Genomic DNA, 72,089 nt, shown 5'->3' with positions numbered 1-72,089 from the left:
AAGAAAGGTAGACAGATTGATCATAAAAAAGGGAATAGAAAAGTTTAAGAAATGTCTTACTTTTAAATGCATGATATGTCATCATCCAATGGTTTGTATAAAGTTTTAAAGGTATTTGAGCAACAATTCATGTCTTGATCTATTGTTTAGAATAATACATTTCTAACAGAGGATTTCTTTACTTTAGGATATAATCAAAAGCAATCCATGCTCTGACAAGTGAACAGACTAGAGTAATGCCACTAACTGTGTCTCTGAAGGTAGAGAATTTCTTCAGGAAAAGGAAACAAAACATGGTACCTGGGCATGAAGCAGACATTCTCTCCTAGAACCTAAGAGAAAAAGATTCTCCCTTTGAGTAGCTGATGAGCTAGTCCCAGAGTTACTCCTAAATGATAAGTCAGTTGGCTTGATCTGTTTGGGAGGCAGCTGTGCATTGGTGCCAGGTCCTGGGCTCGTTGCATGAGTTGGCTGTTTGAATCCTGGGACTTATGCAGGGACACTTGGCTCGGTCTGGGAGGGGGGAATGGACCTGCCTGGACTGAGTCTACCAGGTCAACCCCGGTCCTCGGGGGAGACCTTGATCTGGAGGAGGTGGGAATGGGGGGTGGGCTGGGGGGAGGGGTGGGCGAGAGGGGGAGAACAGGGGATTCTGTGGCTATTATGTTGAACTGAATGGTGTTGTAAAATAATAATAATAATAATAATAAAAAAACCAAAAAAAAAAAAAAAAAAAAAAAAAAAAAAAAAAAAGACTTTAGGGTTTAGCATGAAAAGGGACACAAGATACAATACTTTCCAAGTTACTTTATCAACTTATTAAACATCATGATAGACACATCTCTTACCCTTTGATATTTTATATGACAGCATTCTATGTCTACAAGAATTTTTAATTGGGGTTTATTTTCATTTACCAGATATAGTTTCCAATGACCAAGATTGCAAGAATTCTGATAATACATATTTTATGAGGTAAGAGTTTCTCCCTCATCTTCATAGCTTAGAAGCTGTGTGTCTTCCATATTGTTGTTGTTGTAGCAGGCTATAAGCACAGCACACTGGAGTTTCTGAAGTCTAGAAAGAGTCACAATATACAACAGAAGAAACTCCAGAAAGCCATAAGAGGATTTAGGGATAGATATAGTGATGATAATTATTGTAGTAATGAGAGTGTGAGCGATAATTGTATTAATAGCAGCTTCTGCTGATTATAGGGTTACGTGAGGGCATTCTGCATGGACTTTTATGTGGGCTACCTTATTTAATTATCCAAATAACACCCTGAAATAGTGGTGATTCTGATCAATCTGTATATGATGAAACTAAGGTTCAAAGCAGTCAACCAATTTTTCTGTGGTCAGTGAAGTAATTGAGACACAGGTGTATCCAGACCTAAAACCTGGAGTTCTTAGTGGTAATAAGAGGTTGCCTGATTGCTTTGAGGTTGATAAGTATTTCTTAAATATATAAACATATTAGTATCTAGTTGAGCAAGCAATCTAAACCTGTAGAGCAACATGTAACTAGCATAGGTTTTTGTGGGGAATGAACAGGACATAATTGTCTTTATGTTTTTCTTCTGTACCTTATTGAACCTAACCTTTTAATTTTTTTGCTACTGATTCTTAGTTGAAAATTTAGAATTTTCCTTTTCTGGTGCATATTAGAAGGGCAATCACAGAGGGTGTGTGACTTCTTAAGAAAAAAAGACACACTAATACAGTTTTATCATTTGACTGTCTATCAAAACTAACACTGTAGTCAGTATCAGTTACTTTCAAATTCTATTACTGATTTTGAATCACGTGACTAATTGGCTTGAAATAAGATAACCAACTACTTTACTTATAAAAATGGCTTCTCACAAGTGACAACAGGAAAAAGTGACTTTTTCTCCTGCAGTCCACTACACTTACTGAGTAACTCACATGCTTAAACTAAAGCCACGTTACTACGTAACTAATGCATTACTGTAATTCTTTTCCTACTGGGAGGATTTATTGTCATTATTTCTATGCTTCCTTGCTATCTATTGTTTGTATAATAGGGGGTTTTGTAAAAGTCTTCAGGATGGTATCATTTAATGGAAATTTTGATATGTTCATTTATATTATTTTATCTTGCTTGATTCCCTAATTCATTAGGGAGATCTGTTTTTAGAGTTGCTAACACAAAAAGGAAATGAAAGAGAAGAATTGCCCCTGAGTAAAAACATTATTAACAACTATTCAATGAATTTAGTTCTTCCTGGAAGGCTGCCACCATTTATTTTTTTTGGCGTGTTGGCTTATATTAAACTTTATAATGCTGGATTTCATGTACAAACTAGAAACATTCTCCTAATTATCAAAGCACTTGAGAAAATTCAACCTGATTTGACCCGAGTTTCTGCTATAAAAAGGAGTGGAAAATAACATTAAAAGGTATTATTCTATCACCAGGAGATAGCGGAAACAAGGGAAAGGAAGGGTAAGTGAACCGAGGTGTGTTCAACAATGGTTTAGAAGTTTCAATTGCTGCTGATGGTATTGTTCACACAACGGCAGGGAAACGAAGACAGGCCAGCTGCTGTCACTGCAAATATTAAGCCTTTCCAATGTGACTGAGAAAAGCTGATGTTGAACTGAAATTTCATTTGTATCAGTATTGGCATTGTTCTATGCTATTGGGTTCTTGAGTCCATAGATGTTTTTATAAAACATACAGAGTGAAATCAGAATTACAAGTGTGTGCCCTAAATCTTATGAATCTATCTGAGAAGGAAAGAATGTCTAAATGAATAAAGTGTACAATAATTTTTAGACAACATTGGTTAACTTCAAAATGTTTATGGAGCACCACCTACCAGCAAAAATGATGTGTTTGGTTTCAGTGTAGTCCATTGTCGTAGTTACGAAAGTGACTGTGATAAAATACCATGACCAAATAAATTATGGAAGACAATGTTTATTTCAATTTACTATTCCAAAGGGGCCATACCAGTCATGGTAGGGAAGCTTGAAACATTTATTTTTTATTTTTTTAGAAAATGTCCTACAATGTGCATTTTATTCCATATCATTATACAATGTTTACATATAGTTATAACTCTTAAGAAAATGCCATTTCTTTACCAATTATGTATGTAGTGCCTAGATCTTTTACCCTGACATGGAAAGCTGAAAAGAGGGGCAATCCTCATTGAATGCTCTCCCTGCTGAGCTGGAAGGGCCTGCAAGTGTGTCAGCTGGGAAAGAATGGGACTCTTCAAAGACCAGTGTGGATTCTAGACCCTTTACTTTAATGAACACAGGCATAAGAAACCCACAGTCTTGTCTTGCAGTCAAACTCAAAACAAAATAAATTAGTGTTGGACAGAAATCTAAATTGCATAATATTGAACAAAAGACCCCCAGGGGTCCTTTTGTTTAAAGTAGCACCGATCCACACATGATTGTCTCCAACATCAATCTTCCCAGTGGCTCCACCTTGGCACTCTGGCTAGAAAGCTTTCTGCTCTTGTGAGGCTTCCTACCTCGCTAAGCAAACCGCATGCCTAACCGCTATGAAGTGTGGCAATGTCAACCTGGGAAATGGCACGTTTAAATGATCAGAGACCCAGCGTGGGTTTGCCCTTCTGTGTGTCTTTCCCCACCCCCTGCACAAAGTTTCGTGGCTGGAGCTAGATGCTGAGAGCTTACACCCTTTATCCTAGGTTTGCAGCAGAGAATACAGACTAAAAGTACAGAAGGCTCTTTACTCTCCAAGCCCATTCCCAGTAACATACTGTTTCCAGCAAGACCACACCTCTTAAACCTCACCAAACAGTGCCACCAACTGGAGACCCTGTGGTCAAATGTCTAAGGTTATGGGGATATTTCTCATTCAAATCATCACACCCTGAAATGTCAATTATATTGGGAATTGAGAAAAAAATGAAAAATAAATTATGAATCATAGCAAATAAAAAGCATCAATAAAAATGTAAGAATTCATTTTATGCTTACCTAATCAAATATTCTAAATTGAACATAATTTAAATCATTTCATTCATGTCTCCTGTAAATATCTGATGAAGTAAAATGTATATTTAATTTTGAAAGACTAAGAGGGTTTTTTCAATGAAAATTTAATTTCAGAAAGAGCTGAATGGGAGGAAAGGAAATAACAAATAAATGCAAAACATATTCTTAAAAGAGCAAAAGAATTGCCAAGCCTTAGCCTCTCGTAGCCATGGTGTATGGTGAAGGAAACCGAAACTCTGAAACTCACTTTCGTCACCCATACATTTTGGTATATTTCAATTACTCGTTAGTTTTCTCTTTCACCAAAATGTCATTTTAGGAGTTATTCTAAGGATATTTTTGTTTTTGACCTCTTATTGATGTAGTTTTATGTCTTTTTTTGGTCAGAGAATGGCATTTGAGTTGCTTGAATCTTTGAGAGCTGCTGAACATTAATTTCTTTTTATTTTATTCACTGGTAGTCTAATATATGAGGCAGCAACATTTGAAAAAGTATGTTTTTCTCATGAATCAAATAAATGCATACATCACACAAAGCACACATTAGTGCTTACAACTTCCCTTCCTTTGGTTTGCAGAGCAATACTTTGTCCTCTTGCTTGTGAGAAATGCCTTGAAATCTTTGAGACCTCGGAATTTTTCTCTACCTTCTCTTGCCTCACCTCTGTTTCTTGCTATATGATTTTTTTGTTGCACTTGTGGGGCATAAATTATCAATCACTTTCCCCCCTCTCTCTTAGCACATAATCTCTATATAGACATAAGCACATGGCAGAAATTGAAGTGTTGAATCAAGCTGAGCAAGGCAAAGACACTCATGTTCTACACAGCCAGCCAATAAGTTGAATACATTGTTACCATGTAATGGCATTATTACCTGGGTGGGCTCTTCTCACTGGCTTAGTTACACATAGTCACTCTTAGAAAATCTAGTTTAACTTAATAGTGCTTTGAAAGTCCATAAATAAAATTTTGTTGTCAATTTTTATAACCTAAAAAGATATTTGTAAGATTTATTCACACTTCATATCACAAAAGCATATTTGTCCTCATTGGATACATAATGATCCACTACTGGATCACATTGATAGTCCACACAGCCCTTCCTTCGAAGAGGAATTGCTAGTCACTGATGGAAGGTGTGAAATAGCCCCCAGATGACACCCTTGTCCTGTTCTGTTTTAGCTGCAGACAGTTCCCTCACTTCTGTATTACCCTCCTGGGGCAGCCTACCTCTAGTTACTAAGAATGGCAGGTGTTACACTGAAGCCACTATTTTAGCTCATATGTTACTGGAATGTCCTCCCTCCTTCCCTCCCTCCCTCCCCACCTCACTCCATCCCTCCCTTCTTTTTCTTCTTCCTTCCTTTCTTTGATCCCTTCCTCTTTTTTCCTCACCACATAACCATACATCCCATTCTCCTTCCTTCCCCTCATTTTATTTCTCCTTCCATTTTAAGTTTTATTTAAGATTTATTTGCTTATTATGTATACAGTGTTCTGCCTGCATGGATGCCTACACTGCAGGTCAGAAGAGGACACCAGAATGCATCATAGATGGTTGTGAGCTACCATATGGTTGTTGGGAATTGAACTCAGGACCTCTGGAAGAGCAAGCAGTGTTCTTAACCTCTGATCCACTGCCATCTTTCCAGTTCAGTTTTTTTTTTTGTTTTTGTTTTTGTTTGTTTGTTTCTGTTTTTTTAGATAGGGTCTTAAAATGCCCGTAGTTCCTTTCAATAAAGAACTTAAATGTCTCATACTGTATGCAAGACATAGGAATTGACCTCAAGTATTGACTATTCCAAAGACAGAGCTGCCAGAAGCATTCCAGGATAAATCTTTGGGATTGTGTATTTAGAGGTTGAATTGGTAGATAACATCCACCCATCCAACCATTTTTCTTCCTTTCTTTTTCTTCTTTTCCTTCTCTCTGTCTCTATCCTTTCTTTTGGTCTCTGTCTCTCTATTCTGTCTTTTTCTTTCTCTTTTTCCTTCTGCTTTCTGGACACATTAATATAAAATGCCTTCTCATTTTGCTAATGTGTGAGAATTCTAGCTGCCCTGCACATTTATCAAATCCTGGCAAGTTTAGTCATTTATATTTTAGGCTTTCAGTGACTACAGTGAGTTTCTCAATTCAATTTAATTAACATTTCTCTGATGACTAAGGTAAAACAGAAAATTTTCAGCATTTAGTCAGATACGTGTATATTCATATATCTTTTCTGTTTATGTGATAGACCACGGAAAACTTTGAAAACTCAATTGAACTTTCTATCTTTTCATATTGATTTTTATAGTGCTTCCTTTTTCTGGATAAATATCTATACTCAGATCTCTGTATTGCAAATGGCTTCTTCTGGTTTCTAATTTTCGATTCCAATGATGATTATTTTGATTAACTGAAGTTCTTACTTTTAATATGGTCTAATCAACTTTTTCTTCATGCTAATAGGTATTATATTTTAAAATGTTTTATATTTCATTTTAACAAATGTTTCTTACTTCAGGCAATTATTGGTGCTATGGTTTTATTTTTTATTGAAAGTGTTATTGTTTGTTCCTTTTACATAGTATGAATGTCTATCAAGGTCTTTTGATTTCTACAGGGAAATCTACTGGATTCAACATCACTTCTTGAAAATTCTGCTTTCCTATACTAATTCAAACTAAATGTAATGTTTTCTGTAGTTTTTGTGAACTTAGTTGGATTGTGAATCACCATCTATATTAACAAGGTAATACCCTTTGTGTATTAAAGTATGATAATGAAGGAATCTTAAATTTACTCTAATAAAATTGAGATATTTGCTTGATTTCTCCATTTATCATCTATCAGGAAGTTGTAATCTGTTAATGCTATTTAACCAATCACTACATTGTGTTTTCATATGTATGTGTCCTCATCTTTAATTCCACATTTGCCTGAGATGTAGAAAGCCAGAAATAACACAGTTACTGGGCTATAAATAAATTAAAACAACAATTTTCTTGAGCCCACATGATCACGAGCAACTGGATATCAATAACTGATACCAAGTGGGACATTTTGATGACAGCCAATTTATAAAGTGCATTTGAGTGGGTAGGGCATGTGGAAAGACATCAGGAAAGGTTAAAAATCAGACAATTTTATCAGATTACTGATAATGTATTACTTATAGTATATCTTAAAACCTAGAAGTCCTAGGAGTTTTAAATACAAACGTTGTTTACATTTGTTTGTGGCCTTTGTGCCATAAACTTTCCTCAGACATTCGGAGCAAAGAATGAGGGAAAAGTGTAAGATTTTAGAGTCAGCTGTGGGGCAACAGGCCTGGAAGTTCAGCGGGAAAGCCATGAAACTGAGCACCACTTCCTGGGTGGGAACTTCCCTTCACTATACTTCTGTGTAAGACATCTTTGCTGTGGATATTGCTCTATATAAATAAAACACTGATGGCCAGTGACCAGGCAGGAAGTAGGTTGCCAGGCAGGAAGTAGGTGGGACAAGGAGAGAGGAGAATGCTGGGAAGCAGAAGGCTGAGGGGAGAGACACTGCAGCCACCACCAGGACAAGCAGCATGTAAAGACTCTGGTAAGCCACCAGCCACATGGCAAGGTATAGATTTATGGAAATGGATTAATTTAAGATAAAAGAACAGTTAGCAAGAAGCCTGCCACGGCCATAGAGTTTATAAGTGATATAAGCGTCTGAGTGATTATTTTATAAATGGATTGTAGGACTGCGGGGCTTGGGGAACCTGGAGAGAAGCCCTCCAGCAACACATCTTTATGTGGTATGTGTTTACTTACTTCGGTTCACTGGGAATTTCATACACACACACACACACACAAAAAAAAAAAAAAAAAAAAAAAAAAAAAACTTTAGTCATTTTCACTTCCCCCTTACCCTCTCTCATCTGCCCTCCTGCCACTGAAACTCCTTTTCTTTACAACGAATCCTCCTCTTATTTCCATGTAATCTTCTGTGTACGGCACGTTGAGTTTCATGAATTGCTGGCACAAGCAGGGATGGGGCATTGTTTATTGGCACATGGGCAACTTGTCGGTAGCAACACCACTGAAGAAAGTGACATGTCCTCTGCCAAAGAAAGGAACAGTTTCGAGGTATCGACCAATCGGCTGATCATGTGCCAAACACAGGACACAGGTTCTGGTGTATTACCGTGGGGAGAGAGGTGGAAGAAGAAGAAGAAGAAAAACAATGACTGCATTACCACTAGGAGATGAAGAAAGCCCTCTTGGGTTTGTAAACTTAGGCCATCACCACTAAAGGACACTGTGGGGGAAGACATTCTTCCTGTAGAAGATCTGGCACAGATGTAAGTTTGGAAGAGGGCAAGCAATGGTGGGAAAGAGCAGTTCCCGAAGTCCAGTCTAAGTTGTGCCGAACACAGAGACTGGGCGATGGAAGGGAGACGAGCTTTCTCTTGCTGTGAGCCTGACGGCAAACCAAACAATCCCAGAGCAAACTAGTTAGTGACAGGATTAAATAAATTCAGTGAACACCACTTTTTCTTGATTTATTTTGTTTCAGTTTTAGTTAATTCCAAAAATCTAGTACCTAAACTATTCCTACCTGAAGTGCAAATGCTGAATGGTTTTGTATTATAGTGGGAGAGGGAGATTCATAGAAGAGAAAGACAAGAAGCATTGCATTCTAAGACAGGAATAGTTTCATTAATGCTGAGTATATTTTGATTAGATTAGATCCTCCGATTAGTGTACCTGTGAATTACTTTGTATTATCTATAGTGTTCTACTCTACTTTGAAACTCCTGAAGTAAAAGCAGTGGGATTTAATTGTTCTATTAAAGTTCCTTAACCTACATGAACTAGAATTTCATAACTCAATAGCAAATAAGAGAACTTTCCTGGGAAGATAGCAATCACCAAATTTTAGCTGAATTTCACTAACCTGTGAATGCTTTTAATTTTAAAAGTAGGCCAAGATTGTCTCAAGATTAGATTTCAATAAAGGGTTGTAAACACCATATTCTTCTGAATTTTGATGTAGTTAGCAAAACCTTAGGTGTCTGAAAATGAATAATATCCCTAAGCAAAGCTATTTGATTATTTGCTAATACATAAGTAAGATGTGACTTGACCTGAATACATTTAAATAGTTTTGAATAAATTTTATTTTATCTGTACGTACTTCTATATCTCTGGTAATCATTGTATACTTTTCTTCATGGTTCAAAGGAAGAAATATGTAGTTGATCTTAATTGTTAACTTCTCTGGACTTAAAATCACCATGAAAATACACCTCTAGGTATGTCTAAGAGTGTTTTCAGAAGGGTTTAACTGAAGAGGAAAGCCTTTCTGAATGTGGATTCTTTGGCTGGTTTTGGAGACAAAATAAAAGGAGAAAGCCCACTGAGTACCAGCATGCAACACTTTCTGCTTCCTAACATTGGATGTGATAGGATGAGCTGTCTCCTGTTCCTGCTACCTTGTGTTCCCCACCAGGAGGTGCCGAGTCTCATGGAAATACATACCAAAATAGCCCTTTCATTGATCAAATTGTTCGTGATGTTTTGTTCCAACATAAACTTTTCAAATATGTCTGAAGGAGAATGTTGAATTATGGCAATAAATGGTTTTAATGGATTGTCATAAAAATAATAATTTCCCAAGTGACCTAAATGGTTATGGATAAATCCAATTTATTCAAAACATTATAGACAATGTTTCCTGATGTTGGACTCTACTCGGCAGTAATGATCTCTAGTTGTACAGCCAAGCTGCCTGCACACACAGTTATTGCAACTATTACATTGACTATCTCCTCATCAATAAGAACAGTAACTGTAGAATAATTCATCAATATTTAACTTGCTGATTAAGTATATTTGCTTCTATTAACACATCAAAATGGCCTATTTATACATTCAATATCTTTTCAATTAAAATCAATTTCTACATCCTTTCCTCATCCTGTTCAGGGTTAATTCTTAATAAAACCATGCAGTATATATAGCCTGTAATCTGTTTTTGTATATTGATATGAACTATGACCACTTTGGGAGATAAAGAATATAAGCTATAGTGTAGCACAGTGAGTCACACAATATACTGTAGAAGACCAGCTCCCACATTTATTTACCCCAGGGACTCTTGAGGAGTAAGGAATAAGAGACTTAGAAAGAAAATATAGAGGGGAGAGAAACAGATAGCCTCGGGTGGGCCTGGATCTTTATCCACTGGTCAAGAACTTTATTCAAAAGGGCTTTTTATAACAAAGCCAAGGGGAGGGGCAAAAGACCTCCCCCTTGCTAGATACAGCCAAGTGTAGACCCTTCCAAACACCTGGTACCCAGATCCCTGGCCCAATCATCCTCTTATGCAGCCCTGCTGAGTAAAGCCACTAGGAAACTTAGGTGGACTCCAGCATTGTTCTCTTTAGTCCACACAAGTGTTCACTGCAAAGTCATTGGTCTGATCTTAGGCCTCTGGCTTCTGCTTACCTATGGATACTGGTCCCTCACTAGGACTCCCCTTGGATGTCCTGTTGTTGCCTTGTGTTGTGGGAGATCCTGTAGCACTGGATCTGTAGGTATGGCCCCTTCACATAATCCAGCAATTCATAGATGAGGTGGATGTTGGGTGTGGAAAGATAGTCCCAGTTAGCTAGATATCCCAAGGTGAAAAAAATATCTAAACTGAGGAAACTCTGTTGTTAACCTCTGACAAAGTCTGTAGGACAGGAAGCCCTTTTATTATTTCTCTCATTATTGAAAAGAAAGAAAGACAAGTTTTGTAGAGATGTGCATAGATGACAATCTTGGAAGATATTTACTGATTTGAAAAGAAGCAGAATGCCCTTTGATTATGTATCCTTCCACTTTCCATCTTCAAGTAAATCTGCAATAGATATGTGAACCATGGAAATACAACTCACATATTAGTCATCTAAAAAAGGAAATAAAGAAAAATAAAACAAACTGTGACCATCAGGGAAAATGTTGTGATAAATATTGGCTTAATTTATCTTGACAAGTAATCAATAATTATCAGTAAATTATTGATAACTTGTTAAGATAAATCAATGCCATAAGCAACTTGAAAGTAAGACAAAATTTAAGTGTGTCACAATAAACAATATATAGGAGTGAGAAAAAATAATCAATGTATTGAATAAGAGCCTTGGGGGAAATTTTCTATGATAGGGAGATCATGAGACACAATCAAGAGATAAAATGGAATCTATGTAAACTAATGAAAAAAAGAAAAAAACAACCAAACCTAGACTACTCTATCATACTGAAATAATAAAAAACAGCATATGCACATACAAAGGATAGTGGAGGTAAAGAAGACACAGATGAAGAGTTTATCTATCATGAGACAGGACTGAAAGCAGAATTTACATACTACCTGAAGAATATGACAAAATGATGTAAATTAACCTGAAAGGTAACATGAAAGCAATTCAAAACTGTTCTTTTAAAGAAAGTTCTTCATTATTTGAAGACCTCACTTCTTTCCTTTTTTCTTAAAAATGTCTTCTACCTGTGATGTTTCCAAAGCCATGAATGACTAATCTTTGCTCCACCAACGTCTGAACTCTTCTAGACAATGAGACTGAATTAACATGGGCATGCAAAGTAATCTTTCTTCTTTGAATGTTTCCTATCATTTGCATTTGTGTAACTGTGATTTTTCCTTTCAGCTTTCATCAGGGCAGTCGTAGGCGTATCTAATATATATTATATTAAGAAGGAAAAAACTGAATGACTATTGAGAGTACACTAGTGGCCTCTATTATAAAGGATTAAAATCTTACATGAGAGAGCATGCAAGAATATCACCTCACTGTGCAGGATGAGTGGGAATCCAGGTAAATACCAGAGAAGCATGGGCAGCAACTTCATTTTTTAAATTTTTTGTTTAAAAATTCTTTGTGGATTTCACATAATGCAACCTGATCCTTTTCATCTCCCCATCTCCTCACTTCTGCCCTCTGCTCTTGCAACCTCCTCACCAAAATAAAATGTAAAAGTAAAACCAAAAAAGAAAAACAAAACAAAACAAATAAAGACATCTCTGTATGGAAGCTATAGTGTGGCCCAGTGAGTCACACAGTGTACCCTTTAGTACCTACATCTTTACTTGTAAATGTTCATTGCAATGAGTCATTGGTATGGTTTGAGGCCTCTGGCTTCTGCTACATTATGGACACTGGCTCCTCACTGGGACTCCTCTTGGATAGCCTATTGTGGCCTTGTGTCATGGAGATCCTGTAGCTTTGGATCTGCAGATCTGGCCCCTTCACATGATCCAGCAGTTCATAGATGAGGTGGGTATTGGGGATGGGCTACCTTGTAGTCCTGGTTCTGGACCAGGGTAGTAGCTGGGATTGTCAGGCCATCAGCTTTCCTTCATCATCACCACCTGGGCAAGCTCTCTAACACTAGCTCTCCTAGCATGGCAGACAGCAAGGAGCTGGGTCAGTTCTTCTGCTTTCATATGCTTGGGTCCAGCTCACCTGCACTCACACCACCAGGACCAGCTCTACTGTTTGCCCAGGAGAGCTATGGAGCCTGCTCTTCTGAGTGCTGCTGCCAATAGGGGGATGGGGCACAAACTTCTTATGGTAACTTTTGACTTTTTAATTATACAAACATATTACCTACAGCCAAATAAAATCTGAAAAAGTGTAATCATTAAAAAGAGCAAATCAAACAAACAATGATAGGAATAACATAATGGTACTTCATGTTTGCATTAAGGATGGTAAGTAAACTTAAAGTTTTATATTTAATTTTGAGTCATTTCTCTGTTTCCTCTTTGCATCTCATTTTCAAATATGAATATCTAGGGAGTCGATTAAACCAGTAGAGCTTGAAAACAAAATACAAATATTTATCTTCAATTTTTTTCTTTGAAATTCAATGTAATATAGATTACATAAGTTGTTTGTGAGGTGCTAAGTTACAGACAACTTTGTGTTGAACTCCATGCTCGGTGCCCTTCACAGGAAAGAGGCTGAACAGGAACAGCTCTTATTCCCAGTAAGCATGGTCATCAGTGCCAGGAACAGACTGCAAAACTATTCCAACTCTTTTATTAATGTAATCAAGCTAACTACATTGTCATTTTAAATTTCAGCATTCTGTTCATTTTAGCAATAGAAATAGATTAATACCATGTTAATGGCTACACAAATGTGAAATGAACTGGGCCATGATATTGTACCAACAGCTGCATCTATTTAAAGTCTGTACTGGTTAATTTTATATGCCAGCTTGTCTAGGCCACAGCATCCAGATATTTGGATCTCATCTACATGTTGCTACAAAGACATTTTGAGAGGAATTTTACAATCATATTGATAGGCTTTGAGTAAAGCAGATGAATCTTCATCATGTAGCTGGGCAATGGGTGCTGTTCAGTCAGTTGAAGGCTTTGAGGAAAGGCAGCCTGGTATTGCACAAGCAAAGGAAATTCTATGTCCTTGCCCACTGCATGCACCAGTTACAGTATCAATTTCCTCTAGCATCTCCAGTTTGATGGTCCATCCTGAAGATGCTGGGATTATCTGTTTCCATCATCATGAAGATGTTAACAACTACTTTTTAAAAAAATCTCTCATTTTCTTTACTACACATTTACAAACAGGCAGATATCCTGTTATCTATATAGATATTCTGCTTATCTATAAAGAGCTACTAAAATATGATGCTCAAATACTTAGATCAGAGCATGATGGTGGAGAAGAGGGAGAAGGAGATGAGGGAGGAGGACTGGATGAGGTGAAGAGTAAGAAGAGTTGAAGAAGTGGAGGACAGGGAAGAGGAGAGGGAGAAAGGTCAGTCACAGACTTGATTTTATGGTGTATTTTCTTTAAAATTATTATGCTCTGTTTTTAAGTTGGATTTTGGTATATCAATGATCAATCCTATATATCAATGATTGAAAATAAATTCTCTATTAGCACAAACAAGCTGGTTTTAAAAGAACCAATTTGATTTATTCATCTGTTGACAAGAAAATATTTCTCTTTTTAGAATATTGTGTGCTAAAAATGTGACTGATGTGTTTTGAGCGACTGTGAGATCAATGCATGATAGTCAGTTTTAATTTCTAATAACATTAAGAAAATTATAGTGTAAAATATAGTATTTTGAACAAGATAGAGTTTTCTCTGAGCAGACATTAATCTTACGGAATGGGAAGTGATGGATTAAACAATACCCAGGCTTCCTATTTGAAAACACTTTTTATAAGAAACATACTCCTTTCATTAACATAGTCTTTATTCTCAGAAAACCCTGATTTTTACTGAACTTGTTTTTAATAAAAAATACATGACTTTTAACTCTATTTAGGGAATGGAAGCCTGTTTATGGAGAAAGAGCTTGAGGAAGGCTCCAGGGGAAATGTCAGTACCTGTTCAGGAAGAATGCAAATGCCATTTCACATTTAAAGAAACATGATTGTGGCTTCACTGTGAAATGCGCAAAGCCTTTTAGGGTAGGGGAAAACTTTACATGATTAAGTAGCACCAAACCTAGATGTATATCAAATTATAACTTCAGTGCTTACCAGAGAAATGTTCTTTGACATGCAGGGAAGGCAGACCCCTAAATATTGTAGTGTGATTTGTGTTTTCATTTGAGAGGGAAGGCAGCACAAAGACCACAAGTTAAACTCTGTCAATGCTAGAGTTGTGGTGGTCTGCATGAGTAAGCACCGATTTCTCATAATAGCCAGCAAGCCTGTTTTCATTTGTAAATGCCTTTCCTTTTGATAGAAAAAGAACTATTCACATCCATAAGAAGCCTGTACATCCTTTGTCAACTCTCGTGCCCTTGGTGTTTAGTTACTCAAAACTGTATTTGTGGTCAGAAATAGAACAGTTCGACGTAGCCTTGTGCTCACAAATGAGGGTCTTTAATGTTAGAGGTGCATGGTACTTATGTATTGAGTGAGTGAATTGATGAGTACCTACAGCGATTTTTTTTATTTAATCCTTATTTATTTATTTAAAATCGATTTTATTTTTAATTATGAATGTCTGTTTGTCAGTCTGTGCACATGAGTTTCTAAGAATACCAGGAGAGGGCATTAGATTCCCTGGAGCTGGAGGTACAGTCCAGCTTGTCATCCAACTTGGGTGCTAGGAATGGGATTCTAGTTCTCTGTAAAAGGAATGGGTAACCAAATCAGCTAAGCTATTTTCCTAGCCCCTGGGGACTATTGTTTTTAATAAAAGGTTTAATATTTATGAAATCATACATTACTTTTATTTTACATTTTTGCTTTGTTGCCAATAAATTAAATCTATACATCTATCATTCTACTATTATGGTCTAAGAGCCCCACTTTACTTAGCTGTGTTCGCTAGAGGAACATAGCCAATAGAAGGTGAATATATTATAAAAAGAGAATTACTTGATTGACATATACAGTAGGGGCTGAGTAATTCAACAATAGCTACCTGAACCCTGGAAAAGTAGATAATCTGGTTGCAGCTGCTAGTCCAGCCACCTGGACGCCTCAGTTGTACCAATCTGGTACTGAAATCCTGTAAGCTCTTGGGACATTGTCAGTATTGAGTCAATGCTGGAAGTCTAAAGAAGCTGGAGCCTGATGTCAAGAAAGCGTGGCAACAGCAGCAATGGATACACTGTTCAGCAGGAATTGAAGCCAGGCATCCACCTCTTTAGATTTGGCTTTCAGTATGGAGGTGCCGCACACTTTGTAGGTTGCTGTGTTGCTCTCAGTTAATCTCACTAGAGCTATGGAGGTGTTCCCTCCACATGATTCTAAATCCTGTCAAACTGACATCCAGGATCAACCACGACAACCTCCTGAGACGGTGTGCCTGCCATTGCAGCTGTTCTAAGGAATTTGCATTTATTGGAGTGTGGTAATGTGATGTCAGAAGAGGTGGTTTGAGGTAAGAATTATAAAGAGAGTTACTATTTTGGCAGGCTTGAGTAGTAAACTTTGTACCTTTTGTGGAACCTATTTCACAGAGAAACATCCCATAATGAGGCATGCATGAATGTCTCATTATCATAATGCTAAAATAAAAACTGGCCTTCGGTGTCATCTGAAAAATCAATTCACCTTTTCAAAACTTGAAAATATTTTTTTACATTTTTATTGAGAGCAGCCTCTATTTTGCATAATGTGTTATATCCCTTTGTCTTTATGCCAGTTAGGATTTTGTTCAGTCATCAAAATCTGAGATGGGAGCGCAGGGCTACTTGGTGCTTTAGTGGTGGCAAGGATGCAGACTTTTGCATAGTGCTACCAAGGATTCTGAGTGGTTCAAGGAAGCCACTCTAGCTCTATTTCATTGTGCACATTTCAAACAGAAAAAAAAATGAGTAATTGTTTCCCCAAAGGGGTCATGAACATGTATTAGTCATCTCAAAGAAGAATACTACCAGCTGCCAAACAAATATTCCACATGTATACCATTGGGGAAAGCACTTGCATATAGTTTCTGAGAAAGCAGAAATATTCAGTATTTATTATGGCTGTCCAAATGTCTAGCTGAAATCTACATAGGTTCAGAATAAGAATAAGAACATGTATTCCTTTGGGATAACTTGTTTTTGTACTTATATTTCTCTTTTTGGTTGAAAATAGGATGGTGGATAGCATGGCAAAAGTTACTTGCTCCCCTATTCATGAAATTTTTCAAGGTAAAGACTCTTTGAACATGTTTTCAGCAATGTGTGGCAATGTACACTGATGTTAAAACAGTCTCAATCATGGAAGCAGGAAGGCTTCAACTTTAGACTAAGAACTATTCACAGCTAGGAAATACTGGGAATATGAGAAGTGGTCTTCCCTAGGGAGGAGTCCCCTAATGGGTTATCTAATATGAAGTGATCAGCCCTGAGATCGTATACATATAGGTAACATGTGTAGCTGGAGAATTTCTCTCCAGCTCCCACCAAGTCTCTCCAGTCCTGGAGCCCACTTATAAAATAAACACACAGACAGACTCTTACATTATTTAAACTGCTTGGCCATTAGCTCAGGCCTATCATTGTCTAGCTCTTACTCTTATATTTAGCCCATTTCTATTAATCTATACTTTGCCATGTGGCTCGAAGCTTACTGGTACCTTACATCTTCCTTGTCCCGGCAGCTCTAGGCAGTCTCCCTTCCCTTCCTGTTCCCTCAATTCTCCTCTCTGTTAGTCCTCTCTGACTATTGGCCAATCAGTGTTTTATTTATTAACGTATTTGCCATATAGAACATCCCACAGCACATATGAACTGGACAGGATATATTTATATACTTAAGCATCTCTCTCTCTCTCTTTCTGTGTGTGTGTGTGTGTGTGTGTGTGTGTGTGTGTGTGTGTGTGAGAGAGAGAGAGAGAGAGAGAGAGAGAGAGAGAGAGAGAGAGAGAGAGAGAGAGAAAAGACAAGAAGAAAGAGAGAGAGAAACCATGAGTTTGAGAGAGCAACAGAAGATGTATGAGTGGCATTGGAGGGAGGAGAAGGACAGAACAGGAGGGAAGTGATGTAATTACATTAGAAATTAAAAAAATAATTTATTAACAGACAATTTTCATTAAGAAAAATCTATCGCTTTGAATTTAATAAAATTCTCTTCTTAATCTTGAAGTAATAGCTTTAAAAATATAAAATGGAAGGTTCTAAAATTTCTAAGCTGATAAATAGATGGGACATGACTTTTGTTTCTGGCAAATGTTTTTGTTCAATTATAAAATTTGATCTTTTACAATTTCATACAAACACACATTTAAAAATGTCATTCCTTGTGACTCATACCCTCTCTTTTTTTTCTCTTACTGCAACCAGCCCTGTCTTCTGTAAAGTTCCCTTTTCCGTTTTCCTGTCTTTGTTTTGTGACACACTGAATTGGATCTGGGCCATTAATGTGACCTGTACTTGCAATTATCTAATTGAGCCTGGTGGGCTCCCTGTTCGATATACACTCAAAGACAATGTTTCTTCCTACTCCTGAATCTATCAATGGCCAATAGTCCAGGAGGGAGTTATAGGGTCCATTGAGACCCTCCCCTATCTGTAGCTGACTATGGACAGGTCTGGTCTTGTGCAAGCCCAATGTAAGGAACCACAGCATCTCTAAGTTTCTGACTGCCAGGGCTTCATTTCCCATGATGTCATAGTTCTTCTCCCAATTTTCTGCTTTTAGGTTTTTTTCCTACATTTCTTCAACAGCATTCTCTGAGCCCTAGCTAGGGGTGATCAATGGTGCTAAGATACGTGTCAAAACTTAAAGAATAACTTAGAGAATTCATTTGAATGCTGATAGATTTCAGCATCATTGTCAAGTGAATAAATCCCTCATCTCTTACATATTCCCATAATTTTGAAGCTTAGTGGCAATAACCAGAACAGTGAAAGGTGGGAAAAGCTAAAAGTACAAAATAGAATACAAATACAATTTATAATAAATACAAATAGAATCTTCCAAATCCTGTATTTCCAAAAATACTATAATTTTCAAAAATAATAAGAGTCCAATTAAATTCAAAAAGATAGTTTTATTAGCAAAAAGTATCTTTTTATAATTTTTTGCATTTGGTTTTAAATTTCTAATCATAAATGTTGTATTTGGGCTGAGCCCTCAACTGTTGCTTAGTCTCAGTTTCCTGAGAAGCCAATAGTCTCTACATTCATTGTTATTCATTGTAAAGAGGTGTTTATTTCATTAACACTGGGAACTTTTAACTTCTCATTTTTATTTTTTTAATCATTGGCACTAAACTCCAAATTATGTTCATATGTAAGAGATGAGGGATTTATTTACTTCACAATGATGCTGAAGTCTGTCAGCATTCCAATGAATTCTTGAAATTATTCTCTAAGTTTTAACATGTATCTTAATATCATTGATGTAAGATTCCATTTTCCAAGGAATGCCTTCTGGAGAGAGATGTAGAATGATGCAAGTTTATTAGTGGTCTGTAATGATGATAGTCTGCAGAACAAGGGCAAGCAGTAAGGCTGACTGAGTAGAGGCAAAAGTATGACACTATGGGGTTTTGACACCGTCTGCCCAAATTTCATGAGAGCCCAGATGGCAAAGGAGCCCTTCAGGGTGGTTCCTACATAGCACTGAGAGGTCTGGGTTTCACATACTCCCTGAAACCTGTCCCTGAGTTTTATCAGTTTAGTATGGTGACTCTCTTCAGCCAAAGGAAAATGAGTAGAAGTAGCTGAAAGGAACCAGTCTGTGGTTCTTCGATGTTGTGTCAGAATCTAAGCGGTGACTCAAAGTACCCATTACACTTGTATAAAATTTTTACTGAGGAATAAAACTCCATTTTCATTCTTTAGTAATTTTAGTATCTCCTTGGATTTCTGTAACCTACACTGCATATATATATATATATATATATATATATATATATATATATTCACACAATGGAAGACAAAAATAATGAAAAATAATTAATATTCAGGAGTGGCATTGTGACTCTTTGGTAATCCAAACAGAAGTGCCTTTTATCTTCTAGTTCTTTCTTTTCTAGTCAGTGATACTAATGTTCCATCATACTCACGATACATGATACAACTTGTTTTATTTCCATCCCAGGCAGTGGACTATAAAGTATGTGTGTAAAATCTGAGCTAGATATTTCTCTAAGAATTTCTTCTAAACATTAGTCAGATATAACATACTTGTCCTCAAGCACAGCCAAGAAATGCCAACTTTAACCTGAGTACACTGAAGTACAGAAATGACATTGGAGGAAGAATGGTTCCTGCCTTCTCTCTGGCATCTACTTCTACATGTGTATCATGTGTTTGTGTTTGGGTTTATATGTGATTTTTAGCTCTGGAAACTAATGATTTCATTTTTTAAAATTAGTTTTACATATTCCTTAAATGAGGTGATAATTGATTATTACTTAAATATTATTTCAATATACTTTTGTAGCTGATGAAAGTAGTTTGGAACATGATATTCTACTAAGCAGTTTGGAGAAGAAAAAGCCACAGTATGCATGAATATAATAGTGTTAGTGTTTAACTCTAACTACAGGAAAAATATCCAGTGCAAACAGACAAGAAAACAAGCAGTGCTCTCGTGAATGATGCGTTTGCAAATGTAGAAAATTATGAAGCTAATCAAACCCTAAGAATGACTCAGTGTGGTGAGCTGAAGAGAGAACAGAAAAAGAACCTAGTTTAAAAATTCCTTGAAGACAAAACTGTAAATGATAAGATAGATTTATTTAAAAGGGAAACAATCAGAACATTAAAAAAAAACTGAGGATTGCTCAAACTGGTTTTGAGACTATTATTCATTTCCTTAACACTTCCTTATTGTTTGGTGTGTGTGGGGTTAGTCACATTGGAATAGGAATGCAGTAAGCATAAGTGGAGAAGGTGGAGGGCAACTGGAAACTATGATCAAGTGACAGAAGAAAGAACTGGCAAAAGGGAGAGAAGTAGACTTTTTTGGTGATTGCTACTTTGGGATTTTTTTTCTTAATTTTATTTTATAATTTAATTTAATTTTACATATCAGCCACGGACTCCCTTCTTCTCCCCCGCCCTTCCCCCCAGCCCACCCCCCATTCCCATCTCCTAATTAATTAAAATCAAACACCATTTGTCATTTACTGAAGTGGATGCTAATCTTATTGTCATGGTCTAATAGACCTTTGTCAGTTAAGAAGAGATTCTCCAAAATGAAGTGCAATGTACAGGAAGTGTACCCAGGAAAGGAATGAGTTCCCTAAGATGAAGGCCAAGGGATAGAAACCGAGTTTCACTGTTGACGAAGGAGTGATTGAGTGAATCTTCACATGGGTGAAGGGCTTTTATTTGAAAGATGATAGTGTTTTTCTTACACTGAAAACAGAACAGGGAAACTTGCTTACTCCTAAGTGTGACAGGTTTGAGTTAATATTGAGTACAGCACTTTCAGACAGTGAGGGAGTCACTTGGTATTTTTTTGAAGGTCCTTCAGATAAGAAGAGATTCTTGCTTTTCTGTGATACATTTTGCATTGCCTGACTGATGACTGAAAGCCTGCATGAAATGATCCATTTTCCCACTTACAATTTCCTTATGTAAGGCTATCAGCTTGAATGGGGGGAGGCATGGGAAACGTTGGAGGGAGAAAAGGGAGGGAGAAAGTGATGTAATTCTATTTCAGTTAAAAACATTTTTTAAAAATGGTATATGACATATCCTTATTAAAAAATCACTGCCCAGTAACTGAAGTTACCTTTCTCTACAAAGTACTTGATAAAATACTTGGAATGACAATATTACCTGTTATTGCAATACTAAGAATATTAATTTCAAATGTGCATCAATAGGGCATATATATATATATATATATATATGGAAACAAAAAGCATTCTGTAGTCTGTATTGCAATAACAAAGTAAATTAGTAATCCTTAGTAAACTAGCATAAACATAACAGTAAATTTGTATTTATCATAGTGGTTAACATTTAGAGCCAATTAAAATTTTAAAGCTTATGATATTTGAAAGGAGAATTTCTTTTTTCAAACAAAAAATTTACTCATGAAGGACTGAGGAGGTGACTGAGCCACTAAAATCACAGTCATCAACAAAAATGTCCTATAAAGAATGTATAGATAGTAAAGTGACATAAAGTTGAAAAATATCAGTATCTTTTTCAAGTTGATTTAAAATGAATGTTTTCCTGTAAGTAAGTTAGAGACATTCTGAAGAGCTCACCTGCCCAAGGTCTTTTAAGGAGAAACTATCAGGCAGGAATGTGGCTCTGTGTGTACATATGTATGTATATGTACTCACACATATATGGACACCAGAGGCCAATATTGAATGTCTTCTTTAGTAGCCCTTCATCTTAATTTTGACAAAGGGAAACTCACTGCACTTGGAAATTTGGCTATATTGGCATGCTCACACGCTCTGGGGATCACATTGTCTCTGAATTCTCAGCCCGGAGTTGACAGGCGCACACCTCTTCTCCTGACTTTAATGTGGACCCCAGTGATCCTAGACCGGACCTCAGGTTTGCAAAACAAGTGCTTTACCAGATGAATCAACCCTTGAGCCCACAGCAAGGTCCTTTACATGGCAGACCCATCTTGTGTAGGCTGCTGACTTTGCTTAAAATGTCCCCAAAGAGCATATCCCTGAGAAGCTCTCTCTAGCCATACATTTCAATAGTACACCTGACAGGCTGAAGATTAGCATTATTTATCTAACTTAAAGTGTAAAATAGCTCCTTTTCACAAAAATTTTACTCCACAAAAAGTAAATATGCCTTTTGGTCTAAGGTTACTGAGGGCAGAAGATGCTTTACATGTGTAAAGAACAAGAAAATGATTGTTTTTAGGGCTGAATGTTTAATTTAAGCACCCAATGAATGACAAGCACTTTTCAGAAAGTTGTTAGTGAAGTTAAGCCCACAAATTGAGTTTTAAAAATATTGTTACATATCATAATTGCATGGTTATATATTTTTCAGGCTGTTTCTAGCAGTCATTTTGTTTTCCATCCCCAGGATAAGATTCCTGCCACCTTATGGGTAGGAAAATTCTCATAAACTTCCCTTTCTGATTTAGAGAGCTTTCATGAGATTCAAGCTTTGGGCATGATTGAAGATGTTTCAGAGAGTGGATTTTTGCAGTCCTTGGTAATTACTTCTGTAAAGCGATGACTGTTTGCATCCATTTTTGAAAAGATATAAATCTTAATGCTTTTGGTTATTTTGTTGGCTGAAACACCAGGGGGAGTAGCAAAGACTAGTTTCAGGCTACTTAGTGCATGTACCCAGCTCAGCCATGCATTAACTCTGGCTCTTGTGTGTAAACAGAAGAATGTATAACAAAGCTGAAGATATATGTAATGCTGTGCACTTCAGGATTTAAAGACCGTTCCGTCTGTAAGGTAATCAGAAAGAAGACCCATTAAAAGTCACTGGAAGGAGAGTCTGGGAGATAGTTTGGCCAGGCATAAGGACAGGAACTTGATCCTCAGAGCCTGTGCAAGAAATCCAAGCAAGGTGGCTGTTCTAGATTTCTAAATTGCTTTTCTATGGCTGGGATAAAACATAGACCCAAAGCAACTTGTGTGAGAAAGGGTTTGTTTGGCTCTTAGCTGTGGTCCATCAAGGAGGGAAGCCTCAGCAGGACATTGGCACAGGTACCTGGAAGCAGGAGTTGAGGCAGAGATAATGGAGGAACACTCTTGAGTGGCTGGCCTCTTCTGGCTTGCTCTATTACCTGTTTTTACCCTAGCTCAGGCTCACCTTCCCAAGGATTGCACTGCCCACAGAGGGCTAGGTCTATCTATATCAAGAACAATTTAAAAAATGCTTCATAGATAAGCTTACAGGCCAGTCTGATGAAACTGATTGAGCAAATTGAAATTTCTTTGTCAAATTGATAAAAATCATGGCATTAAACTTCTAATTATTTTGACACACAAACCCATATCTTTAAACCACACCCTTTAATTTCTTCTCATGTTATTATTGCAATATAAAATACAGTCTGGCTGTTAAAGTCCCGGAGTCTTTAAATATTTCAACACCTTAGAAGTCTATGGTCTCTTTAAAAATCTATATATGTGGGAATACACACACAAGACAATAACAACAGCAAATAAAGGGGAAAATGTTATTAGTTTGAAAGAGAACAAGCAGTGGGTGTACTTTGGCTGGAGGGAGAAGAGGAAATGATGTAATTCTATTATAATATTGAAACATGAAACATATTTTTAAAAATAATTCAAGGTCATCTAAATGTGAGCTCCTGTAAAATCCAAATAGGTTATGTAATTTCTTATTCCAGGGAGGAAGAACCATGGCACAGATAAAAATCAAAGCAACTCAAAACCCAAATCAAATAGTATAAATAGCTACATGTCCAATATGTGGAAGTGACTCATTGTCTTTTGGGTTCTAAAGGGCTTGGAGAGCCCCACAACTTCAGCTATGCCACCCACAGTGTGAACATAACTTATCTGGGGGATGCAGATGCAGACTGGCTATACTATACCCATATCTCTCTCCTTTGTTGTTGTTCCATAATCCTCACATATCCAACATGCTAGAATATCCACTACATTTGAGGCTCTATTTTTACCAATGACATTTTCGGGTCTCTCCTAGTACCAAGTCTCAGCTGTTCCGAAAACCATTATCCTGTAGGAAACTGTTACACATTGCCAATTGTGTATTCCAGATTCTGTGTGACACCATGAGGTGTGATTACCTCCTCAGGAGGTTTCACCTCGGTGATGCTGGTGTCTCATTAACTGCAGATGAATTTTAAGTTCTAGCAACCCACATCCATTGTCCTAGTAAATCAAAGAGAAAAATTGCTTCCCTTCCACAGATTCTTAATTCAAATACCTCACACAAGTGGCACTGATAGAGTAGTTAGAGAACTCTCAAACTTTTCTCCAAAGCTTTAGATATGAGACCCTCATTGTCTGCATTTCTCCCGGTATACTTACCTTTTCGGCTCCCACAGAACAGGCCGTTAATTTCTGAGCACTCAGTGACTTTTCCAGCCTAGAGTTACAAATACCTCCACTATCCCCACCCCTAAACCCAACATCATCATCATCCAGGTCCATTATAGCAAGATTTCACTCTCTAGTACCAATTTCTGGTTTGGATAGAGCAAAACTTTTTTTTTTTTTTTTTTTTTTTTACAGTTTATAGTCCATCATCAAGAAAAGCCAAGGCAGGAACTGAAGCAGACACCATGGATGACTGTAGCCGACTGGTTTGCTCCTTCAAGTTTGCTAGGATAGCTACCTTATTAACTCAATGCCCATTGGCCTAGGATTGGCCTCATGAAAGTCACTCTTGATTATAATTCCTATGCCTGGGAGGCAGAGTCAAAAAGCACCTGCATTTAAGGAGCAGTATGATTGGCTGTAAATTTACCAAAGAGTGTGGAATTTGCAAAACATAGTGTGGGAAGTCCGAATTTATGTTACTTTTTGAGGATACTGAAGGCAATAAATAAACAGTATAATTTGAACCCGATGAGTGGTAGGTTCACAGACAAGATTAGATTGTGGTAATTTATCAGCCATGCACCTTTGATTTCTTTATGAGCAGACAATTTTGACTACATAACTTATCTTTTGATGAAAAGCTTATTAAAAACACACTCATTAATAATATTAGACAATTTCATAACTTATATGCTACTGAAGAATTACTGAGGCTAGTAGAGTAATGTGTATATTTGCGGAAAATATCTTTTATAATTATTAAGCATAGAAATTTAATTGGACTTATACTTCATTCACCCAGTGATTTCCTACCTAAAACTTCAATAACAACACAAATGCATAGTGTTAAAGAATGCCTATCAACTCACTGTGAATCTAGAGTATTTCCCCCTTGTTTTCACCTAACAAGACATTTGGGAAATGCATCCATGCTCTTTCATGTGGCAATTCTTTGATCATATTCTATTGCAGAGAGCCTTCAATTGCTTGAACATGTATTGATTCATTCATTCTGTGATTAACAGGTATTTTGCATGCTTTTTAGCTTTTGCCTACTAAGACTAAAGATTCTATAAACATTTTTCACATTTTGATCTTTAACTTTATAGACATGAATTGTTGCAGATTTATGTGAAATCAAGAATATGCATTTTTTTGAGACAGCAATCTCGTGATGTCACTCTGGCTGGCCTCGAACTTGCTGTGGAGACCAGACTGACCTCAAATTCACTTGCTGTGGAATCCAGACTGACCTCAAACTCAAAAAGAGATCCACCTGCCTCAGCCTTCAGAGTGCCAGATTCAAGATGTGTGTGCTGGGGATGCTGTGAATGTGTTGCTCTGATTGGTTGATAGATAAAATGCTGATTGGCCAATAGCCAGGCAGGAAGTATAGGCAGGACAAAGAGAGAGGAGAATTCTGGGAAGTGGGAGGATGAGTCAGGAGTCGCTGTCAGCCACCACCATGAGTACCAACATGTAAGATACTGAGCCACGAGCCATGTGACAAGGTATAGATTTATAGAAATGGCTTAATTTAAGCTGTAAGAACTAGATAACAAGAAGGCTGAGTTCTTAGGCCAAATAGTTTAAATAATATAAGGTATGTGTGTTTATTTGGATTTGAGTGACTGCAGGCCTGGTTGGGACTGGAGATAACTCCAGCTGTATATGTGTCACCAAATCCCCCCAAAATATATATTTTAATGTTAAAAACGGATCCAGTTTTCCAAAAAAATTACAAAAAGTTTGAGTTCCCTTTGTTCAGTCTTTGCTGACATTGACATTATTGAATTTTATCCAATATAGTGTTTGTATAGTATTGCTTTTATATACTTAATAAAATCAATTTTGTGGGTCTGTGAGTGAGCAAAACAAGATACTGTTTGATCAGATCCCTGTCCCTGGAATACTTTAAGTTAATGCTTGTGCTATATCCCATGGTGCATGGTACTGTTTTAATAGTTTCCTTAAAATTGGATGACTTTGAAATACCTTGATGGAAGAACTGAGTGCTTTCTTTCTTTGTTTCTTCATCAGTTTCGACTGGTGTTACATACCATGACCAGTTACTAGCCTCAGTAGATTAAGCCAGTACAATGAAAATGTCCGTGTTAAATAAAGGCTTTCACTTGTCATAAATATATTACTGCTTAAGTTATAATCTTCTTAAGTGAAAGTTCACAGCTGCCCCACAGGGCATAACTGCTTTAGATTTGCTTTCTGTTGGTGGGTATTCTGCATAAAAACCTCATAAGCATAATCAAAGTGTGAAGAATAAAACTATAATATGTGATGTCAACGGCAAAGCTAAATATTTTAAATGTTCACGGGAAAATAATTCCAATGCATATTACAAAAGAAAATTGTGTGATTGTATTAAGAATACCTAGGAACATTAAGAACATTACTCAGCGGAAGGATTCTTTGTTGTGTGATTTAGAGAAATTTCTTTGGTAAGAACTGCTCACAATAAAGAAGTAGAAAGTGAAAAGAGTTTTTTAAATGCAGGATTTTGTAGGGAAATTAGCACACACATTATTTAACTGTGGTACAAATATCACGATTCTGGATGTGTGTGGGAGCAAACTAAAGCTGTCAACAAATTTGGGACACACTAGAGTGCTGGGACACAGAGTGGAAAGCACAGCTTCATTTGTTCAGTTAACCACAAAGGAGCAAAGGGAGAGGGGGAAAGCCGGGTTAGCATATTCAGTATTTTAATACATAAAAACCTAAAGCAAAAGAGAAAGATGGAATAAACTCAATTTACATAAAAGAAATTCTGGACCTCTTTCTGCTTTCTCTTTCCTCCTTAGAACACTGTAGTTATCCTGGAGACAGACTATGTCCAAGCTCACACATAGGAGCTTGATATGTTTACTGCCTATAGTTCTTAAAATTTTTTACAGACGAAAATGAACATGCAAGATTATTGCAAAAATTAGATACACTGTATTTTACAATGAGCTTTGGCTATTTGGGAGGGTAATGGTGTTCAAGGGCATTTAAAATAATCTACAAATTTTAAATTTTAAACAAATCTAAAATTAGTTTTTTTAATCTATTGCAGACTTGTGAAAGGCACAAATTTGTGACATGTCATTTTTCTGTGCTATATTGTGAAGTAAGAAGTTAGTGTTTCTTAACAACATTAATGTATGGATTAAGCTACAAACCATGAGCATAACCAGAAAATGTAAGGACTCAAAGAGTTTTAAAATTTGTAATTCTTCTAGTTCATAAGCAATGGTCCCTTCACATCTAAAAAGACAAAACTAAAATGACATAATCCAGGTAGTCAGCATTTTAAAGTGAATTTTTCTGTTCTGTAAAGAAGTGATACACTTTACTAATAAGTTATGAACCGTGTTAGGCTATTTTTATTGAAATTTTTATACAGTATATTTTAATCATGTTTATTCCCTCTCTGAAGTTCTACAGGTCCTACCCACCTAACTTTCTGTTCTTTCTCTTTCTCTTAAAGAGAAAGAACCCCGCCCCCCCAAAAAACCAAAACCCTCTGTCTTCGTCACACACACAACAAAACAAGAAACCCAAAATGATGTCCACAAAAACAAAATTCAACATAAAAAAATCATAATATTTTTCTATTTTGTATGTTATAAAACTCTTTTCATTCTAACTATGATTATTATCACATTAAAATATTATCACAATAATAATTTTAAGGGAGATCATTTGAAGAATACTTTGATTCAAAGTTAAAACAGATGAAGTCCTTTTATATCTCAATTTGTATAACTCAATAAATCAAAAGCATTTCCACACTTATCCTAATGTTGAAAATTCTCCTAGATCTGAATGTTACACCTGTCAAACCTTTCATCCTTCACTTGGGCTGGACACCCTCTTTTTTTCTCAGACCTTCTTTATCTGTTTTTGCATCTTCCATATCTTTTCCTTCTTGTGTCCCTCCCACTCTCCATTTCACCAAACTGATTTGAGAAACTGAACTCATTTGGCAAGTACAGAGATTTGTTTACTTTATGACACTACCAACTGCTGGGGTCGTGATGACATCATGGATTCCATAGCTGAGGAACTGCTGGTAAACTAAGTTGAGTACCGCTCCCCCAGGGTGCAGCTAATCTGGAAGTTATTTTTCTTACTTTATAATAGCTTGGCCACAAACCCAGGTATTTTATATAAGTTTTAGAAAAAATGTCTAATATTTTTTAAATAGATTAAGTGGAAATACTTCTGAATTAACTCATAAATGTCCCTTTTGACCACTAAATGCGTAAGAAGGCATATCCCTTGCCTTCTGCCGCAGTTTTTCTCAGTGTCTCCTCTTGATACTTTAAAACAACGTAAAGGTGGGATGAAGCCAGTATCACCTTCTAGAATAATTGGATAATGTTGATAGCTCAGAGTGTGGAAGAAAAATCAGCGTTAATATGTTCAATATCTGTGTAATTGAGATAACTTCCCCTGAGTAAATGTGACAGCAGAATAATACAGTTTATAATTGAACATCTGCTTTGCACAGCCCACATACATTCAAAATTCATTTGCCAAAATGTTTTGAGCGATTATAAAGTGCTAGGTTTAAATGTGAACAAAGTGAAAAGATTCCCTGTCCTGATGACTAATATTTCATGATCTAAGCAGCAAATGGAAAGTGACCAGAAGTAAAATCAGAAAACTTCTTCTGGTCAGATCCTGAGGCTTTGTCAGTGATGACAAACAGGTTTAATCTGTTCTAAGTGGGATGGAAAGCCACAGGGAAGTGAGAGGTAGAGGCTACAAATGACCTTATAGAGGTCTGGGAAGTTTTCCATGGGATTCACATAGTCCAAACTCCTTCGTTTCCTCTCGAGCCATGGTCTAGTCTGCATCACCATGTTATCCTTGGATGCCAAGTTCAAGTGCTCAGGCACCCTGTCTTTGTGCTGGGGTTTCTTTTCTACTCTCTGTTTTCCTTGTGCTAGGCACTGACATGTTTTGTCACTTCACTGAGAGAATTCCTCCCCCTTCTCCCTAGGCAGTCCTTTCACACTGAGCCTGTGGCATCCACATCTGGCCTCTAATAAGAAATACATTTGTTTTTTAATGTTTAGTTTCTTGAGTTCTTTATATATTTTGGAGATCAGTCCTCTCTTGGATATGGGGTTGGTGAAGATCTTTTCCCATTCTGTAGGCTGCTGTTTTGTCCTATTGACAATATCCTTTGCCTTACAGAAGCTTTTCAGTTTCAGGAGGTCCCATTTATTGTCAATTATAGTGTCTGCACTATTTGGTGTTCCACTCAAGAAGTTGTCTCCTATGCCAGTGCATTCAAGGATACTTCCCACTTTCTCTTCTATCAGGTTCAGTGTTTCTGGAATTATGTTGAGTTCTTTGATCCACATGGACTTGAGTTTTATGCAGAGTGATAGATACGGATCTATTTGCATTTTTTGTACATGCCAGCATACAGTTATGCTTAGCACCATTTGTTGAAGATGCTTTCTTTTTTTCCATTGTATAATTTTGGCTTCTTTGTTGAAAATCAGGTGTTCATAGGTATGTGGATTCATATCTGGGTCTTCTATTTGATTCTATGATATACCTGTCTGTTGTTATACCAATAACATATGGTTTTTATGACTCTATTCTTGTAGTAGAGCTTGAAATCTGGCATAGTAATGCCTCTGGACATTCTTTAATTGCACAGGATTGTTTTAGCTATCCTCGGGTTTTAGGCTGGATGGCCCAGAGACCTAGGATAGAACCAAACATGACTGGAGAAAAAAAAGTCAATGTAATGATGCCTAATGATGTTCTGCTATACTCATGGTTAGGCACCAATGCTTAACCCAATATTCATCAGAGAGGCTTCATGAAGACACTGGTGGAAACAGATGCAGAGACCCACAACCAAACATTTGGTTGAGCTAGGGAGATCTTGCTGAAGAGAGGAAGGAAGGATTATAATAGCCTGAGGGGTTAAGAGCATCACAAGAAAACCCACAGAAACAACTAACCTGGACACATAGGAGCTCACAGAGACTGAACTGACAACCAGGGACCCTTCATGGGACTGCACTAGGCCTACTGAATGTATGTGACAGTTGTGCAGTCTGGTCTTTGTTGTGTGATTTTGTGTGTGTGTGTGTCTGTGTGTGTGTGTGTGTGTGTGTGTGTGTGTGTGTGTGTGTGTGTTCTTGATGTTGGCTGCTTTTGCTCTTTTGGGGGGACCTGTCACCCAGCTCCCAAATAAATCACACAGGGAGGCTTATTCTTACTTATGAATGCCCGGTCTTAGCTTGGCTTCTTTCTTGCCAGCTTGCCTTATCTTATTCCATCCACCTTTTGCCTTTGGGCTTTCCCCATTCTTTTATTTCTGTGAGTCTTACTCTTACTCCAGGGCTGGCCCCTGGAGTCCTCCTTCTCCTCTGGCTCCTCGATCTCCCCTCTTCCCAGATTTCTCCTCCTATATATTCCCTCTGCCTGCCAGCCCGTTTATCCTTTCTCTTGCCTTGCTATTGGCCATGTATTTCTTTATTAGACCATCAGGTGTTTTAGACAAGCGATAGCACAGCTTCAAAGAGTTAAACAAATGTAACATAAACAAAAGTAACACAACTTAAAATATTCTACTACATGTTCTGACAAATAAAGGTTGCCTGGAGACCAGAGGGTGGTACTAGCCACTAGGTAACCACAGAGGCCAGACAGTGGTGGCTCACACCTTTAATCCCAGCATTTGGGATGCTGACACCTTTAATTTTAGCACAATTGGGATGTAGAGAGGATACAAGGTGGGTGGAGACAGGATCTTAGCCTCCATTTTGGTCTGAGGATACAGAGAGGTAAGAAGTCACTAGTGGCTGCTCCTTTGCTTCTCTGATCTTTCAGGTTATTACCTCAAAATTTGACTCCTGGTTTTTAATAGACAAGACTAATTAAGATCACACTTCTGGTCTTCTTATGAGACTCCTAACAGTGGGAGCAGGAGCTGTCTCTGACTCTTTTGCTGGCTTTTGGGACCCTATTCCTCATACTGGGTTGCCTTGCTCAGCCTTAATGCAAGGTGAGGTACTTAGTCTTACTACAACTTGATAAGCCATGTTTTGTTGATACTTTACAGAAATGGAGGAGGAGTGGATGGAGTTCAGGAAGCAGAGGGGAAGTGGGGTGTAATGGAAGAAGAGGTGGGAGGGAATACTGTGGTTGGGGTGTAAAATTAAATAAATAAATAATTTATCTGTGTCATAATTATTTCTTTAACTTTCTCCTCCACAAGTTATTTTCTGTATGACCAGAAACCACACATTTCCCCCTTCATCTTTTGTTTGGTACCTATCATATTTATTATATACAATTATTGTTTTAATTCACTTGATATCATTATATAAAGCATCTTTCTATAAGGTCATAACTTTAGAATAGGAAAAAGATAACTTAATGAACATGACTCAGGAAGAAGTAACATTTAAAAACTCACCTAATGATAATGATTAAAAGCCATAGGAAATTATTCTGGTTGTTTTTCTTACCAAGAAATCTTAAATATTGAGGACAGATATCCTTTCAATGATTTTTAACATTGTTCAATACATACACATATATCATGGAACTCAATAGACACATTGTAAAGTATAATCTTATATGCCAATTGAAAAATCACATAGAAATAAAGATGGCTAAGAAGACTTCATACTGGTCTTCCATGGGACCCATATTTAATTCCCAGTACTTATATCAGATGGCTGACAGTTGCCTGTTCCTGTATCTTCAGGGATTCGCAAACCCTCCCCCTTTGGCTTCCACAGGCACTGCACTCAAGTACACACACACACACACACACACACACACACACACACACACACACACACACACACACCACAAGCAGTTAAAAGTAAAAATAAAATCTAAAAATCACTCTAAAAATAAATACTCAAAATACACATTGTATGTTGTAAATAGTCTTCAGTGAATATCTCTCTGGAAGGATCAGAATTTACCCTTTTTATTAGAGTTCAGCATGAAAATAATGCCAATTTCATTTGACCTCCAAAGCAGAAAAATCTTCACCTTGATAGAAATCTTCAAAGACTCAAGAAAACGACCGATTAATGCTCAAGCATCTTGCAGTTGCATTTATCAGTCTCCCACATTAGTGTTCTTATCGGTGATGGTCCTGATTACTAATTGACAGTTACCACGCACATTTCTCCTTTCTGCGAGTGAAACAGATACCTCACTCAGGCATCTACTCTTTGTGAAGGGAAATACTACAGAGGCCTTTTTGGTATGAGGGAGTAAACCTTTGCAGCATTGTCCAGAAGGCAGAAGTGAGATAACACAAAGAAAATTGCCTTGCATAACACTGGACGAAGATAACTTCTGTTATTCAGGCAAACAGGACAAGGAGAGCTGAGAGGCAGTGGGGCAGCATACTCCTAGCAACACACCAAGAAGTCATTATTTCCACATACTAAAGTGTAGAGCGATGCATCTCTTACGTTAAAAAAAAAAATCTTGAGCTTTAGTTAGTAAATGCTCATGGTGACGAATCTATTTCACACCGACTGTCACAGACAACGTCTCTAGACCGTGAATAGTTGTCATTATGTTTTGACCACAGCTATATTTAGTTCATGATTCTTCTGTGGAAGCAACATACTACTTCTCTGGGTATTTTCTTCTGCCTGTCTATGAGTTGGGAAATCACGGGCATTCAAAGCAGCTTTATAAGCATGAAAATCTACCACAGCAGCCCAATCCTACTGATTCCATTCCCTATAGATGGAATTGAAATAAACTTCTTATTTGCTTTATCAACTGCTTTCATGTTTCCTTTTGCAACTCGATCCATAAACAGTAAGTGTTATTAATCTCTAATTACAAGCATTTATTATCCTTTGTTACAATTTATTCTTCTTGTTATTTCAACACTTCAAATAAGGTCTCTGAAGGTTTCTTTCTTACTTAAGCAGTTAGCATGTGTTCCCCAGAAAAGGAAAATTTAGAAAGGAACTCACCTTGCAGAAATTACGATATGAGTGGAAGCAGAAAATTGGAGTCAGAAGTGAGAGGAAAAACATTAGTAATTTTAGAAGCTCCTGAGAAATGTACGGAGGGATTATTTTTCTTTGCTGTTTGAGTAACAGTTTTATTTGAAGTCTAATGGTCTCCAATCCTAGGAGACTGAGGGATATACACTTCTCACACAAGTGACTCTTGAACTACATTACTTTTCCCTCTCCATCTCCCATTCTTCTCCATTAAGGAATCTATTGCTTTGCTGAAATTAGGTACAGGTCTCAGGCTTCAGAACAGAGCATGCTTTTCAGTAGATTCTCCCCGCCCCACTGTATCATCATTTGTTGGTTCCTTCATATCTTTGATGACAATTCCTCCATCTTGGTAATTTGTACCCTGGAAGTTTGAAGAGGAATCTTGTGAATGGGTATAAAAGACGGTGAAGATATTTTAAAGAAATTCTTTCTTGGGATTCATTGCCTCATCTTGCATGACACCTAACATTTGTTATGAAGCTGTGTTTGACTCAAAGGCAGAGGTGATGCTACAAGTTCAGAAATATTTGGATACAGCTATAGTTTAGGGAATCCAAATGCATAAATTTAGTAATATTATCTTTACGTGATTTATAAAATGAATGAAGCAATGGGCCCTGGATCCCTGACTCTCTGGACCAGAGAAGTTAATTATCTGTTCTCACCTATGTAGATGCATAGTTTAAGTTTGAATAAATAAGGGAATAGGATACTTTTACCCATTAAAAATGTAATTGATGAATCTGAGAGTTTATGTTTGGACCTATTCAAAAATAGAATTTCAGTTTTATGGCTGAACTCTTCCCTAATATATATATATATATAATCACATTTTAAAAAATCCATTCAGTGGCTGCTTAGGCTGATTTCATATCTAGATTGGTAGGTGATACTATATCTGGATAAATCCACTTACATTTTTTTCTCTATTCCTATTTGAAACTGTCTTGCAGATTCTAAACATGGAAGAAGTTCATCTCCTTAACTCATACATAGAATCAGAGTTTGACGTACTCACTTTTATCATTGATTCTTAGAGCTGTCACTGTTGAAGCTCTCCACATAAAAGCCATGGGTGCAGGAAGGTGTCACCATGGCTTCTCACCAGTCCTCACTCCAGACAATGTTGCAGTAAATTTTCAGTAAAATCACAGGTCATACCCTCATATACTTTGCCCTGACTGCCAATGATCTTCCAAGTTGACAGTCTAGACCTAAGGTTTTACATTCAGCAGTGTAAGTAATTATGCTCCTTTCCCCCAAGAATTATTATCTGAATCTAGAATGCTACACCATGTCATCCCAGTAATCATCATGCATTATCTCCTTGACACTTCCCTTTTCTTAGAATCTCTCCATTCCCAAGATGCATTCCCTTTTGATGGCAATTATTCCTAGTATGGAGAAGATGATCTTTATCAGTATTCTACAAGGTTTGTATCTGAAGATTATTTAACGTCTGTCTTTCTAAAGTAGGGGAAAAAACAAGATCAAACTCTATTGGGAGTGTTCAAATACTTCAAGTATGCAGAGACCAACAAGGGCATGATGTGGTGATCAGGTCTACCTAAAAAAGTACTTCAGAAAAGACCACAGAGAAGCTATGTATGAATGACTAATTTTTTTATTTTTTATTAATTATTTTATATCCAGACCATAGTCTCCTCACGCTCCTTTCCTCCCACTCCTTCCCTTTACTTCCGCTTCACCCTTCCTCAATCCACCCCACCTCCATATTCACTCAGAAATGGTAAATAATACAATGTTGCTGATATTGGAATCTGAGTAAAGAAGAAGATGTGGTGTTAGCCATACACTCATCTATGAGTGTGGAAGACTTTTAAGTGCTTTTCTCTAATCCTGTTGCCAACCTAATGGCTAATGAGCTTAATGCTTTCAATAAGATCTCCTCTGTGGTTATGTCTAGTTGTATTTATGTTGCTGTGGGGAGTGATATGTTTGTATGAGTGCTGGCCTGTGGGTGCTGCAGTGCCACTCAGTGAAGTCCCAGGGTAACTTTGGGGACTTGATTCTCTCTTTTCATCTTTTCAATGCAGGGCCTCTCTTGTTTCTGTCATTTCTCCATCAGAGTTGCAGGATTACACACGTGTGTTCTTGTCTTTAGCTCTTCTACCTGTGTTCCTGGCATTAAACACAGGTTGTGAGGATTGTGTGGCCAGCACTTTTGTCGGTTGCACCATCAGTCTATCCTGAAGCTGTGAATAACCCTGCAGTAGTGTGGTTGTTGCTTCTTGAAGGGTTTTATTAGGTCACTTCACTCTAAACAAAAAGGAATTATGAATTAAAGAGAGTTTCAACTATATATGAAATTTAACTTGCAAGTCTTTGTCATGTTTAAGTCTCTCCATGTAATCCAAAAGATAGGATAATTAATTTTAAGTTTTTTCTTCCTTTACTAGACCTTAACTGTTATGTACATTCAAGTCAGTTGTTTATTTTTTGGCTGTACTGCTATGTCTTTTATCCAAGCAGCCCTTTCCAGAAACAAAAACCCAGATTTTTTTCAACATCAACTCCTTTCCTCAAGGGTCTATAACAATAGGGTTGGAATTAATAGATATTAACTTCCCGAGTAACTTTAGTTTGCCTACATCTTGATTTGGCCTTGTGGTGACCCCCAAACTTAACTAGTTTCCATGAGAAGCATTCTGTTTTGTACTCCCAAGCCCAATCTCTATTTTCTTCCCACACTGATTGAAATTTATTGGAAGTATTACAAACATTCACTGGCTGAAAGTGCTATCAATATTCTCTCTGTAGACAAGATCATAATTATATACAGTTTCACATACTTCAAAGAGTGTGCATGCATTCCTTTTCATTTATTTTTAAAACAGTCCTATGAAGAAAGGTAAAGATCCAGAGATATGTGATACCATTCTAATGCTGGCAACACATATGTTTTTTTTTATTTTTTAGCATCTTAAGAACAAATACAAGCCGGGCGTTGGTGGCGCACGCCTTTAATCCCAGCACTCGGGAGGCAGAGCCAGGCGGATCTCTGTGAGTTCGAGGCCAGCCTGGACTACCAAGTGAGCTCCAGGAAAGGCGCAAAGCTACACAGAGAAACCCTGTCTTGAAAAAAAAAAAAAAAAAAAAACAAAAACAAAAAAAAAAAAAAAGAACAAATACAAGGCCAAATATCACCCTATTGAGCATATGAAGTTCCGTTGTAGTGTCTTTTTCTAGTTTCTAATATTCTAGGCTCCATCTTTGGGTTAATACATGCTGCTTTGCAGTATTTTAAAGAGGTCTTTCCTGAGCACTAATTCAGAAAAGTAAGATTTAAACATGCTTTACGTCTTCTGGTTCAGGGAATTTAGGACAATGCTGACAGTTGTTACATTAGATTTGCATATGGCTATATATCAATTTAGTTTGATAAAATACTTTTTCCCAGAATTTGTAACTTTAATGAACTTTCTGCTAAAATATAAAGAGAAAATTAGAATTTTCCACTTGTCTTTAAGAAGTAAATAATTTTGAACAAGTAAAAATCCTTGTCCTCCTCTATTACCAACAACATATTAATTATCACCATCACCACTTCTGCTTTGCATTGGGGAACCCTGTGAACCACAGAACACTCGTCACACTTACAGCAGAAAACAAGCTTAAACATTATTTTAGGGGATACTTACGGTCTCAATTACTTTTCTATTACTGTGATAAAACACCATGACCAAAGTAACTTATACAATAAAGCATTTAATTTAGGGCTTACAGTTTCAGAGGGTTGAAGTCCATGATGCCAGAGCAAAGGTACGCTTGCAGGAACAGCAGAGAGCTTACACATTGTCCTGTATGTTGGAGACAAACAGAGAGAAAGGAGGATGGAGTGGCAGGAGTCTTTTGAAGTCTCAAAACTTGCTCCCAATCACCTATCTCCTCTAACAAGGTCACAATTCCTAATTTCCAAACTGTTCTATCACCTGGGGACCACATATTCAAACATATGAACTTATGGAGGCTATGTGTGTTCCTCCAGAAGCTGCACACTCAGTCGAAGAGAATGACTTCACTGAATAGAGGAGGTCAAGGGTGTAGGAGTAGCTACACTCCCCTGCTAGACCCTCCAAACAAGCTCTCCTGGCTACTCTGCTTCAAACCACCATGCTAATATAAACTAGGGCTAAAATCGCCCCCAAATTGCTTCAAGGTTACAATGATTTGAATGAGATAGGAAAATTAAATATCCCTTTGGGTTTTACAGTTATGTCTTTTTTTTTTTTATCCATTTTGAGTTGGTTCTGGTATTAATAATAAGACAAAGGCCTATTCTCACTCTGCATGAGAATTCCAGATTTTTTCAACACCATTGAAGATACTGTCATCTTTGGTTGAATACTCTTAATATTTTTTCAGCAACTGACTACAGTTGTGTATATTTATTTCTGGTCTGTCTAAACTATTCATTGCTCCCTGTGTCTTTTTTTTCTCAGAATCATTAAGTTTTGGTTGCTATAGCTTTATTTTATGTTTCTAAATCTAATAATGTGATGGCTCCAGATTATTTTCTTTTTGGTCAAGATTGTTAGTCATTCAGCATCTTCTCTTGTCCATGTAGGTATAACATTCTAGTAATATCTGTTCTTTCAATCCATGATCATGGTATACAGTTATATTTATTGGTTTTATTAGTAATTTTCATCACTTTTTAGCTGCTTCTTCTATACAGAAAAAGTTTATAATTTTCTCCAACAAAGACAAACCTAGAACATATTATTCAGTAAAATAAACAAGATATAAGAGACAAACACTGTACAAATTCCATTATGAGTACAATCTAGTGAATTAAAACCATAGCAGTAGAATGGAGAATGATATTACTATTGTTTTAGAGATTATAGACACAGGAGCATGAACTTTAGTAGACGTCAAGGAAACATTTTCTGGTGATTTAATGCACAGCCTAAGAATTATACTTAATGATAATGTGCCATACACTTTAAAAGTGTGAGAAGAGATTAGGGGTACCTCTGAAACAAGTCATTAGATGACACTTATGCTAATCAGCCTGATTCAAGTATTCCATAATGCATGCATGTATCAAAACACCCATTGTAATCCATAAATATGTAATTATATCTTAGTTACAAATACAATTCTAAAGATAGTACTCACACATGAAGTTCTCAAAAAATATCAAGTGAAAATCACTGGTGTCATCCTTGTCTAACTCTTGCTTAGGGAGTCATGTTGGTGAGACTTCAAGGGTGTAACTTCTGACATTTCTAATGGACAAAGTATCACAGCAAACTCCCTGTTTCTCTAGCTTGTACAATCATTATGTCCCCCTCTTCTGCAATTCTCTCTGAGCCTTAGGTACAAGAGTTGTATTGTAGCAAGAAGAATAGTCTTCCCCTAAGGAAGAGCATACTGATTGGTTCTCCAATACCAAATGGTCAGTCCTGGAAACATATACATTACAACCCTATTATACACTCTGAGAAGGTATATTTATGTATTTATTATGTATACATACACACATGTGTGTTACAATGTGTATGTATGTGTGTAACAATAACTAATGAAAAAGGAGATCATGAATTTGAAAAAGAGTAAGGAAGGGTATATGTTTGGTGGGAGGAAGAAGGGAAAGATAATGTAATTATATTATAACCTAAAAAATTGATTTCTGGTTTATATCCCAGCTAAATAACCTTTCTTAGCATGAAGGACTTTAAAACAGGGGCAGCCTAAGGGTGATCATGTACTTACCAGTATTATTTGAATCTTTGATAGTCTTTTAATAAAAAACCCAAAGCCAGATATAGGGGTGAAAGCTGAAAGATCAGAAAAGCACTCTGGAGGCAGGGATCCATCTGAATCTCTGTGAATTCAAAGTCGCAGTGGAAACAGAGCCAGGCAGTGGTGGCACACACCTTTAATCCCAGTACTGGGAAGCACACGGACCTTTAATCCCAGGAAATGACAATGACAGCAGGGTGGAGAAAGGTTTATAAGGCATGAGGAAACAGGTACTAAAGCAGTTCAGCTGATACCTTTTCAGGCAAGGACTCAGAGGCTTTCAGTCTGAGGATTTGTGGAAGCAGGATCACCTGAGAAGCTGTCAAAGTAAGGATGGCTGTGGCTAGCTCAGCTTCTTTGATTTTTCAGCTTTCACATCAATGACTGGCTCTGGGTTTTTAATTATAAGACCATCTAAGATTTTAACAACATACCAGATTAATGTTGTTTTTTTTTTTTTTCCCGATTATGCTTCAATATCCTCAATAGAATTGAGGGATTTTTGTTGTTGTTGTTATTGTTCAAATACAGCTTTATTGTTACTTTGGTATTCTTCATGAATGCAATTGATAATGTTCTTTCAATGCAATAAAGACATTTTGGAATAGTGTCAAAATAAAATAAAATAAAATTGAAAAACTAAATGCTAACACTTAAAATTTAAATGACTATCATCACAATTATCACTCTCCTGAGGTCAGCACACAAATCTGAAGGCCTTTGAATGAATGGGGAATCAGATGGATGCTTTTGGAAATCTGTGCTCAGCTGATCTTAGCTCAGGGACTTAGCTATCTCTGACTCATTGTCGGTCTTGGTTTCCCACAATTATTGGCAATGTTCTGGTTACTATGCCTGAGAAGGTGGAGTCATTTTGAATTTCCTACTCTGTACTCAGGTCTTGTTCTTTTGTTTGTTTGTTTGTTTTTGTTTTTGTTTTTTTCAAGACAAGGTTTCTCTGTGTAGCTTTACATCTTTTCTGGATCTCACTCTGTAGACCAGGCTGACCTCAAACTCACAGAGATCCACCTGGCTCTGCCTCCCGAGTGCTGGGATTAAAGGTATATACCACCACTGCTCGGCTCAGGTCTTGTTCTAAACAAAGAGAAATTCTGTATTTTTTTTTAAAGATTCTATTATCATCTCTTTTGTTTACATTTCTAGTATACCTCAAATCCACTCTCTCATATTCTTCTGGGGAGGTATTATTTTCTGCTTCTTTTCCCTAGTAAGTCAACTCATCCTTACAGTATTGGGCCATTCCTGTGAAGAAATGGCTTCATTGATTTCCTAATGCCACCAGGAGGATACTCATTGCAAGATCACTCACAAACCTCTGCAAAATTATCTGCATTTGCTGCAAACCATTTCTGTTATAATTTCTTATTCTAGGAAAACAGCAGTCATTCAAGGCTAAAATGACATTTGTGTGTGTGTGTGTGTGTGTGTGTGTGTGTGTGTGTGTGTGTCTGTGTGTGTGTATTTTGTCTTAACTAATTTAATTTTTACCCCTTTTCCCTTTGAGTGTCCTCCTCTTAGAGAGTATTAGTAAATATCTGATTTTTGAATTTTTACTTTTGAAGCCTACCCTCTCATTTAAATTATAAACTTAAAAATGGGAGCCACAATGTTATTTTCTTTGTATTACTAAACAGGTATTAATACCTTCAACTTCTTAATATTATACAATAAAAAATTATTTACTTGAGAAAGCCTCAAGTAATCATAATATTTTATATTACCAAAATTTATACACAACACACATACACACACACATACACACACACACTAAAGGAAGCTATACTCATGGACTTACAATGCTCCCTACAAGAATCATAGACTGACAAAACTCCCAGTACCAGACACAAAATATTTCTCTTTGAATGGTTGATCAGAGTAGATCAAGTGACTCCCCAGATAGTAGACTATAGATAGAATCTTTGGTTGCCTTTCAGAGGTTGAAAGTGATACCTTATTCCAGAAGAAACCTCATCCTTAGGATGCAGGACATGGATGATTCTAACTGGATCTAGCCTGAAAATCTCCATCCTGAGGTCTAGCTTCCATAATACTAGAAAATACTAAGCAAGCTGCAAAGAGAGGAAAGAAATGAATAGTCCTAACCAGCTGCAACACCTATGAACCACAACAATGGCCAGCACAGCAAGATATCTACAAAGGTACAATAAGTGGTACTCACATGTTGGTAGTCAACAGCAGCTGTCTAATGGGACTTAAGGCCCATTCAGTGGGAGGGGAATCACACAGGGTACTAAGAAACATAGTGAGAAATTCCTGGGTTGTTGAGGTCATTGACCTTAGAAAAGAACCTATCACAGCCACTTTGCTAGACCCACATAATTCCCCACTACATTCTAAATCTTATACTTATACCCACAGATAAGTGTATCTTATCAGTGCACACCTTCCCCCATCAAAGAAGCTTCTCTTAACAGCAAATGGAGACCATCACAAAAGAACACAACTGGACACAATGCAGAGATCAAAGGATCAAGATAAGCTCAGCCCCAAGGGATACATCTACATCACAGATCCTGTATCTATAACTCAGGGATCATCACAGAAGATGGAGTAATAAAGAGTCTAAGAGTCAGAATACTGGCAAGTCTGCTGTGAAACAATCTCACTTAGAAACATCTGCATAAACAAGAACAAAACAATAGCAGTATTAAGACACATGTAACCTGGAAGGGGGAAGATTTTACAGAGTCCTCTCTCTAGACAAAAAAAAACTATGGGCAACTAAAGGCCTCTGGAAGATGGAGAATTAGCCTCTCTCAAGGATGAGTCCCTCATTGGCTATCCAATACAAAGTGGTCAGCCTTGAAAAACCATATACACACAAGAAACAAAGATAAACTCAGCAGGTTGTGTGTGTGTATCTTTCTCTCTCTCTCCCTCCCCCCCTCTCTCTATATATATGTATTTGAATATATTTACATATATAAATACATGTATGTAACAAAAAACAATCATAAAAAATAAGATATCAATTTGAGAGAGGGCCAAGGGAGGGGCTTGAGGTAGGGTAACTGGAAGGACTGGAGGGAGAAAAGGGAAGGGGAAAATGTTGTGACTCTATTTTAATTAAAAAAATATTAAAATATATTGATTGCCCAGTAGGCCACTTTTCTTTAATTTCTTTTGACATGCTCTAACCTGGAAGATATGGGAACATGCAGCTTTCATTATTTGTCTGGAAAGGTAGGAGGGCATTCCTTTCAGCATTTAAATTCAGTAACAGATTTTGATAAGGGAAACTTTGAACATTCTAGAAAATTTTCATCACCCTTTAAAACACCATTGAAAATTCAGTGTATATATCTTCTGATTGAAATGTGCAAATGTTTATTTTTTAACCTTCTTTGTATCATTTTGAATCACAGACTTTTATGTACACTTTCAATGATACAGACGAGGCTGTGACAGTATAATTTATTCATCAAGTAAGCTACATAGCAAATTCAAATATTTCCTTGTATCTCTAATAGCAGATTGGTACTTTGGTCAGCCAATATCCCAGTTAATGCAAACAAAAACACCACCAAAGATTTGTTTTGTGTCATTTATTTTCAATGTGCCTTAATTGCACAGGAACTTTAATTGAGCTGTAATTGCACTTTATTGCATGCATTTGTATGAATTAAAAAATACTTAAAGCAGAAGCGTGGTAGATGAAACAATTCCATGCATATAGCAGTTACCATAAAGAAAAGTTTTATCATCAGTTTTGTTTCCACTATTAGACAACTCTAAAGTGAAGTTCGCAATGCAGTCACATTGTGTTCAACTGTGCCTTTTATTTTCTGTTGATCCCTCTTTCCCATCTCAGACATTTTTGTTCAGTTTCAGCTATTTTGTACCCTATTCTCTTCTTCAGGATTCAAACCTTAGAGTCTTTGTGGATCTCAATGGTTTCCCTGCCTCTACTTTCCTGAAGCAAGAGAGGATACTCGGGGAAGAGGGCAGCTGTGCATTGATACTGCATTCTTGCTGTTCTGTGTGTGCTGACCTCCACTACGTTCAGGGATCCAATGGGCTGTAAACCTTCCTTAGGTCTAGCTTTCTGCCTCTCCCTGCCTCTTCAGCTGAGGATGGTATGGGCTTCCAGGAGTTCCTGACTGTTTTTTATTTCTTCATGATGTTCTTAACTTTGCTGTCACTTCTGTCTCTACCCCCTCTCTGAAATTGGTATGTGAAACATCATTTTCACAAATACATGAAACTTTCTTTATTCATGTGTCTTTAATATACCATTTGAGATATAAATTGTGCTTAATTAAGAACAAATGAGCAGTTGACTATACACTCTACATGATAATATTTCCAGCCTAAACTCTTCACACTTGCCTCACAAGGACTAATTAAAATGCAACTAAACAACAAAGTGATCAAGTGCTGAGTTCAAATTTTCATTATTGCTTAGGCCACATGAAGAACTCTTCTATATTAATCTATGTCAGTATTAACTTGCTTAATTGAGGTGGGACTCAAATTCTGCTTTAATATTAAGGACAACTACCACTAAAATTAGGTGTTGCTCACATGGAGAGATGAAGAAAGAGCTGTAACTGATATGGCTCTCTCCCTGAATACGAACTTTTTTTCTGAGTATTTTCATTTTGTGGCCATTTATCTATTAGATTTTTATTATAATAGAACTATATTCTGTCCAATAATGTTTTCCATTCACTGTGATCTCTTTCTTTCACATTTTCACCAGTTTTCATGCCTGTCATGGTTCTTATTCAGTGGCCAGGTTTCTTGGGTCCAACAATCGTTCTTGTTTATTCCTTCCCCATTTATGCTTAATAGACCATCAGTTACTTCCCTTACATTTTGGCAGATGCAGCATTAACATGGTTTTCCCACATCCAATATTTGCAAAGCAATAAACAGTTTATTGGCCATTCCTAACAAGAAACAATTCCTAAAATTTTTATGTATTTTTCTTACAGTTAGCCAAGATCTGTTCAATATTCACAACCATTATTCTCATTCCAGCCAGGCACGGATAGCGACTGTTGAAAAGAAACTGCCAAGGCAGGTTATGCTACGGACCAAAGAGTAAGACTTAGTACTGAGACAGAATACTCTCTTTTCCTTTCCAAGATATCATATTTTATTTACATTTTCCTGTATTTGTCACATGCTATGAACTGTATTGACTGGTACTTTATTAGGATTCAAGTATAAAGCAAATAACATATTAAGTGTGGTTTACATCACCCTGTTTAAATATCCCACCTACTTTATATTACACACTAACACGATCTCTAATTTTGGAAAAATTAATCAAAACAATGATATAAGTCAATAATATATCCAGAGTCATACAGCAGATCTACACTGCAGATATATTTTGAAGTAATTCTGTGTTACCCTAGAATTACATAGACTTTTATAAACATTTACAGGGATATTGTGAAACTGTAGCATGATCACATATGTTTTTATTAATGTAATATTTTGGAGCACAGTTGGCCACAGTCAAGGTATTTAGACAAATATTGAATAGGTTAGATATAGAGTTAATTTTTAAATATTATGTCTAAAAATAGAAATAGATGAATAAGAGAACTGATTAAAATAGTATTCTTTCTATTTTTGCCAATTTTTCATGAGATTCAAAGGTTCTTTTTTAAACTGGGATATAGGTCATAGTATTTTAATACTTATTTTTCTCTCATCTACTTGCTTTATTTCTGCAATAGAAGTCTTTGCTAATATCAAGATCATCTTGTATTAATTAGAAAAAATATGTGATATTGTAAATGTCATTTATGTCAACAGCAAGTTATTTTTTTCCTATTCACACATATGTGGGGCTTTAATTTATCATGCCATCTACCATCTGGATTTCAAGAGAGTTTTTTAGTGCATTTTAATAAAGGACATGTTGAAGAAAGCGAGTTATTGCTATCTGAAATACTTGGGCATTTATAGTTTTCCCTGTTAACTTCTCATTGAAAATTATTTATCTCTGAAAATTTTGGCTAGGTCTAGAATGGTGGTGCATACCTTTCATCCAATTCCTGGGAAGCAGGGTCAGTGAGATTAAGGCTGCTTATGCTATGTAATGAGATCTTGTTTCAAAACAAGCAAGCAAACAAATTAACTAACACCAAAGATCTTGGAATATGGCTTAACAGTGAAACACTTTCCCACAACATCTAAGTCCCTGAGTTAGATCCTAATATCATAATAAAAAATGCTCTAATTAGGTTAATTTATATTGGCATAAATATATATTTAAACTCATATTAAATAACAAAAGTAACATCAGAATGTGCCATTCTTGCCATCTATATGTTCTTGGTTCTTATACCAACTATATGTGTCTATTAGATAAAATATATTTTCTGATTTTAAAGCTACTTGGTTTTTCTATTTTTATAAATCTTGAAATAATTAAGTGTATCTGTTGAGAGAGAAATAGAGAGAGTGGGAACATACTGGCATATCTTCCTAAAGCTTTACCAGTTTTATCAACCTTCCTTTTAGCCCAGACACAATGCTTCTAAAAGAGACACCCTTTTCAAACACATTACTTATTGTCTCTTAATGAGGATAATCAATATTGACTCACCCTCAAGGCATCAGGATTAGATCATCCCTTTGACACTGAAATTTCCTGTAAACACTAGCTCCATTGTGAATAATCTGTGAATGGATTCATGAGACTAAAGTAGAAGTTTACTCACCCACAGCCAGACATATTTTATTTTAATGTATCTTCCTCTGTGATAAATTATTGACTTCTGAAAATGCATTGTTTCAGAATCTGTTTCTATCTACAAAAATATTCATCAGAGCAGTTTTGTTCCCTGGTACAATGTCATCTTTTCTACACAAATGACGAGTCTGGCATTTTTATATCCTATGCTTCAATTTCCTCCAACTCTGATGTCAAAACAATTACCTGATTAAGGGACAACATAACACACATATGAGGCACTCTCACAGGCTGCTTAGACTTTTTCACTTCTTGGTAAAGGTAAAGAAACCAAAAGGAAGCCAAGCTTTGAGGACTTCTGACTTTTTTTTTTCTTCTGAGCTTTTCACTTGCATTCAACCCTGGCATGCCTTGAGACAGCCAGAGAGTCACTGGTGAACCTTTGATCTCACTGCATTTAATTAGGGAAACCAACAGGATCTTGTGTTGGGAGGCCAGCGATGTGTAAAAAGCCATGTGTAATGTGAAGCCTGACAAATTGTAGTGGATATTTTTGGACAGCCGACTTAGAAGGCCTTTTGTTGTCTGTGCACTGTCAGCTTTTGACTCAAGCAGAGCAGATTAACATAAAAAGAGAATCCTCCATTCCTGGGGCATGCCTGGAAAGCATGAATCTGTCTCTTTTGATTCAATTTTTTTTTTCTTGAGCTCGGTCGTGTACAATATAAAACCATTACCACTTATAGCCTGAAGCCTTTTTCCCCCTCACCTAGACTTTCCAAATGTAGGCAGCTATCTGCTCAGTGCCTTAGTTTTTTCCTAGTCTAAAATAATATTTATGTCACTATATCTTATGGAAATTAATGCACTAATGAATTTCAATCACATTGTGTCATTATGTATTGTAACACAGAACATTTGACTTATAATACACCTGTAGCAGAGCCATGAAAAATGTGCTTTTCAGAGAATTTTCAGTATAAATTGCAACTTGGAAGTGATGAGTTTTGTTTTTTCCAGGTGGAAGGCATGTTTCTGATTGTTACTTATACAGTACATCAGAAATGGGACAGTATTTCTAAGTTTCAGTTTTAAATCACTGTTGACTGTTAAGTTTCAACTGTTAAGCTCTCACATCTTAAGATGTGAGATACCCGAAATCAGAGAACTCTGGGATTTTGGTTAAGGACAGGCTATATCTTGGTACATTGTCACTAGTTACTTTTCTATTGTTTTGAAGAGATACCATGAACAAGACAACATATCAACAAAAGCACTTAAATTGAGGCTCACAATTTCAGATGATTAGAGTCCAGGACCATGACGATGAGAAACATTTCAGCTTGCAGGAAGGAATAGTTGTATGGTGATGTAATAGTAGCTGAGAATTTACACACTGAGATAACAATAAGGCAGAAAGAGAAAGAGAGGTGAGGTAAGCTCCCTGTGAACAGCTTTGGCTCCAGATCCCATCTCAAGTGACACACCTCCTCCAACAATATCACATCTCCCTATTAGTCGTGCCAGAAACCCCATCGAACGACTGACGGATCTGGATGCAGAGATCCACGGCTAGGCCCCTGGTGGAGCTCCGGGAGTCTAATTAGCAAGAAAGAGGAGGGTTTATATGAGCGAGAATTGTTGAAACCAAGGTTGGATAAAGCACAGGGACAAATAGCCAAACAAATGGAAACACATGAACTATGAACCAAAGGCTGAGGGGCCCCCAACTGGATCAGGCTCTCTGAATAGGTGAGAGAGTTGATTGGCTTGATCTGTTTGGGAGGCATCTAGGCAGTGGTACCAGGTCCTCTGCTCATTGCATGAGTTGGCTGTTTGAAACCTGGGGCTTATGCAGGGACGCTTGGCTCAGTCTGGAAGGAGGGGATTGGACCTGCCTGGACTGAGTCTACCAGGTTGATCTCAGTCCTCGGGAGAGGCTTTGCCCTGGAGGAGGAGGGAATGGGGGGTGGGTTAGGGGGAAGAGGAGGGGGGCAGGAGGGGGGAGAACAAGGGAATCTGTGGCTGATATGTAGAACTGAATGGTATTGTAAAATAAATTAAAAGGAAAAAAAAATCACATCTCCTAATCCTTCCCAACATTTCCACCAATTGAGGACCAAGCAGCCAAACATAAGGGTCTGCAGGAGACATTCTTGATCAAACCACCACATCCTTACAAGGTATATGCTCCTTTGTTACTGGATGTACTTCTTTATAACACTCGGGGATGATTTCCTCATCCCTAAAATAGTATCAAGGAGTGCATGTTATCTTCCTATAACTCATAAGACCTATAGTACTCACACCATGGAGACACCATGAAGTTAATCCCCCCTCCCTAATCTTTGCTTGACCACCTCCTCTTTTTACTTTTTCTCATGTGATCCTTCATGGATTACAAAGTTTAGAGGTTACATTATCTGTAATTTAAGAATATCCATCTGCAGTAAAGCCACAGAACCCATCTCTGTCCCATCCTAGGAAACCTCACCCTCATGACTCTGACCCTACTGTAAGTTTTGTGGATGATTAACAGCGCCTATTGTGCCTGAATACACATTGTACTTTCAGAAGCAAACGGAAACTCAGAACTTATTGTGTGTCACTTACATATCATCCCTTTGCCTGCCTTCTTTCCTTAGGTTTACAAGACTCTTGGAGGAGGCAAGATACATACGGGTCTTCCTGATACATGGAGTTGGAATATGATGCTATCCAACTTTGATCTAGGGGCCTCTAGACCTTTGCTTTCTAGACAGTCATCCTATTAGTTTATAAAGTCAATTACAACCAGAAGAAGCTAAGATATCAGGGGGAAATCCATACCACCCTTGCATGTCCTAAGAGTTCCTGGTACATTTATCAGTTCTATTGATTCTTCCTTTTTAGTGTTATATTATCTAAACCTTCCTTTCATTTTAGTGATAATATTATCCCAATTCTTTGCCTATCTTACCTGTCATCATTAATCATCCTTGCTTAATTCATGCTTCTCTTATTCAAGAAGCAATTGCTTCTTCCCACTCATTTGCCTCAGTAAATTTCATTTACATTACTATTAATTATTAATTAATTAATAAAATTAATTCACAGCTAAATTTATAAATCTCGGTGCATGTATTGTCTTTCTATGCATTATATGTACATTTTAATGGTAGTTTTAAAGTCTTTGTTCTAGATTAGAGGCTATTGTGAGCTTGTTGATAGAAGTTTCTGTCCTGCCTGCCAGTTCTCAAATAACCAACACAGAGGCTTAATATTAATTATAAATGGTTGGTTGATAGCTTAGGCTTATTACTAACTAATTCTCACAACTTAACCCATTTTTTTAAATCTACATCTGCCATGTGTCTTTTACCTCTATCCCATTTTGTGTGTTTGACTCATTCTGCATCTGGCTGGTAACTCCTTTGACTCCACTCTTCATCATCTCAGCATCCTTAGTTTGGTTGTCCTACCTATACTTTCTGCCTGGCTACTGACCAACTAGCTTTTAGTAAACCAATCTGAGTGACAAATCTTTGCAGTGTACCAAAGTACTATTCCATAGCAGGAACTTACAGGTATTTTTGTTTTCTTTGTTATATTTCCCAACACATTGAAATATGCCAAAGGTGATCAGTATTACATACCCAAACTTAACTCATTACTATATATTTAAACACTAGCAACATGTGGAATTGGCATTTATTATATGGCTTTTCTTTACTGAAGGCCAGTAATGACATCTCTCCTGAAGTGCCTCATAATTTCTTCTTGGATATCATCTAAAATTGTGTTTCAACTGCACTTGACACCATAGCACTAATGTTATATTTAGTAGTACTTTTCCTTATATTTCAATGAAAGTGACATTTTTGAATCTGTTGTTATTGCACTAGTCATTTGCACTCAGTTTCCCTGAAGTTTCCTTATTTTAACAACCATTTTCTCTAATGTCTCTTCCTGTGGCATTGATTCCTTCATCACATTATTAGTAATTTCTCTAAAACTGATAAACTTTTCCATAAGATTTCTAATATACTATTTTACTGTTTCTTTAAATCACCTTGCCTATGTGAGTTATCTGCAAGCATTCCTTCCTCATTGTGTGCGTAGATAATTTTCGTGTGAATCTGCCTCTATCCTATCTCTCATCGTGCTTCAACTTGAGGTCATTACTTTCATAGAATTATTCTTAATCTGTATTTTGTAGACAAATTTCTAAATGGTCTTATTTTAAAAAAAAAACATGGAGCCAAATATAGGGGTGAAAGCCTTAGAGATCAGGGAAATAGGAATAGCCACCAGCCAACCTTACCTCACTAGCTCTGCAGCTTTCAAATGTGAGTTACTTCCTGTCTTACCCAACCATGGTTTTCTGCCCTCTCATTGGCTCTTAGCCCAGCTACCCCACTCACTCTCCCTACACAGTGCTGTCGGTTTTCTGTCTGTCTATACAGACCTCCAGGTCTCTATGGTTGATACTGGGATTAAAGGCATGTGTCACCATGCTTGGCTCTGTTCCCAAGCGTGGCCTTGAACATACAGAGACCCTGCCTGCTAAGTGATCAGATTAAGGGCATTTGCTGCCTGACTTTGTTTACTTAAAATGGCTGGCCTTTTCTGCTTGATCTCTAGGCAAGCTTTATTTATCAAAGCACAAATAAAATATCACCACAGGATTTAGCATCCACATTAGTTATTATTATTCCATTCTTTCTGATAGAAACTATCACTGGAACAAATACATTCTTGCATACAGCAAAGACTTGTAAAGCTTGTACTCACATTGTTTTAGTTAAGAAACATATGTAGCCTTTCCTTTTGAACCAAGTCATAGAATTTTAGAGCTTAGAGACTTTGGAGATCTATAATTTCTGTATTACCTAGTAAAACTTGCAAGTTTTCTAGGAAAAATCATCTCCAGGTTGGTGAATGACTAAGTCAGGTTAAAGCCAATCTTCTTTTACATTAAAAGGGTCTAATATTCTTTATATTGTCAAATTTAAGTTAACCCTCTACAGAGTCCTTGGAAGGATCATCAAAGAAATCAGTTAGGTAGCCTCTACTATTTCATTTAAGAAACATACATTTAATATATTTTTAAATATCATACTTTGACATATTCATACTATTACATATATCACATTATGTTATTATCTAATGGACAAAATGAAATGTATACATTTTGCTTACTTTAAAATAAGTTACATAATGAGTTTTAAATTCTATCAAGAACAGATTCTTTTCCATTAATTAACAAAATAAGGGGTGTTTGCTATGTAGCAATGTACTGCTTCTTGACATGTTGTTATGAATGTATACTAGAACTTTCTAGGATGCTATAACATTTTTATATTTCTGATTTTTAATTAATTAGTTTTTAAAGTAATTGTGTGTGTGTGTGTGTGTGTGTGTGTGTGTGTGTGTGTGTGTGTGTGTGTGTGTGTTGTATCTGCTTGTCTGGCATGAAGGTACCATCAGAGGTGAAAAGAGGTCTTGAGATTCCTTGTAACTGGAGTTAAAGATGGTTGTGAGATGCCCCAGTGTGGGTGTAGGGAACTGAGCCAGGGTTCCCTGCAATATCAGCAAGTTCTCTTTCCTGCTAAGCTGTTATTTCAGGTCCTGTTATAACATTTTTTTAAATAAAATATGTGTAGAACTTGAAAAGGTAATCTGTTAATTGGTTCGGATTCTTCTATTAATTTTCTATTAATATTCCCAAGTGCTTTAAAGAAGAGGTTTATAACAATAGTATGTTCTTAAATGAATCATGAATCTTTACTTAGACTTTATGTCACTTTGGGGTCAAATGGCTGTATTTCAATCCTGCAGAGCAAACCAATTTTCATTTCTTCATTTATAATGAAATGTGTTTGCCATTATGGGATGGTGGAAAATACACAATACTTTAGAGAGAGCTGTGGGTCTAAGTCTTGGACCTGACACATGCAACCGGGCCTTTAAAAAGTACAGAGAAGTACTGGCTTACAGTTTAATTATTGTCAAGGGGCTTCATCATCATTTGTATTACATTAGATCATGAGCAGTAAGCAAACGGTGCCTGCAATGACAATATACACATTGCCATATACAATAAAGCAGATTTAAAAGAAAGAATGAAAATAAGAGGATTAAAAATAGAAAGAAAGTATTCACAAAGATGTGTGATTCTTCAGCTCATGGATTCCTCATTAATTTCTCTAGGTCATTAACGTGTTCTTAGTAAAAATCTGCTAGTCAGAGAATATGCCTCACATCTGATTTCCTCATGAGGGACTTTAGATCAGGGTGAGCATTTGTTACAATTAGTCCATAATAATACTGAATATCAAACCCTGAGATGGTTTTTATTTTGTTTCCAGGTCAAATTTATCATTTGTCCATAGCTAGGTTTTGGTAAAATTTGAAGCATTTGATGCAGGGTAGCTCAGACACCAGGCTGTAGGAATGCTTAGGAGGTCTTCAGAAAGAGAGCACACCATGGGATCCATCTCTGGCTTACACAGATCAGTGTTCTCCCTTTTGCATCTCAGCAATAACCTTAGGCATCAGGGCAGCAGTGCCACCCTGACCACAAACTAAGGAATGATTGGTGAGATCTCCGCACTGCCCTTGATCTGTGGTTGTTAGACAAGGCTTTTATTAAATTTCCTAAGTGAATGAAGATAAAATATTACACCACCTGAATTTATAGACACACATATTGGAAATTAAAGCCTTCAATTGTAGTATTTTAGTAAATAAGATTGGTTTCCATGGAATCAGTGGTTATTTGTAAGCCTAGATTCAGCCTGTGCTTTCTTGTATATATAATACTCATTTTAGCACACAAAGGTGGCATTTTGCCTTCAGATTAATGGCCTTTTGGTTTTGTTTAGTAAAATTGGATTCTTAGAAATTATATTTGAGATATAGCCACACATATTATGTTTTATAACTTCAGAATTTATTGTGCTTAGGATAGAACTAATTGGTAATTTTAAAACACCACATTTCATGGATATATCCTGTATTAGTCAGAGTTCTCTAGAGAAACAGAACTTATAAAATGAATCTCTCTCTCTCTCTTTTTCTCTCTGTATATATGTGTATTAGGTAATATATAATATATATTCTAGTAAATTACCTGTACACACACACACAGAGAGAGAGAGAGAGAGAGAGAGAGAGAGAGAGAGAGAGAGAGAGAGAGAGAGAGAGATCCTATATATATTAGATGGCTTATAGATTGTGGTCCAGTAGTCTAACAATGGCTCTCTAAAAACAGGAGGTCCAAATCTAATAGTTGTTGAATCTATGAAGCTAGATGTCTCATCTTGTCTTCAATATTCACCAGAATACAAAATAAGTTAACTCTAATCACAGTAAAGGAATGATATTTCCAGAGTAAATGAGAGTTAGAAAGCAAAGAGAGGGCTTCCTTCTTCCATGTCCTTTATACAGGCTACCAGAAGAAGCTGTGGCCTAGATTCAAGGTGTATCTCACTACCTCAAAGATCCACTTTAGAAGTGGTATTCTCACATCAAATGACTTAACTAAGAAAAAAATCACTCACAGGTGTGTCAGCCATTTGGGTTTTAGATAATTCCAGAGGTAGTCACGTTGACAACCAAAAAGAGCCACCATATGCCATTCACAGTATCTTGGGATCACACATTAGGCTTCCTATATAAAAGTGGTCTTTCTTTGTACTTATCCATAGTAAAAAATGCAGTTATGTATAATATATACTCATAGAAGCAACATATTAGTAATCTATTGGTTATCACTATAGATTGTTGTGCAGTTATACAAATGAATTTCTTCATAGTGCCAGCTCTAAAAGAATGGAAAAGGTGAGAGAGTCAGTAATATCATTGTGTGTTGATGCTAATTTCTATTTTAAGGTCAGTAATTTTAGTTTATTTTTGTCAATGAAGAAGTCTCATTCAAATGCTCATGGCAATTAAGAGATTTGACCAAAGCAACACAAGTAGGAAGTAGCAAAGCTGAGATTTAAAATAAGATTTTATAATGTGTTTGTTCAGCTATCTTTTCATAATTTAACATTTCTCTCATGAGCCAAGCACTCTTTAAGTACCAAGACTCTGTAACGAAAACTAAGTAGATGAAGTCAATGTCCTCATGAAACTTACATGTTAGCAAGGTGAAAACAATAATAAATGAATATTTTCAAGTAGGAAACATTTCCACAGACATTTAGACTGAGTAATGTGATTCTAAGTGACTTAAGGAGAACATGATTGTTCTATAATAAAGTATCTCTTTGAGCTGAGTTGCCATTAGTGGCAGAAAAAAAAAAGGTTTTGCAAAAAATATCCATATAAGGATAAGAGAGTTTAGTTCATTTTCATTCAGTATAAATATTCAGTATAATTATGGCATATTTCTTCTAGAGCTCTTCTTTGTAAACAAATATGAAGGCAAATAATAGACTTTATATTCATGATCTAGTATATGAGCCAAATATGTAGCATGATTCCGGGTTTTATAATATCTCAGGATGTAAAAGAACAGGTGTATTTGTAAAGTATGTAAGAAAGGTTCATTTTATCATCTTTCATGTGTAACATATCACTGCTTTATAAATATGACAAAATTGAAAGAAAATGTTTGCCTTCAAATGTAAGTTTATACCAGGGTATATGTAAATATTTGCTACTAGATTTCTTACTAAAATACTAGGAATCATAGAACTATGGAACACACACAATTTTGGAATAATTCAGTCAACATGTAGTCCAATTTTTCATAAGATGTATATGAATATGTATAATGTTCATGTATATGCTTATGATGTATGTATCAGCTTAAATAAGACTTCTTCACACATAGGCATTAATGGTACCTCATCATCTTTAATATGAAGCTTGGCATTATGATAATGTGTCAATGTGTCTTATAAAGCTACACAGTGAAAGAGATCTAAGAATATATATATATATATATATATATATATATATATATATATATATATATATATCAGTACATCATTGACAGGACATGTTCAGATTTAAAAATTTTGTTTTACAATGTTATATTGGATATATACTTTCCTTGCAATAATCAATGAGTTGCTAAAAATACCAACAACTCCCACACAACCAAAATGCTTTTGATTTGTGTCAAAAACAAGGCTTGACACTAAGCCAAAAATGTTTTTATGTTTGTTTATATTATTCTCCTAATTTCAATTTTATTACCTGAAGAAAAGTGAAGACTCTTTTCCTTTCCTTTGGGAAATATTCATCCACTTACCATCTTTTTTAATCTCAGGCAGCATGATGGAATTACAATCATATAAGGAATAACACAATGTTGGAGTTCTTATTGCCAAAACGTTTACAGTCTGTTTTGCTATGGGATGTTTTGTAGGTTAAATGTGTTTCTCTGATTGGTTAATAAATAAAACACTGATTGGCCAGTAGCCAGGTAGGAAGTATAGGCGGGACAAGCAGAGAAGAGAATTCTGGGAACAGGAAGGCTGAGTGAGAGACACTGCCAGCTGCTGCCATGACAAAAGATATAAGATATCGGTAAGCCACGAGCAATGTGGCAACTCATAGATTAATAGAAATGGGTTAATTTAAGATATAAGAACTAGATAACAAGAAGCCTGATGTGGCCATACATTTTGTAAATAATATAAGCACCTGTGTGTTTATTTTATAAGTGGGCTGTTGGACTGCTGGGGCTTAGCGGGACCTAGGGAGAAAACTCCAGATACACTGTTTGCATTCGTTTTATGAAGACACCTCATTTATAAAGAATGGACAGAAAAAGGTTCTGTAAAGAAATAGGTGTAGTTATATTATGGAAAATAAAAACCTCCCTGATCTCAAAGTTTGTGATAAGAAGGTAGGTTTCTGTCTTGTGCTCATTGCATGAATTGGCTGTTTGAAACCTGGGGCTTATGCAGGGACACTTGGCTCAGTCTGGAAGGAGGGGACTGGACCTGCCTGGACTGAGTCTACCAGGTTGATCTCAGTCCTCGTGGGAGGCTTTGCCCTGGAGGAGGTGGGAATGGGAGGTGGGCTGGGGGAAAGGGGAGGGGGGCTTGGAGGAAAGGGGAGGGGGGCAGGAGGGGAGAGAACAAGGTAATCCGTGGCTGATATGTAGAACTGAATGGTATTGTAAAATAAAATAAAAGGGGGGGGGGAAGAAGATAGGTTTCTGACCTGATTAGTATGGCAAGAAAAAAAGGATGTAAAAAAGGAAGAGGTGAGTTATTTGGTGACATGTTTTAGTGTAACGTAAATATTGGAAGCCATATTCCTCAGTTTACCTTACTATATCAACATATCTGGATGGGGCCAGTATGCTCAGAGGTTGAGTACTGGTTGCTCTTCCAGAGGACCTGAGTTCAATTCCTAGCTATGTGGCAGTTCACAATGCTCTGTAACTCCAGTTGCAGGGGATCTGGAACCATTTTCATGCCTCTGTAGGCAATACATGTATGTATTGCACAGACATGGATTCAGAAAAACATTCATAAATATAAAATAAAAAAAATAAAATCTCAAAAATTTAAATTACCATTGACATTTATGGAGGAAAGTCTTATTAATTTAGAGTTCTGAATTTCTAGGATATGACCTCTGTACTGGCTCAGCTCTTATGTTCATGAGGACCCTTGGCAATGATGCAAATGAATTTCAGAACAGAGAGAGGGAGTATGGCCAAAATTAGATTTATTTAACAATCTCTTTGAGAGAACTACCATGGTGGAAAATTCTAAAATTCTGGTGAAGTAAATAATTCTAAATCTCAAGCGATTGTCTGTTGGCTTGTGAAAATATTCACAGTGCTGTGGACATGCTGGTAGTGTTTATCTATGAAACAAAGTACACATAAAGAGATAACCTGTGGTATTGATAGATAATAAATAGATGGAAAGATAGATAATCAGGCAAAACCCATGGAAAGCAGAAGTAAGTGTAGGCATTTTACATAGGGAGAACTTGTGGGATTGAGTGTGGCTGACAAAGTATGAGGAGTGTAGAAGAGAAGGTAGGGGGATGGGGTTGATCAGGTAAGTAAGTAAAATGGTAACTCAAGGATGATTCTTCTAAGGTGAGGTTGGCAAGGCTACAACTATATTTATACTCTTTGGGCATCATTTTGATATATTTTGGATTCCCTTAGGTGTTGCTTCATCCAAAGTAGAACATTTTAAAAAGTCAGAAGCCACTTTCAACCCTCAGTGCAAAGATGGCTTCTTGAGTCTCCAAAGAAGCTCCTCATTTCTCTTTTGGTATTATCTTTTGTAAAGACTGTTAGGATATACCTGACTAGTTTCTAGAATATGTGATATAGACCTCATTCTACAGTTAGGAAATTGGGTTATCACCCTGACTCAGAAATGCTGTTTTAATAATTTTTACAGTTGTATTATAATGTTTGTTTTGTTTAAATAGTTTTTTACAAGAATATTATTTTTTAATTTGTTCTTTAATAGTTTCAGATTTATATAGTAAATTGTTTATTCTCATTCTCTACTCTCTTATTTCCTTCCTATCCTTGTAATCCCTTATGCTCTACAAATTCCTTTCCCACATACATGCCATTTTGTTCTGTGACCCACTGGCATTAAGCAGGCCCATGTGACTTTGGGCTTTGAAACTACCCATTGGAGTCTAGAGGGTGCACTATTATGTACACAACTAAATATAATGTCTGTCTTTCCCCCAGAATCCACTAATATTTAATAGTTCAGTGGCGAGAAGGACCTTATAAACTATTAGCTGAGCCATAATTGACTCATGATAGGTCGGTCCACTTTTACTCTGGACCAGGGTACTTAATTTCATCTACTGTGAGATCGTGATTGCATGGGCTATATCATGCCTTGAAGATAGCCTTTGGAGCCTTCTCTTTATCTAGCATTTCCTCCTCTGCATTATTCTCTGAAACAGAAAAGACAAAAAAAGTTAGGTTTCAACACTCAACTCTCCTTATTCTCAGCATGTGGAGCAGCTTGGGTCTTTTTGTTCAGTACTGTTTATTGCAAAAAGAAGCTGATTTGGTTATGAACAAAGAGTAGCATTTTTTCTATGAACATACACATACATGTTTAGAATGCAGTTTTATTCAAAGTTATTGTACCTAAACAATAGTAGTGAGCTGTGCCCCACAGTCTTTGATGTTCTGAGAGTGTAGTTAGGTTTAAAGTACCAAACATGTATTTCCTACTTGGAGCAAGGTTCAAATACTGAGAATTTAGCTATTTTTTATATCAGTCATGTCCCTATTATGCCAGTAGCTAGGTCTTGCCTGGAAGGCTACATTGTAGTTCCTAGGTTAAAAAGGTTGTGCTGCTAAACACATATATCTAAAGATCTATAGTTATGATCAATATATGAGAAAGAATATGTGATATTTATCTTTTTGGGGTTGGTTGTCCTCACCCAGGATTTTTTCTTATTTGTCTGCAAAATCCATTTATTCATTGTTCTTTACACTTTAATAAAATTCCATTATGTATATTTATCACATTTTCATTACCCATTTATCTGTTAGTGAACACCTAGGATTCTATTTCCTATCTATTGTGAATAGAGCCAAAATGAATATGGATGTGTAAGCATCTCTGAAGTAAGAAATAGAAACCATGGGGTATATGCCCAGGATAGGTTCTGCTCATCATATGGCAGGATATTTCTAGTTTTGTGGGAAAACTCCACACTAATTTTCATAGTGGCTGAATAATTCTATATTCCCATCCACAATAAATAGGGGTGCCCACCATTCTCCAGAGTCTGCTGTCATTTGCTGTCTTGATTATAGCCATTCTGATTGGAGTGATATATAATATTAAAATCATTTTAATTTTTATTTCCCTACTTGCAAATTATGTTGAACATTTCAAATGTTTATTAGCTATTAATATTAATTAATTTCCAGCTTTGAGAACTTTCTATTAAGTTCTGGTTCCCATTTTAATTGAGTTCTTTGTTTTCTTGGTGTTTAGTATTCCTCCCTCCCCTAATTTTTTGTAATCTCAAGATAATAATTCTCTGTTAGGTGTATAGCATGTAAATATTTTCTCTCCTTTTGTAGAGGACTTCTTCACTTGTTTGACAGTTTTCCTTGTTGGAGAAAAACATTTTAACTTCATAAAACTCCATTTGCAGTTAATGGCCTCATTTCATATGACCACACTCCTATTTAGAGAGTCCATGCATTTGCCTATATCTTGTAGTCTATCCCCTGCTTTTTCTTCCAGCACTTTTAGAGTACCAGGACATGCTATGGTCTTTGATGCATTTGGAGTAGGTTTTCCTGCAGGGTGAAATTGAAGGATCTAGTCCAGTTTTCCTACATGTGGATATATTTTTTTCCAGCACCATTTGTTGAAGAGGCTGTCTTCTGTCCAGTGTATATTTTTTAATGTTTTCCCCAAAATTAGGTAGTCACATTGAATAAATATGTATTTGCGACTTCTACTCTATTCTCTTTATCTATGTGTCTGTTCTGTGCCATGCTATTTTTATTACTATGGGTCTGCAGTATTTTTATTTGTTCAGGAATGTTTTGACTATGTAGTCTTTTGTATTCCAAGTGCATTTGTGGATTATTCTAGTGTTTGAAAAAGGGAGAGTTATAGTTATTTTTGACATTGTATTGAATACGTACATAGCTTTTAAGTGGGTGGCCATTTAAAATATTAATTTTACACTTGAATCAGGCTAGAAAGTCTTTCCATTTCCTACTTTCTTCTCTTTCACTCTTTGATATTTTGAAGTTTTCACTGTACATGCCTTTGACTTCAGTAGTTGAACTTATTCCAAGGCATTTTATATTTATTATGGGATTTTTAATGAAATTTCATATCACATATTTCAATAAATCTATAAATTGCATCATTCATAATCATTAGTAAATCTTATAAAATTTTAAGTGTCATGAAATTTGATTCTGGAAATTGAAACTTTTCAGGGATTTCAAAGAAACAGAGATGTCATGGAAGAGAAGCTAATGATACTTAGAAATAAGTCAGTGGTGATATTTCTTTGACTTGTCAAAAATTGTGAAGAAATCTAAAAAGGCAAATGAGCAATGACTAAAATAATTGAAAAGACATATTAGTCTTTCTCATTTAATTTTGAAATATAAGTTAATAATGTCAAAATCAGTTGTTCAAAAAGCTTTAAATGCCTTTTCATCCATATTTGTTTACTTTTTAAAGCAAAACCATTGGTGATTGCACTTGCCTGAGTTCACTTGTAAGTCCTGATGAATTGGATGTTGTAATATTCCTGCAAAGAAGCTTAAAGGGAGGAGATTGCATCTCTTCAAAACATGTCCTAATGTGAGCAACATTTAAAATTATTCCTTCAGTTTTGTGCCCTCAAAATTTTTGAAGAAGTTAATCTAAATATGTTGAGAATCATATCATCAGTAACAGGTTATCTCTACATTACAAATAAAGAAATTGAAGTTAATAGACACCAAATGCAGTGTTTCATTCTTCAAACTAATTGTTATGATAAATGTAGGTGACTCATGCTATATTTGATACTGAAGAAATATTTAATAAATACCAGAGGAGTCTTTTGTTTTGAAGTCATATTACAACATATAGCACCTATAGAATACATAGATCCTCACTTCTCACAATGCTTAGAAGGTAAAATCATATTTTTATACTGTCATTATTATAATGACAGAATTTGTTCTTTTATAAAGGTCAATATATATTGAAATTTGAATTAAGAGATGAAATATGGGTGGTATTTTTTAAATGGTTATTGGCTTGTACTAGGTTAAATAAAATAAAAAACAAATATAGATGTAGCTGGCAAGCTGAATTTAATATTTAATCTGAATTGATTTTAAAAAGAAGCAATTATATATTCAACTAAGAGAGATGGGAAAGGAAAAATTTGACATTTGTTTAAAATAAGGTAGTTATTCTGCAGTCTTCTAGAATATTATTTCTTTCCATTGCATTTGTAAATCTGCTCATATAAATACACCTACATGTATTCTATATATTATACTGATAAAAATGTCCCTTTGGGCACTAAAAAGCAATTTATTTTGCTTTCATTTTGGCCACATTCAACCAAAGTCATAGCAAACCACTCTTTTGAGTGGTTTCATTGATTTGTTTCTGTTTTTTTTTTTTTTTTTTTTTTTTTTCTTGAAGTTTCCTTAGCCCACTGAATGATAGTCAAAGGCAGTAACCCTGCGCTAGAGTAAGAGACTTTCTTATTGCTCACATGGACCTCTTAACAGGAAACTTCATCTTTCTCCATGTGTGTTCTTGGAAACCCACTTTCAGCAATTGAAACCTGCTGACGACTCACTGAACTTACACCAAATGGTGACATACTGGGAAATATAACTAGATCTCAGAGGCGATATTCACAGACCGCTAAAGGAAACACGAGGCTGAAATTCAAAGTGCATGCACTTACTCACAGTGCTGGGCATTTACAAGACCCATTGCTCATAACACTTAATGATTCAATCTTGAGAGCTAGTGTCAGTACAGATAGACAAAGGAGCCCGTGTAGATTCCTGTAGTGTAGGATATAGAGGGAAACTTTTATACCTGTGCATCTATTCAGATGGCTACTAGAGTTTTTTAAAGCCATTTTACTCCTTTACAAATTGTAAAATTTGCCTTCTTTATAATTAGGACACAGAAGAAGAATTGAAAATATTGATCTTTATTACAAATAAAGGTAGACGCAATATCATTGACTTTCTCATAACCATGAAAGTTACAGTCAAATAATCATGAGACACACATGGCATGCTTGAGATATGAGAATAAGTCATTCCTTCTCTCAAGGAAAAATATGATTAGGTTATTTATCTTCCTGCACTAATGAGCAGGAGACACAAGAGAAGCTAATTACACAGCATGGATACACAAATACTCTTTGAAGGATCTGAAGTTTGGAATGGGTGTGTTTAGAAAGCTGTCTTATTATTGGGCACCTAACAGAATCTGAGGCTCAAACCCTTTGGGGAGTCTGGTACTTATTTTATGGTGGACAGTAAAATAAGACTTTCAGAGTCTTTGTGGCTTGCCCACAGATTATCTTAGTGGTATTTGATGGCATTTGTATGTTGGCCATGTTGTTTTATCCCTATGCATGTGGTATTACTGTGTTTACTGTGTTTGAAAAGATTACAACTCTGCTTCTTTTTTATACTTATGTGCAGAATTTGTTAGCCACAGGTCATTGTGACTTTCTTGACTTCTGAAAGGTTACAGTGTGGTAGTCCACATTGAGATCTAGCCACTTGTTATATATTAAAAGTGGGTTATTGCACTATGTTACTACACTTGGGACTGTTCAAGTGGGATGGTCCTGACAGGCTTTGGAAGAGCAACTTTCATGGAAAGTCAACATGTTTTCCGACAAAGTCATTTAAAAGAAATGTTGCAAAGAGTATTAATTCTGAGAAATATCCTTAAAGATCCATGGTTGTGGCTTGAGGTAAATACCATAAGTTTTAAACTTTATTTGGAATTAGGAAAGAAGGAAAAGTATTAAATACAGAGTGAGGATTAAGGGGTGTGCAGTTTCATAAAGGGGACAGAAATAAAGTTTTCTATTGCACTGGGTAGAATGAACCAAAAAAGAGAATATCAATTCAGTAGAGTTCAGTTAGTGTGCCTTGACAGATTTAATATTTCAGGTCAATATATTGGACCATAAGATCTAAGTATCCATCTAAAAGTTGTAAGGGAGTCAAAAGTTATATCAACTTTGGTGGTGATATTTCATTCCTTTTTGAGCAGAGCAATTACAGGACTACAAGGATAGATTACGAAAAATTCTTATATTAAACTGTTCTCTTTTGGCCAGTTGGCAACGATTCTTGATTTGTGTGATAGGGTATCTTTTCTCAGGAGTCCTCCAAAGGGAAGCCGATAAGCGCCATAGGAGGGGAAGGTAAAGAATTGCAGCAAATGTCACCTTCTGGGGGTTGGGTGGCTTATATTTCTTTGGCCATAAAATATTGATGTAGCTGTCAGTAAAAGCAGATACATGTAACTTTTCCTGCCTTCATGATAAGACAGAGAAGATAAGAACTAGTATTTATTAAGTGTCTGCTCGAATCCATGTAAAGAAGTCTCCGTACATTTTGTTCTGTCATTTAAATGAGATTATATTAAAATTGATTATATTTAAATTGATTGTACAACATCTTTCAAGTCCTAAGTATTATATCTGATATACAAAAAACATCAAGTATTTATTTGCACTTTTCTCTTGGATTTAGCAGGAGGAGAATAGGAATTCAGAATTCGAGTAAGTTCCAGTAAATGGCAATGCTGATTCAAATGTTAATGAGCATATTTGCAGCAGCATTTAATTTTAAATAATCATACTATGAAAATTCCTCTAATTAGACAAGTTTTCAGTGTAACATTCTTATGAAGTCTTGAGAAGAAATATTATCTACATTTTAGAGTGTGGAAACTTCATAATTTTTTATTGTTGTGTGGGTGACATTATGTCGGATGAGGATTACAAAGATGTCATGACTCATGGATTACAATGAAGATATAGTTATATTAATGTGGTCTTCTGTGAAGTAGTAGTTTATGCTAATACTTACAGAGTCATATGTGTACATGCATGTCTTACATATGGTTTGCTTTCTATCCTGAATCACATAGACAAAGCCATTTGAAAAAAAAATCCAGAGTCTAACAATGTGGTTAGAAAAGAGAGGGTTCAGTCTAGTCCATGACAGATTGGCACTTTACTTCAACCAGGAGATTGATTGACCTATAGATTTTACTCAAAACATTAATGTGCAAGGCTGCAGGCTGAGAGAAGCATTAAGTTATCAAGATGGATGGGCAAAGAGGACTTATTTCCTGGGTCCTACTTTCTTGAAGATAAATGTAGTAGTGGATTGGGAAAGAACAATAGGCAGTGAGCAGTCCCAGGAAACAGAATTTGTCAGACCTTAGCTGACAGAAAATGCGCACAAACATCCGAAATCCTTCTTTCTATACTCCAGAAAATGTGATTGGTTTTAAATATGTTAGAGCCTCCCGTTAAATACTAAATATTGTATCAATTGTTTTGAACATGACTGCTTTCCCACTATTGTTTGGCTATTATTTGGTTGATTCTTCCATTATAATAAGTTAATAAAAATATTGTCTAATAGTACTTGGGATAGACAAATGTTACATGGACCCCAATTTACTCATCAAAAAATTCCACATTTAGGATTATTCTTTTTACCATTTTGGTATACATAGTATTGGCATTGTTACAATCATATTAATTAAGCTATTTAATTAAAAATGTACAGAAAAATTACTTTGTAGTAGTGACTATTGTATGACTACCTACAAGAGGATATGTATGTCATATTTTCTTGCATTTAATTTAGTGTGTATGTGCCTGTGCATGTATGTGTGTGTGTGTGTGTGTGTGTGTGTGTGTGTGTGTGTGTGTGCACGCATGCACGCGCGCACCTGTGCAAATGTTTGTCCCTGTGTGTGTTTGTGTGGCCAAACCTGTGTGTGTGTGTATGTGTGCCTATGTGTATTTGTCTGTGCATGAACATGTGTGTTAGTGCCCAATACCATCAGATATCAAAGATCCTCAAATGAAATGGTTTGAAATTCTTGAAATAAGTATTAACAAGTCCATAGAATACACATGCATTGAGTTTACAGCACACTAACAAATGTGTGGTAGGGGTAAGAGGCTAGGCTGTAAACTTGGTTGGATGTTTATCTCTTGATTTGGTGAGCTGGATGTGACCAAGCTTCACATGTGATATTCTCTTTTTTAACGAACTAATTCAGACTTTGTTTTTTCACATTGGAGAAGCCAGCTTCCAACACAGAGAGAGAGTGAGAATATGCTAGGTTTCTTGGGTCCTATCCCAGGAATTGCTCCACCATCCTTCTATTGTATTCTGTTGGATTTCAGAATCTACCAAGATTCAGAGGGGAATAAAGAACCCCCCTCATTCAAGAAATTGACAGTGTGGAAGCATCAACTTTGAAAAAATGGAAGAATGGACAAAATTTGAAATTAATCAACCAGGTTTATGGTTTTGTTATCTCTCCAGAAATATCTTTATTTAAAAAGTGATAATAACATCTATGTCACAACCTATGTCCAAGACCCAGGGAGCACAAAGTGGAGAGGTGTGGAGAAGAATAGGTGAGCCTGAGAATGTACAGGAGCATGAGGAAATGTTATCTTTGAGATATGACATGCTTGTTACAAACAGTAACACACAGTTGCTCCTACATGCACAAGGACTTCCCCAAAAGAAAGACAAGGCATGGGGGTAGGAAAGTGACTAGTGGGAGAGATGACAGTCAGTAAGCACAAGAAGGATAAGAGACAGTAATGGGGAAGGGATATTGTCTCAGCACATTCTGTGAATGTATGTAAATGCAAAACCCACTGCTAACACAGGGATAGTCATCATAGTATAGTCATTCAGGTAAAGGATTATGATTTATCAGTGGTAGGGAAAATTATGGACTGCTCTTGGAAAACAACCTTGGCAACAGTAAAGGTATATCCTTTTTGACAAGCTTTGCAACATTATAATTTATTTTTGTTTCTCATTTTTTAATTTTTTAGTTGTGAATAACGACTTACCAAATAACTCTTTTTCTGCATCTACTTTATATGTTATGCTACTAAAGCTTTCAAACATTACCTTGCTGCAGTTTCCTGCTTTAGTTTCCTATTGTTGATACAACTTTAGCAGCTTCAGCACACACACTGTCTTAAAAATGTATCAGTCAAAAGTCAAGCACAGGTCTTAGCATGCTAAAATTAAAATATTAATAACCTACTGTTACTCATATGCATGTTTTCAGGGTTGACCATTTTTTTCTTTTCTTATTTTTTTCATTTTACATACCAACCACAGTTCTCCCTTCCTCCCCTCCTCCTGCTCTCCCCCAACTCCCCCTCCCCCATCCATTCCTCAGAAAGGGTAAGCCTTCCCATGGAGAGTCAACAAAGCTTGGCCTATCAAGTTGAAGCAGGACCAAGCCCTTCCTTTTGGAATCAAGACTGAGCAAGGTATTCCACCAGAGGGAATGGGCACCTAAAAGCCATTTCATGAACCAAGGATAAATCCTGTTCCCACTGCCAGGGTCCCCATACATAGACAAGCCACACAAATGCCACTCACATTCAGAAGGCCTAGTTCGATCCCATGCAGGCTCCCCAGCTGTCAGTCCAGAGTCCTTGTGCTCTTACTAGCTCTAGTCAGCTGTCTCTGTGGGGTTCCTCATCATGATCTTGACCTCCCCTTGCTCATGCTCATATAATCCCTCCTCTCTTTCTTTAACTGGACTCCAGACGCTCAGCCAAGTGCTTGGCTGTGGATCTCTGCATCTGCTTCCATCAGTTACTGGATAAAGGCTCTATGATGACAATTAGGGTAGTCACCAATCTGATTACAGGACAAGGCCAGTTCAGGCACTCTCTCCACTATTGCTAGGACTCTTTGCTGGGGTCATCCTTGTGGATTCCTTGGAATTTTCCTAGCACCAGGTTTCTCCCTAGCCCCATAATGGCTCCCTCTATTAAGACACCTCTTTCATTGCTCTCCCTGTCTGTCGCTCCCACAGCTCTATGATCCCATTCTTTCAGGTTCCCATATTCTCAATCCTCCATTTTGTTTTGGATAACCAATTGGTGTGCTCTTCTCTGGTGGAGACTATTTCTTTCACTCTCAGCATTTCTTAGCTTCCTTCAGTTCTTTGTGTAGGGCTGAGGCCTCATCACCTCCCTCCATCTACTGCATCATGTGATTGTTGTTATCTGGCAGTCATGTTAGGACTTTATGGATGTAACTGGTGACATCACTAGGAGATCCAATATCACAGCCAACAGCCTGGTTTTCTGGCATTTACAGTCTCCCTACCCCTCTTCCATGATGTTCTTTGAGCCTTAGGTGCAAGAGTGTTTTGCAGATGTTTCTGTTGGCACCGGACTTCACAACTCTACATTTTGGTTGGTTGTGGTTTTCTGTAATGTGCTCCATCTGTTACGAAGAGACATTTGCTTAATGAGGTGTGGGGACTATACTTATTTTGGGGTAAAGGACCACATATTAAGAATGTAGTTAAGTATTCTGGTTTAGTAAAGTGGTAGTTGGAGATTCTCTTCTAGGATACAGGAATTCACTAGCTGTGGGTAGTTGGCCATATCTCCAGTACTAGGCATGACTTCCCTCTTGGGAAGGGCCTAATTTTCAAAGTTTCTGTCATTTTCAAATCATATCTCAGATGACCACATCTTAAAAACTCAAGACCAAAACTACAGTAGTAACCTTTTGCCTCCAAACCTTATTTTTTTTCATCATGGATGTTTTCAATTGATATATCACTCCTCTGTAATGTGAATTATTTAATAATTACTTTGAAGATACCATGCTGCTTTAATTTACATTTCATTTCCTTTCTTTGTTGTTGAGAAATTATTTCTGAGTAGCATCATTTATATTCAATAGCAATAACCTTATCCCACGCTACTTGGTCCTTTTTAAGGGTTTCATTTATCTTTGGTTTTCAGCAATTCTACTCTGATGTAGCAAAGCAAGAGTTCTATTTCTTCCTAAGGAATTAGAAACAAATTCCTTTTAAAGTTTGTTGAACTTGGACATGTGACTTGATATCTTTTAAAAACTGACTCTGCCTCATTTCTTGTCGAGAACAGAGAATAGACTCATTTATGTTTTGTTTTGCCATCCTTTCTTAACTTTTAATTTCATAACTGTAAATCATTTTCTAAAGCATGTGGCTTTAGCAGTTTTATTTGCTTTTGCCCCTCAGGTCAGGTGATATTGTTGACTCTTATTGAATCTTGTAACTCATGTCTCATCTTCCTACATTCTGAGTGGTTTTGATTAAAGACTATAGAACTAATATAGTGTTCTTGGTAATATGATTGGCTTGCTGTTTCCTGGAGAAGGAAGAAGATAAATTGGTATATGTTGAAATTCAAAGGCAGTTTCACTTATTTGCTCAACTTTAATTAATGTGGATCTGTGTGGATAGGCCCACAGGTCCTGCAAACCCAGTGGGATTATATGCAAATTATCTCAGGTGAGTTTGCTTTAAAGAGCATGGGTCTTTGGAGAAAAGCTTAACATATACCAGAGCCAATTAAATACTTGTGGACAAAAGTTTTGGAGAAGTCTTTATGTGATGGATTATCCAGTCTTAGCATGTTTTAGCTTAGAGATATTTAATGGAGATTTTGATGAAGATTTAAAAACAAAAACAAGAATTTCTGTCTGTAGATATCTGTTCCCAAACAAATTTGCTTTGCTTTGTGCAGTTTTAACTAATCTGTATTGTAGTTGTTGGAGGTTCCTCTATAGACAAGAAAATGAGAAAACAGTTACTGTTCAAAGTAGAAAATGCAAAAAGCCCAAAATGTGGGAGAAATAATCCAATAGAGAGGGAAAATTGAGGAATGTATTGATAATATACCCTTTGAAATGAAAAAAAAAACCCCACATATCTCATTAGAATAGCCCAATGCCATTTGATTATGGACACTTTTATTCTTTCTTTGATGGTCCCTCCTTTAAGCACTAGAAACATCCTTGTGTTTGAAATATTTTTATAAGAGTATTCCATCACTTTAATAAAGGATTAACTTAGATTAATAAGTACTATAGTCCACTTTGATGCAAACACATGAAATATCCATACATATGATATTGATTCTCACTTTGCTCTTCTGAATGCCAATGGGAAAGCTAAAAACTAACTTTAAAATGCTAATATGAGACAACATAAAAATAGGTGTGCTTGTAGCTATGCATATTCTAATAACATAGAACATATATAAAAATGTATGAAAGATGGTATCAAATGATCACTAAAGCAAAAATATTTCATAATACAAAGAAGGAGCATTTGTAGATGGACTTTCTTATGGTCCTTTAATCATGTTTTACATAACACCTAATAAAGATTGACATACAGAATGAGCTCTTATGCTGTTGCTATATTTTAGAGCATTATACTATTAAAAGGAAAATCTTTTTTACAAGTCTATATTAAAATTGGTTTTTAAGTCTTATAATCACCCATGCTCTAATTTGAAACAGGTATTTGAACTGTGTGTGTGTTCATTTTGTTAGTTACCTGACTTATATTGAACACGATATCCACAGTTTACTGGTTTTGATAACCTCCAAAACTTAACAATAATGATCTTAAGAGTTGCAGATTAATTGCCCACAAATATGTTCATTTCATTATGTTGCCAGATTGGTTATCCTGTAATTTATAGTTTGAGAAGCAAGAATAATCAATTGAAAAATATTGTACATACATGAAACAGAGCCATATGTTTCTGTGTGTATGTATATGTGTTTGTGTGTATGTTGTGTAGGTTTGTGTACATGTTATGTATTGCATACTGTGTATGTTATTTGTGTATGTGTATATGTCTGTGTATGTGTGTCACATAAATGTGGTTAATGCACATGAGTGTGTCGTGTCCTGCTTTATAACTCCCTGCCTTATTTCCTTGAGATGTAGACTTGTCACTGAAACTGGAGTTAGATCATGTGAAAAATAGCCTACAAATCCTACAATTTGTATCATGAAGCTTTTTCTTTTTTTATTTAAAAGGTTTTTTTTTTCGTTTTACATTCCAAGCACTGTTCCCCCTCCTCCTGCCAACCCCCCACAATCCCCCCACCCTACCCCCATCCATTCCTCAGACAGGTAAGGCCTCCCATGGGGAGTCAACAAAGTCTGGCATATCAATTTGAGGCAGATCCAAGCCCCTCCCCGCTGTATCAAGGCTGAGCAAGATATCCCTCCACAGGGAATGGGCTCCAAAAAGCCAGTTCATGCACTAGGGATAAATCCTGCTCCAACTGCCAGTGGCCCCACAAACTGCCTAAGCCATACAACTGTCACCCACATTCAGAGGGCCTAGTTCAGCCCCAGGCAGGCTCCCCAGCTATCAGTCCAGAGTCAGTGAGCTCGAATTAGCTCTGGTTAGGTCAGCAGACAGAGAGGGAGAGCAAGAAAAGAGTTATCTTGATAGAGGGAGCCATTATGGGGTTAGGGAGAAACCTGGTGCTAGGGAAATTCCCAGGAAGCTTTTCCGTTAAAGATTACTCTTGTATAACATTTCACACGGCTTATCCATTTTTTTTTTTTTTTTTTTTTTTTTTTGGTTTTTGGTTTTTCGAGACAGGGTTTCTCTGTGTAGCTTTGCGCCTTTCCTGGAACTCACTTGGTAGCCCAGGCTGGCCTCGAACTCACAGAGATCCACCTGGCTCTACCTCCCGAGTGCTGGGATTAAAGGCGTGCGCCACCACCGCCCGGCTGGCTTATCCATTATTAAGAAGGTACGTAGCTACATAAGAAAGCTACATTTCTCTAGTCTCATATTAACCTTTTTTACTTTTTAGCTTTGCCATTTGGCATAATTCATTGCCCCTGACACTCACTGCACTGGACTGTGAGTGAGTGTACAGCCACGGCCAGCATTTTGTGTGGGGTCTGAGGAATCTAACGCAAATCTAACTCATGTTCATGCAAAAGTGCTCTTATTCACTGAGGCACCTCTCCATGACGAAAGCCCAAATTTAAGCTAAAATCATTTGCTTTTGAACCCAGGGCCTTGTGTCTACTAGATAAGCACTCTGTCAAAGAGTTTTATCCACAAGCCTAAAAATGAGTCTCTAAAATTATATTTTCTTTATATCACAGACCTGATGTTTCTTTCCTCAAGGAAAGTAAATTTGAAACACGAATACACACACAAAATAAATATCAGTATATGTATATAGAACATATATACTGATATATATATATATATATGTATGTATATATAAACATTCTAAAATTACAAACTAAATGTAGAATCCCATTCTCTATATTCATTTCAGAGCTCAGCTTCTTTTTCCTCTCTCATAACAAAGACAAAGACAGAAAGTGGCATCGTGGTCATCCTGTGTCTGTTCCATCTTTCTACAGCAGAGATATGTAGGAATCATAGATGTAAGAAACAATTTCATCACCAACAAGATGGAAGCCCCCACTAGCTTCGTTCCCTGTCTTTTCTTAAAATCTACTTAGAAAGATACTTCATGGCACTGTTAAATTCCATGTGGCTTACTGGGTTACAAATAGGAAAGACAGAAGCTGAGGGCCACAGGGGGTTTGCTATTGTCAGCATGGGATAAGCTAGTGCTTTATCATCAGAAACTTAAGTCCTTAAATGACTCCGGCTGCCATGGTGGTCATAATTTATTGGCCTTCAGCGTCTTCACGCACGTGTGTATGCCTGCTTCTCCTAAGCTATGCTTCTGTTCCACCAGAGCCTGCAGTATAAAACCTTAGGGACCCTCCTCCACCAGCTATTTCTGTAACATGAAAAGATTCAGAGAGAGCACATGGCAGGAACACAGGGCAAACAAGGGCTTCCAAAAGAACAAAAAAGTGCATACAACTAAGATGTCACACAAAGGCTTAGATGGATGAGGACAGAGCAAAAAACCGGGTTTTGATAGGCCTGCAGCAGAACTGCAGACTGGTGCTTTCCAATCATAATGTCATCTTAGATTGCTACTTAAGTGTGTTAAAAAGCCTTATCTGAAAATATGTTTTTTTGTAATTCATAAAGTGTAATTTCTAAAAGGAATTCATTTTGCTATCTACAGGTAGCAAGTCCTGAAACATTTAACCCAAACATATTGCTTTGAAAGATTGTTTTTTTTTAAAATTTATTCATTATGTATACAGTGGTCTGCCTGCATGTATGTCTGCAGGCCAGAAGAAAGTATCATATCTCATTATAGATGGTTGTGACCCACCATGTGGGTACTGGGAATTGAACTCAGGTCCTCTGGAAGAAAAGCCAGTGCTCTTAACCTCTGAGCCATCTCTCCAGCTCCCTGAAAGATTGTTTTTTAAGTAACATTTTTTATACCCTGTGGGATGATAGCTAAGAGACCTGATATCTCTTTGCGTTTTGTGTCCTTCGTCCCCACCTCCCCCAATCTTTGGTTCGGTGAGTCAGATCTTTTTGTCCAGTTTCCTGAAGCTGCATCTGCTAGTGAGGGAGGCAACTTCTGAAAAGAAACAATGAAAAGAAGTCAAGTAAAATATTATGATTAGAG

At 36.6% G+C, this 72,089-nt stretch overlaps 1 long non-coding RNA gene across 1 annotated transcript; it reads right to left on the bottom strand.

Annotated features, from left to right (window-relative positions):
- Window positions 1-35,131: 35,131 nt before the first annotated feature.
- Window positions 35,132-47,368, bottom strand: LOC143268640 (uncharacterized). The gene is made up of 3 exons (XR_013044687.1): window positions 47,264-47,368; window positions 37,247-37,322; window positions 35,132-35,781 (listed from the first exon to the last, which is right to left on the bottom strand). It is a non-coding gene; the product is annotated as an uncharacterized LOC143268640 (long non-coding RNA).
- Window positions 47,369-72,089: the final 24,721 nt, after the last annotated feature.

This window comes from Peromyscus maniculatus, chromosome 15 (assembly GCF_049852395.1).
Source record: "Peromyscus maniculatus bairdii isolate BWxNUB_F1_BW_parent chromosome 15, HU_Pman_BW_mat_3.1, whole genome shotgun sequence".
Taxonomy (NCBI): Eukaryota; Metazoa; Chordata; class Mammalia; order Rodentia; family Cricetidae; genus Peromyscus; species Peromyscus maniculatus.
This window is presented reverse-complemented; position numbering and strand designations above follow the sequence as displayed.